The 72,089-nt window shown below is 32.8% G+C and overlaps 1 pseudogene; it reads left to right on the forward strand.

Moving 5' to 3' along the window:
• The first annotated feature begins 4,698 nt into the window (after positions 1-4,698).
• Positions 4,699-32,349, forward strand: LOC142869929 (sialomucin core protein 24 pseudogene; annotated as a pseudogene).
• The last annotated feature ends 39,740 nt before the right edge of the window (positions 32,350-72,089 follow it).

The raw sequence follows: 72,089 nt of genomic DNA on the forward strand, positions 1-72,089 counted from the left end.
AATCATTCTGAGGTCAATATTATTTTGATACCAAAATCAGAAGAAAACATTATGAAAAAATTATAGAATGATATCCATCATAATATATATGTAAAAAAGTTTAACTACATATTAAGAAATTAAATACAAAAATAAGGAGAAAGATAATATATCACAGGAACAAGCAGGGTTTATTCCAGGAATGCATGGTTTAACATTCCCAAACTAATGAATCTAATTCAACAAATAATAGACTAAAAATAAAAGCTTTATGATAATCTTAGTAGATGCAGAAAAGCATTTCACAACATCAGTATCTATTTATACTAAAAGTTTTCAGCAGAGAAAGAATAAAAAAGGAACTATTTTATCTTGATAAGGGTCATCTATGAAAAAACCTATAGCTAACATTGTATTTACTGGTGAAGAAAGAAATGGTTTTTGCCTAAGATTACAAAAAAAAAAAAATGCAAGGATTTCAATTTTCACTACTGCTATTCAACATTGCATTGCCAGCTCCAGTCAGTGCAATAATGAAGGAAAAAAATGAGAGGCATCCAGATTTAAAAGATAGAAACAAAACTATTTATTCACAAAAGACATAATTATCTATTTAAAATATAATGGCATCTACAAAAGAACAATTAGAATTAGTTTATCAAGGTTGTGGTATACAAGATCAACATACAAAAATAAATCATATTTCTATATACTAGCAATAAATAATATGAAATTGAAATTATGTAAAGATGCAATATAAAATAATATTAAAAACTAAAAATTTTAGGTATAAATCTGACCAAAGATTTGCGAACCTATACATCAAGAACTACAAAATATTTCTGAGAGAATTTAAGGACAAAATAAATGCAGAATATGTTGTTTTTGGATCAAAAAACTCAACTTTGTTAATGTGTTGGTTGTCGACAAATTTATGTATAGATTCAAAATAATATCACTAAAACTCCCAGAAAGGACTTTTCATTGAAATTGACAAGCTTACTCTAAAATTCATATGGTAATGAAAAAATAGCATTGATAAAAACAGTGAAGTTGAAGGGCCTGCAACTATTTACTTTAAATCTTATTATAAAGCCATGGTAACAAAGTCAATTGCTGCTGATATAAAGATGGATAAACAATTCTGTAACAGAAAATCTAGAAGCAGATCTACATATATATGATCAATTAATTTTTGTGCAACAGTAATGCAGTGGAGAATGTATAGCATCTTGAACAAGTAGTGCTGCAACAATTGATATGCACATGCCAAAAAAATGACTTCTATAACTCACACAACATACAAAAATTAACTTAAAATGAATCATAAATCTACATGGAAAACCTGAAGTTATAACACTTCTAGATGAAAATGTGGAAGAAAAATTACTGTGACTTTGAATTAGGCAAAGAATTTTTTAAATAAAACACTAAAAGCACATTCTATGAAAATATTTATAAATCAGACTCTACCAAAACTAAGAATTTCTGCTTTCTGAAAGATTCTCTTAAGAAAATGAAAAGACAAGCTCCAGAGTGGGAGAAAATATTTTATAATCATTTATCTCATAAAGTTTTTGTATTCAGGATCTAGGTGTCCTCAAAACTCAATAATAATAAAATATACAACCCAATTAAAAATGATTTTTTTAAGGAACATTTCATGAAAGAAGATATATGAGCAGGAAATAAAAATCATGAGAAGCTGCTCAACGTTGTTATTAATTAGGGAAATGCAAAACAAAACCACAATGAGATACCACTACCCATGTATTAGAATGCCTAAAAATTAAAAAAAAGAATCCTAATCTGTCACCTGGGCTGCAGGCTGGAGTGCAGTGGCACAAGCCCAGCTCGCTGCAATCTCCAACTCCCAGGCTCAAGCCACCCTCCTGGCTCACCCTCCTGAGTAGCTAGGTCTACTGAAGTGTGCCACTATGCCGTTATTTATTTATTTATTTCAGTAGAAATAGGGTCTCACTATGCAGCCCACTTTGGTCTCCAACTCCTGGCCTCAAGTTGTCCTCCTTCCTCAGCCTCCCAAAGTGCTTGGATTACAGGCATGAGCCACACCATCCGGCCCAACTGAAACTCTTATACACTGCTGGTGGTACTGTAAATGGAGCAATTTGTTTTGTAAAGTAGTTTTTAAATTTCTTAAAAAGTTAAACATATACTTAGAATATGACCCAGCTATTCTACACCTATGTAGTTATGCAATAGAAACCAAAATGTATGTCTACAGCAAAGACCTGTACATGTATGTTCATGACAACTTCATGTGTAATAGCCAGAAACTGAGGTTAATTTGTTTATCAAAGGTAAATAGACAAACAAATTGTGCTATGCCCATAGCTCAGCAATAAAGAAGAATAAACTATTGAAAACATGCAACATTATGGATTTATCTCAAAAAAAATAAACTAATAGAGAAAAGCCTGGTTCCAAACAACAATAACCACATATAATCAATAATTCCATTAAAATAAAATTATAGAAAATATAATTTATATAGATAGATAACAAACCAGTGGCTGCCTGAGGGCTAGGGTAGATAGAGGCAGGAATGAAATACACAAAACGGATTAAGACTTTGGGGTTATGGGTATGTTCAATATTTCTGTTGTCCTGGTGGTTTCACAGGTTCGTATGTATATCATATCTTATATTGCACATTTTAAATATATGCAGTAAGTTTTATTTCAATTATACCTTAAAGCTGTTAAAAGAGTTCACAGTTCTTTTTCTGTTAGTTATTCTCAATCTCAAAATTATAACTTATACAAATATTCAGAATTCTATTAATACCAAAGCACATTTATTAAAACATATAGTGAATTTATTATCTGAAAGTTCCTATATTCCCAACTAACTCCAATTCTCTTAAATGTGTGTGTATTTATGTGTGTATATATATATATGTGCAGATGTAAATATACACACATATAATACATATACATATAATGCAGATGTAATTTTCATAAAAGGGAGTGAAATTTTAACATTTTTTATTTTGCTCAGCATCATTGTAAATACATTTCTTGGCAAACAGAAGTATCCAATTTTCCTTTTAACTGTCCAGTTTCCTCTAAAATATTTTGTCTTTATTGGTGACAGTCTTTCTGACACTAAGGAGATCTTCTAATGAAAGCTGCTGTTTGCATTGCACTCCTTGAATCTGCCGTGCATCTGGGCCACGCTAAGGTACTTGGTGGGTTTGAATTTTTCCCTGAACACTGCACTAACAAAGCAGGTTAGTTTTTATGACTGAAATATTGCTCAGGTTAAGTATCTCCTTAGACTTCTTGCAACTCTGGCACCAAGAAAAAGAGAATTTAATATTTTCATGTGTTTTATTTTAATTGAATCAGCTGCAAGCGCCAAATCCTTTTCCTTTTTAGATTGAGAGAATTGCTGCCTTGGTTCCAAGTCACTGCATAGTAACCAAATAACTCTTCTTGACCTAGATTCATTATATTTCTACCTCCATGTGGGAAAATTTTACAGTCAGTGTTGCTTGGGATATTAACTAGTGAACTTTTTCACTGAGACTTTCCTCATTAGGCCACTGAGAAAATTAAACTGATTCTATCAGTCTCTTCCCTAATACACTGGTAATACTTTACGTGATATTGGCTGAGAAAGAGGAAATTTAACTGTGACTTCTAAGAACTAACTTCCCATCAGGGTAAAAAATTATTTTATGTTCCTGTTAGGGTGTATCTGGTGGAATGACTGAGAAACATATTTTGTAATCTCCTCATCACCCACAAAGCAGATTAAATCACCAAACATACCCCAAGATTTGTTCCTAGAACAATGTCTGATACCTTTTAAAACAAATCAAAAGAACCAAATATTTCCTAATTAGAGTTTCCATGAGCTCTAGGTTTTAATCATCAGTCACTTTGAGACTGTCCTTTACAACTACAGTTGAGAATTTATGCCCTTGGTTTAGACTTTCTCTGCCTGGGAGTGAGGTGTAAAGAACATAGGCTTTGGCTGGGCGCGGTGGCTCACGCCTGTAATCCTAGCACTCTGGGAGGCCGAGGCGGGAGGATTGCTCGAAGTCAGGAGTTCGAAACCAGACTGAGCAAGAGTGAGACCCCGTCTCTACTATACAAAGAAAGAAATTAATTGGCCAACTAATATATATATAGAAAAAATTAGCTGGGCATGGTGGCACATGCCTGTAGTCCCAGCTACATGGGAGGCTGAGGCAGAAGGATTGCTTGAGCCCAGGAGTTTGAGGTTGCTGTGAGCTAGGCTTACACCACGGCACTCACTCTAGCTTGGGCAACAAAGCAAGACTCTGACTCAAAAAAAAAAAAAAAAAAAATGAACACAGGCTTTGGAGTCAGAAACCACTTTACACGTTACTTTCCCACATCCTGTTTGATCATGGGCAAGGTTTTTAATTTCTCTAAGTATCAGTTTATGCTTCTATGATATGTAAGCATGAATATTAATTAGTTTAGTTAGAGAAAAGCTCAACTTGGCCTGCTATCACAAAAAGATGCAAACATACAATGATTTAAATAAGCAAGAAGGTTATTTTTTCTCACGAAAACAGTCCAGACTTGAGCAGTCTAGGAAAGACAAAGTGGCTTTGTAATCCTCAAGACATGGATTCTGTGTCTGGAATCAAGACCTGTGATCATCATTTGCAGCCACTGGAAAGTGAAAGAACAAGGAGGATATGCAGTTTCCATGTTGAGGATGTGGTACACAGTGTGCAAGCAACTCTCCTGGCTTGGTTCCCAGGTCAATGTGGCTCCAAGGGAGCCTGAGAGAAAGCCTCTCCAGCTGAAAGGTCTTGTGCCCAGTTAAAATCTGGAGGGCTTTTTTTCTAAGAGGAAGAAGTAGAGAATATATATTAGGTAACAATAAACAGATTAAGGCTTTAAAATATACAGTTATTCAGAGGATTACAGGAGGTAATGCTGATATTGGATTGCATACAAGGCACATTGAGTCCATAAATGCTTGGACATTTCTATTAATAAGCACAATTATTTAATGAATTCGTATAAGTAAAAACTCTTATGAGTAGAGGCAATGAAGAAGGCCTCAACTTCTTCATTGAAGTTTTCAAAAAATACAGCCATGCATTTGTTTCTATCTGCTAAAATGGATGCACAAATTAAAGCACTTGGAAAATGTCAGCTTTCACACTTAAAGACCAAGGGAAAACTGCAAAAACAACAACAACAAAAAAAAATAGGACACACTCCATTGAGAATTTTAACTTATTTTTGGTTGCAAAATAGCAAACAAACAAACAAGCGAACAAAAAACCTAGTTTGAGATGGAATTGTATAGTATGACCACAGGTTTTAGAAACAGAAAAATCTTGTTATGGATTGTAATTCTACCATTTTTACTAGCATTGTGGTCTTGGGGAAAATATGTTTTTTTCTTTTAAAAACAGCTTTAATTAAAATAAATCTACACAATAAGCTTTCTTATACCTACCACTAATAACAATGACAACATTTTTATCCTATTAAAATTTGATATTAACAATCCTCTTGGCCTGGGGCGGTGGCTCACACCTGTAATCCTAGCACTGTGGGAGGCTGAGGCGGGTGGATAGCTCAAGGTCAGGAGTTAGAAACCAGCCTGAGCAAGAACCTGTCTCTACTAAAAATATAAAGAAACTAATTGACCAACTAAAATATATATATACAAAAAAATTACTGGGCATGGTGGCGCATGCCTGTAGTCTCAGCTACTTGGGAGGCTGAAGCAGTAGGATCGCTTGAGCCCAGGAGATTGAGGTTGCTGTGAGCTAGGCTGATGCCATGGCACTCACTCTAGCTTGAGCAACAAAGTGAAACTCTGTTTCAAAAATAAAAACAAAACAGAAAAACAATCCTCTTGAGCAAATAAGAAAAAGATTACCAATAAAATTGAAATTCCTTTTGTACCTCTGACCACAAGATAACTTTTATTACAATTTTTATATATCCCACTTATATTTTTCTGTATTTATTGTATACATATACTTGTGTATCTTTCATGTGATTTTTACGTACATACATATGTTTATATACATATACATCCTCTGCAACTACTTTTTCTATCAATATTATGTGTTTTTAGATTTCTCCACGTGTAGCACATAAATTTAACTGATATATTTTGATTTAGAAAAGAACTCTGTTACATTTATGCTTTCCTCTATTGATAGATATTTAGGTCATTTTCAACTTTTATTATTAAAATGCTTTATTAAATATCTTGTGCATGTGCACTTGCTCACAGACACATAAGCAAGAATTTCCATGGGGCATATACCTGGAGGTGGAATTGTCATGCTGCAGCATGCATATGAGTTTTACTCGATACTGACAGATTGCTTTTCAATTTATACTTCTGAGAGCAGTTCTGGTTATTCTATATTCTTACTATATTTGGTATGATCAGACTTCCACCTTTTTCAACATTGAGGAAGTGAAAAAGTACCTAATTAGTGTTCTCTTAATTTGCATTTTTCTGAGTGCTGGTAATATAATCATCTTATATTATTATTTGACATTCTTTTTTTCTTCTCTTCTATAACTTACCTGTTTCCCTCTGTACATTTTTACAATTATTTTTCATATTGATGCACAGGTTTTAGAGCTAATCAATGATCTAAATTTATTGGCTATTACATATGTTACATATATGTTTTCTTAGTCTGTTCCTTGTATTTCAATTTTCTAATGATGTTTTGTCACATGGAGATTTTAATTTTTTGTTTGACTTTGATGAAATAATTTGTTGTTTCTTATGAATGTGTATGTGCATTTAAAAAAAGTTTTCCTACTCCAAGTCTATAAAATATTCTATAGGTACATTTAAATGTTTGAAAGTTTCTTTTTAGTCATTTAATCTTTAATCAGTCTGGAATTTATGTTTGGTATATGAAGTGTGAAAAAGCAGTCTAATTTTATTTCCCAGATGAACAATTATTAGAACTCCATTTATTGACTAGATCATCTTTTCCCAATTCCCTCATTTTTCCCTTGTCTTTTATACTTTCTATTTTTCCACACATATATACAATTTAATGAATAGTGATAGCGTGAACTCTCAGTGACCACCATTCAAGTCAAGCCTATTTCCTTTGTGTTTTACATTTTCTATTCCTTTCTCCTTTCAAGTCCATTCCATCCTTTACCCTCCATTTTCACTCTGTTTCCCCTTATCTGCCTTTTCTCCTCTTTCTTATTTTTTTCTCCTCTTCTGCCTCCCACTCTTCCTCCTCTTTTTCATAATAGTCATAATTATTAAATTAGTACATGTACCATTTTAAAAAAATTCAACCAGCAGTATGTCTAAGTAAAATAATAAGCAAATTATTAATCCTCTTCCAAGTCCCACAAAGTTATCCATGTTGATTCATCTATCATTTGATAGATATTTGTCAGTCATTTATTATACTGAAGGCATTGGGAATTCAAAGGTGAACAAAATAGAGAAGATTTCCAGCCTAATAAAGTTTTTAATATAAGCATATTTAAGGATTAAATATCTGTATTATGATATGTACAGTGTTCAGAAGCAGTAAACTTGGTAGTTACAGGGAATCCTAAAAAATTATAGATAGATAGATATTGCATAAGCATACATCATTATATAAATGTATAATATACAATATCTGTGTATGGTACATAAATATATATAATAAATATATGCATGTAAACAAATATATAATATATTAAAATATATATAATTAAATTATATGGGTTGTAATCTGAATAAATAATCATATATAAAATTCAATAATCTAGGATATAATTAAATAAATATGTCCAAGCAAATAAGACTGACATGTTCTTGCCCATTTCAAATGCCTAATTCCCTAATGGAGAATTTGAAGATCAGTCTGAATTCAAGAAAGCTTATAATAAAGACTGATCCCATTACTCTGTCATTCTGATTTGGATGACAGTCTATTGAATGTTGGGACTCAGAAAACAATACCCCTTAATATGCCAATTTGACATATTGAAATAAGAAGCCGCCTCAGGTTCTCTCTGATGCCATGCCCCACCAAATCTCTCAAACCTCCATCTCTTCCAAAGCACAGGATGAGGCTGTTCTCTCAAGTTCCTTTATTTACCTAGAAATGAGACCTTCAAAGAGAAACACAATTGCCTTTGATCCCTTCCCTGAAATTTTATTAACCAGAGAAGATTAAAACTCATATCAAAGGGAAAGAGACTGAAAATTAAACATCACACCTAGAACTCAAAGAAAATTCATCTCAAAGTATTATCTGCTCTCAGGTCCCACTCAATTCCCAGAAAGAATCATTTACAAGTCATTTTCTGGTCTTCATGTCCATTCGTTTACAGCCTCCTGCCCACTCCTTTCCCCAGTGAAGAGGGTATTTAAGTGTCAACCATGTGACCCTTTCTTTTAGTTTTCATATTTTATATGGACTCTGTGCATGTGTACAGCCAATAAATTTGTTTTGCTTTTCTCTTTGAAATCAGACTTTTGTTACAGGTGTGTGTACCATGACCCTTTAGGATAAGAAGGAAAGGGAATACCCTCTTTCTGTCTCTGTATGAGTTAATTTCAAATTTATAAAAAATGTAATTACTTTTAATGAATATGTAATATATCTGATACAGTTACAAACTGCAGCTAAAATAGTTCTCTGGTGTCCATAATTTATCATCATGGATATTTTTAATAAACTGAGATCTGAATTTAATTCGCTGACAAGGAAGTCTTGACTTGTTGGACTCATCACCCTTTATCGGTGCTTTTGGCAAGCCCTAAAAGCTTATTTTATCTACCAGTAACTATAATACAACAATCATTTTTTGTATCAGAAACATATTTTCCTGCCTTCTCTGAGGCTGTATCTACAGACAATAATTATGTGGATGTTTTTCTGAGAAGCCAAAAAAAAAAAAAAAAAAAGGTTTTCACTAAACTACTAAAGCCTGGCTTAATGAGATTAGGCAGAAAAATGTAGGACATAAGCTACTTAAAAGGCATAAGTAGCAAACTTTATTGAAAAGTCACCTGATTTTTGCTCTTTAGAGATTTTAGTGCTGGCAGATCACTCTTAAGAAATGTTAATATTATTCAACTAACATCAGTCAAATTCTGAACCCTGGAGATGTTGCTCGTACTCTGTAAACCAGTCTGGCTTAGTGAATCTCACTTGAGTTTTTTGTATAAAAGAAAAAACCAAACAAATACTTTTGCTAATTAGTCCTTAAGGCACAACAACTTATGTAATACCAGTTTAAATTCATTTATATATTTTCATAACTATTTATTAATTGTATATTAGACTTAATGTTTAGTTCAAATAAATAAGAAATAATTGATTCAGATGAGTAAGAAATAATCACTGGTCACCCTTTAGCAACTTAAACCAAAAAGGGAAATTCACTTGTAAAAAAGTGTAAGCATATCTCATTTTATTATACTTTTCATTATTGTACTTCACAAATATTGAATTTTTTGAAAAACTGAAGGTTTGGGACAACCCTGCATGGAGCAAGTCTGTTGGGTTCATTTTGCCAACAGCCATGTGCTCACTTCATGTCTCTGTACAGTTTGGTAATTTTTGAACTATTTCAGATTTTCATTATTATTATATCTATTATGGTGATCTATGATGAGAGATCTTTGATGTTACTATTATAATTGTTTGGGGGAGCTACAAACCACCCCAAAAGATAGAAATTTATCAACAAGATAGCAAACTTAATTGATGACTGTTGTGTGTGTTCTGACAGCTCTACCAACCAGCCTTTGCCCCATCTCCTCAGGCCTTTCTATTCCCTGAGACACAAAAATATGGAAATTAGGCCAATTAATAACCCTAAAAAGTCCTCTAAGTGTGCAACTGAAAGAGTCACATAGCTCTCACTATAAATCAAAAAGTGGAAATGATTAAATTTAATGAAGAAGACATGTTGAAAGCTAGACTTTTTGTACCAAACAGCGAGCCAAGTTTTGAATGCAAAGAAAAAGTTATTAAAGGAAATTAAAAGGGCTAGTCCAGAAAATGATTGAATAATAAGAAAGTGAAATAGCCTTATTGCTGTTCTGTAGAAAGTTTTAGTGGTCAGGATAGAAGATCAAACCAGTGATAAGATTTCCTTAAACCAAAACCTAATCAAGAGCAAAGCCCTAACCCTCTTCAATTATATGAAAGCTGAGAGAGATTATGGAGCTTCAGAAGAAAAGTCTGAGGTTAAAAGAGTGCCTCCATAACAAGAAAGTGCAAAGGGAAGTAAGAAGTACTGATGTAGAAGATGCAGCAAGTTATCCAGAGGAGAAGCTAAGATAACTGATGAAGGTGGCAACACTAAAGAATAGACTTTCAATGTAAAAGAAACAGCCTTCTATTAGAAGATGCTATGTAGGCTATGTAGGCAATTCATGGCTAGCGAGAAGTCAATGCCTGGCCTCAGAGCTTCAAAGGACAGGGTAACTATTGTTAGGGGCTAATGTAGCTAGTAATGTTAAGTTGAAGCCAATGCTCATTTACCATCCCCCAAGTCCTAGGACCCTTAAGAATTATGGTAAATATGCTCTGCCTGTGCTATAAATGGGATGACAAAGCCTAAGTGATAGCACATGCATTTACAGAATGGTTTACTGAATATTTTAACCCTATTATGAGACCTGCTACTCATTGACAATATACTTGTTCACCCAAGAGCTCTGATAAAAATTTACAAGGAGATTAATTTTTTATGCCTTCTAATACAATGTCCATTCTCTAATTTATGGATCAAAGAGTAATTTCAACTTTGAAGACTTATTATTTATGAAAATACATTTTATAGGGCTATAGCTGCTGTATAGAGTGATTCCTTGGGAGCATCTGGACAAAGTAAATTGAAAACCCTCTATAAAGGATTCTCCATTCTAGATGTCATTAAGGACATGCACGCTCCATAGGAAGGTGTCATAAAACCAACAGTAACTGGAGTTTGGAAGAAGTCAACTCCAACCCTCATTGATAACTTTGAGAGGTTGAAGACCAGTGGAGGAGATAACTGCAGATGTGGTGGAAATGGCAAGAAAACTAGTGGATCCTGAAGATGTGTCTGAATCACTGGAATCTGATGATATAACTTCAGTGGATGAGGAATTGCTTTTTATGGATAAGCAAAGAAAGTAGTTTATTGAGATGAAATGTACTCCTGCTGATGATGCTATGAACATTTCAGAAATGACAATAAAGGATTTAGATTATTACAGAAACTTAGTTGATATGCAGTGGCATGGTTCCAGAAGATTGACTTCAATTTTTTTTTATTTCAGCATATTATGGGGGTACAAATGTTTAGGTTACATATATTGCCTTTGCCCCACCTGAGTCAGAACTTCAAGCATGTCCATCCCCCAGACAGTGTGCACCACACCCATTAGGTGTGTATATATATATACCAATCTCCTCCTCCCCATCCCATCCGATGAATGTTATTACTATATGTGCACTTAAGTGTTGATCAGTTAAAACCAATTTGATGGTGAGTACAGGTGGTGCTTGTTTTTCCATTCTTGTGACACTTCACTTAATAGAATGTGTTCCAGCTCTATCCAGGATAATACAAGAGGTGCTAGATCACCATTATTTTTTGTGGTTGAGTAGAACTCCGTGGTATACATATACCACATTTTATTAATCCACTCATGAATTGATGGGCACTTAGGTTGTTTGAACATCTTTGCAATTGTGAATTGTGCTGCTATAAACATTCAAGTGCAGATGTCTTTTTTATAGAATGTCTTTTGTTCTTTTGGGTAGATGCCCAGTAATGGGATAGCTGGATCAAATGGGAGTTATACTTGTAGCTCTTTGAGGTATCTCCATATTAGTTTCCACAGAAGTTGTACTAGTTTGCAGACCCACCAGCAGTGTATGAGTGTTCCTATCTCTCCGCATTCATGTCAACATTTATTGTTTTGGGACTTTTTGATAAAGGCCATTCTCACTGGTGATAAGTAATATCACATTGTGGTTTTAATTTGCATTTCTCTGATGATTAGAGATGTTGAGCATTTTTTCATATTGACTCCAATTTTGAAAGAATGTCTACCGTGGACTAACTACATCATACTATAGAGCAATCTTTTGCGAAAGAGTCAATCGATGCAGAAAATTGTATTATTGTCTTATTTCAAGAAATTGCTATGGCCACCCCAACCTTTAGGAACCATCACTCTGATCAGTGAGCAGCCATCAACTTCTAGGAAAGACATCATACCAGCAAAAAGACTATGACTTGCTGAAGGCTGAGATGATTTTTACCAATTTTAACAATAAAGTATTTTTAAATTTAGATATATACCTTATTTTTTTAGATATGCTATTTTACACTTAATAGATTATAGTACAGTATAAACAAAACTTTTATATGCCCTGGGAAACCAAAACTTTGTGTGACTTGCTTTATTGCAATGTTCACTTTATTGCATTAGTCTGGAACCAAGCCTGCAATATTTATAATGTATGCCTGTATTTCAATTACTCATAAGAAGTGTTATGATACTAGCTTATTTGTAAAGAGTAAGATTCAAGTATAAAAATCTACATGAGAAAATTAGAGAATGTGACTACTGAGGTACTGCTATAGACTGAATCATTGTGTCCGCCTAAAATTTATATGTTGAAACCCAACCCCCACTGTGATAGTAATTGGAGGTGGGGCCATTCACAGGTGATTAAGTCATGAAGGTTGAGCCTTCATGAATAAGATTAGTGACCTTATAAAAGAGGCCCCAGAGAATTACCTCATCTTTTCAGTCATGTGAGGACACTGAAAAGTTGGCCATCTGTGAACCAGAACATTGACCCTTCCAAGACACTTGAATCTGCCTTGCTTTTGGACTTTTCAGCATCCAGAGTTGTAATACATAAATTTATGTTGTTTATAAGCCACACAATCTATGATTTTCTTCATAGCAACCTGAAGGGACTAAAATAGCTATTCTGTAAAAGATGATTTAATCTTCATTGAAGGCAAATCTGGAATACAGTAGAAATGAGATTGAGGGCAGCTATTTCCACATAGAACTAGCATTGTGAATAAAGGCACAGAAGTATAAATCAACCTAGAGTATAAAAAAACTGTATTTTTTTATTATTATTTTCCTGTCAAAAAGAATTAGGATGTAAGAGGAAACCTGCTAAGAAATCTATAAATGATGAAATTGGTGATGTGGACAAAACACCTGATCTTGGAGTGTCTTGAGTGCCTAGCAGCATAAATAACTCTATTTTGAAACTGGAAAAGTTTAACCAAGACAATAATATTCTCAGACTCATACTTAAAGCACTCACCATTTATGGAAGAAACTATTGCAAAAATTCGTGTGAAGAATGGTAAGAACCTGAATATGTGTAGTCTAAATGTACATGGAGAGAATATCTCTAATGTAGACAGTAGTAAAGATGTTAAATTAGCAGATGTTGATTAGAAACAGGGGATACAAGAGAAGGCAGAGTCAGGGGAAACCCATTTACTGACAGAGAACATACAGTAACTACAAAAAAAGGATTTGAGAATGTTAATGGATTGTGTGTAGGACAAATTAAATCTGGAGATTGATGGACAAAAATTAAAATAATATTGAACAAAGTTTCCACATGCATTTGAGTGGCATTTCAATCAAACATGGAGTAAAATTAACCATCTGTCATTATTAAAATATGATAGATTTCTATAAATTAGGCTTACTATTGGGAAAAAATAACTTGGATATTACTGGTCTAGAGACTAATGTTTTTCAATGGTGCTGGTTATATCCTAAGAAGGTATTTGCAAAGTGTATATGTTTTTGGTTATCTAAATTGCTCAAGGCATAATATTGGCTGCTATTGGGAGATGGCAGAGATACCAGACAATATTTGTAATACTTACAAAAGGCCTACACCAGACAGAATTATATTCTGCACAAATTTTTAGTGACTCACCAGATTTTCATGTAATGAAAGGCTGTTTAAAACCATTTTAGTCTAGAGATTTACTCTATATTATCAATAAATTTAACTTATTTTTGTACCATTTGAAGAATATGGAATTTTCAAGGAAAGCTGCAAACTTACGAATAGAGAGAGGTATATATTTTCTTTGTTCAGAAATATACAAGAATCCTTCACATTTTCATAAAATCACATTAATGCAAATAGCACTGCCTGTGGTTTTGGAATAGCCTATACAAACTCACTGGGTCAGTTGCATTTGTAGCTATAAGTTTCTCAGTAATTCTACATATAGTTGCACTGTATGCATCATTTGTTATGTCTTCTAGAAATGTTATGTCCTAACATTTACATACTAAAGTATATATTATTTGATTACAAATTATTTCTTTTATTTAATCTTTATATTATAGTTAGGTAATTGCAATCCCATAATTGTGTATGTAGGTAAGTTATTTGCCTACATGAATTCCACTGAGGATAATAAAGATGGCATAAAATAAAGGGTTTACGCTTAATAGATTTGAAAAATCTCAAGATTAACACATTAACTGACATGTGTATTGTATTTAGCTCATGCTAGTTTTAAGCCTAGGGCCTCATGAAGCTCATGTAACTCACACATCTCTTTGCCTCGGGAGCCATGTAATGTGCAGGCAACTCACATTGTCATGCTGTAGCATATATGTTATGTGATTGGTGGCCCACTGGGGAAAGCCCTGCAGTTAGTTCAGGAAAATCTTACTTGTTGATGTTCTTATTGTTACAGTTAATATTGACAACTTAATTGCATATAACTCACACACAGAAAATAATTAAAAAATATTTTTTTTTTAGGGGGGAAATGGGCATTTATTGAAACCTTAAAATCTGTACCCCCATAATATGCCAAAATAAAAAAAAAATTAAAAAAAAAATAATAATAATTTTTTTATTAAATTAGAAAGGATCATTCTGTTTTGAAAGTTTTTATTCTATTTTTTTATTCTATAAAGTTTTTATTCTATTTTATTCTATTTTGAAAGTTTTATTCTATTCTAAAACACCATGGCTCCAAGGGAAAAAAAATGTTTTCTAGTGTGGCAGTCAATGTGTTAAATATCTTAGAGTTACCATTGATTAATTGCAATATGTATGTAGAACTTTATAATTTATTAGCCTCTTTTACCCCCTTTTTAAAATTAAATCTTCACAACACTGTATGGGGCTTTTGGGGAGAAGTTATTTTTAATTCCCAGTTTCAAGATGTGAAAACCAGGGTTGAAAGAGAGCTCATGATTTGTCAGTGATTATGTAAGTTTAGCAAGTGCCAGATCCAAAATTAGAATTCACATTTCTTTGCTTTAACTTTTGAGGACTTAGCTCTACTTCATGTTATTGCCCTGTGATGTAGTGAACACAGACTATTTTATAATGGTTTTCTTTCTTTTTTTACTACTATAATTCTCTTACATATAGAATGTTGTTCATTTGATCATTTTATGATTCCTTCAAACTCAAATGCAGCACAGAACTTTTTATTTCTTATCAAATTCTTATACAAATATATATCTTCACTAATATAGTGACCTTGAATATTGCAACAATATTCTGTACATTTCAGAGCAAAAGTAAAATGAACAAACAAAAAACCACTTACAATTTTAGCTTTAATTGTCTGGGTATTTCAAATCAGGGAATTATTTATCTTTTCATTCTCACAGGTTTTTTTTTTCCTAATCTTGGCTTATTCTAGTAATTGCCACAAGCACTTCATTTCATTTTCTTGCTATCAGCTTAAGCCTGGGTAGCTTTTCTGCCTATTGCTATCAACCAATGTTCTGATTGAACAGGCAATGCATAGTGGCGGCAAAGGACACACTGATTACCTATAATGAATGTACTTTGTGATTGTGGATTTCTAACTGAACCTTGAAAGGTAAGCCTATTCAGGTCTTGCTCCAATACCAGCAGAGCCATGGTGAGACTTTTCCTGCTGTTTACTAAAAGCTTTTAGTCTGCAGAGATTTCACCTCTACAAGATAGATAAATGGTGAAATAGTCAATGGAAAAATTATAAGTTTCTTAGGAATAATAGAAGAAAAACTATTTTAAAACTCAACAGCTCTTTCAGAAGTATAAATTTAGTTGAATGGTTGATACACCTGGGTTTCTGGAAGTCTTTTATTGAAGTAAATGCCAATGGAGTCAAATGTATACTTACGCATTTTAGAAATGCATTTAGGCTAATTATTAATAGTTAGGAAGAATTTGACTAGTCTTATATGTATTAAATAGATATCTCTAACATTTTGTCTCTGAATAGCTGGATAAGAAATATACTTAGTATACTTAACAGATAAGTATTTCAGAAAATTAACATAATAATGTACACCATTCTTACCAAAACTTGTCAATATGCAGATTTCTCTTCAAACTCTCTTCTAGCTTCTTGCCCATACTCCTTCTTCTTAACTCTATATTCTCCTTTTTCCTTTTCTAAATTTACACTCTGCAATTTTCACTAAAATTTTGCAGAATTACTATGTACCGTGTTTTAAGAGGGACAAAAAGAAAATCTTCAAGGGAAACGACTCACACAATGAAAGGACTTGAAACAAAGACATGGAGGAAGAGTCTTGTTAGTCTTTAATTATATTTTGCTCTAGATTATAGATTATATTTTGTTCATCATTAAAATAAATTTCACAGAATCACATTTATATAAACCATCATTATATTTTCATTATTAAAACAGATTCCAGAAAATCACATTTATATTACATAAGATATCAGGAGTCTTTACTTAAAGTGATAAGATTTAGAGCTCTGACAGTATAAAATACACAAGTAAGATGAGGTATGAGATCACGGCTACAGCATGGTTAAATTTGGAGAACATTCCAGAGCAAGGGAGTTGGGCTAGCATAAGTGCAGCTTGGTTTCTCTTCTAAATATAAATCAGCATACAAAACCAGGCTAGAGCAGTACAATATTTTCAAAACAAGAAAATGCCAACCAAAGATATATTCAGAGAAGCTATCTTTGACGTAATTGTAAATGCCACTTAAGTGTTGATGATTTCAATCCTTCATTACCCAAAGTATCTATAGGAATAACACACTGTGGTTTTATCAATTCCCCATCAATTATGGCTGCAAAACCCAGCTCAACATATGAGGGATATGCTGTTAAGTAAAATGAGTATGCTTTGTTTCTCATTTGTTTAAAGAAATGAATCACTTCCATTATCAATTCTTAATTTACTACCACTATAAAAGGTGTAACTTTTATAGACTAAAAATAAATGGATATTTTTGACCATCTGCAGATTATAGTTAAACATAAATAAAACAAATTTTATTTTTAATGTGCTAATAATATTGAACTGTACATTTAAAGAAAATTTAAATGATTTTAACTATTGTAAATAAGTTATAAAATAAATAATGCTTAGATTTTCTTTGATTTTTATACCTGTTTCTTTATAGATAAACTAAGCTATAATTATCACATGTTGCCTTTTCCTTTTATCTCCCTTTGTCATTTTCTTCTTTGTCAGTTCCATCTTTCCTCCCTGCCTCCTTTCCTTCCCAATTCAATCTAAGAGTCATTGAGCATGCCTGATCCATGCAGTAAAAGCTTTAGAGCAGGAGTACGAGAACCCCAGAGGCAGCCTGTATAACTAGTCTACATGGGGATGGCTTCAGAGTGGCAAACAAGGCAGTACAGGAGCAGCCAGCAGTGGTGGCCCACAGAGAATAGCTTCTTAAGCTGTGTGGAAAGGGCAGCCTGACATGATCAGGAGACTGGCTAAATACAAGAGATTGAGCATATAATTAAATATATTGAGGATAATGGAATCCAGGCTTCTTATTGATGGAGAATTGAGGTACAAATATAAAAAAGGGAGAAATCAGGAACGAATTTTGTGGTATTGGACTAGACTTGGAAGTACTAGCATGAAGTCATGTTTCACAATATGCATACAGATAGATACAGAAATAAGTCGGTACAAATTAGCACACTAGCATGAGAACAGTAAGACCTTTATAGCAATGAGCACATCTAGTGCCAAGATGTTAGTTTCTGAATATATTCTCCTCAAAAAGAATCAGGGTTCCTTGGAAAACTGGCTAATTCCAGGGCTGGGGTAGAAAAAGAGTGTAGGATAAGCCTAAACAATTTTGTTATGATTAAGATAAGGAAGTGCTCAATGAATGATAAATGCCACAAAAACACAGAAGACAATCTACCCTGACGGGCTTTTCACTGGCCACATTTGAGACAATTTTAGAATCAGAATGAATAACGATAAGAAAAGACCACAACCTATTGAGAAAAATAAATAATTATAAGTCCATGCTGGTATACATAAATATATAAATAAAAAAGGGGGATAAAGTAAAGTTCTTTTCACTTTTTAGCAAAATACATGTAGAAAGAATGATGTAATCAGGCAAAACCTTTTGGCAATCTTCATAACAATAATTAATTCAGGCAAAAAACACTAACAGGTGCTAAAACAGGATGAGAAATAATATTTATACAATCACAAAGCATCTCTATCCAAATTATTTTTTAATTACAAAGGAAAAAATAATGAAGAAAATGTTCAGGCATCAACAAAATAAAATTATAAATTTAATATTACCAATAGCAGGACAAGTCAATATCCAATGCCACCTGTTAAGATGCAGTAAGAAGCATCATTTTTGTAGTAGTCCATGTATAACCTGTGTCTAATGATTGACATTCTATAATATTACTGCTCTGTAATTTAAAAAATGTGTTAAGAGCATGAAACTCAAGGAAAGACTGAAGATTTTTAGATTAAGACTAGAGAGACAAGACCACTGGGTATAACATATGAGCCTAGATTGTATATTTGTGCTATAATTGAAGGAACATGAGTGCCTACATATGGTTTTTTCTCTAGAGAAAGAGGACAAAAGTGGAAAGGACAAAAAATGGAAAAAATTGTATCATCTGTTGGCCCTAACACGCTTCCCTTTTTAATGTAATGAAAATGACAGATGTGAAGAGCTACTGTTTTCCATAAGTTTTATTGTTATAGAGTTTCAGTGATATTCCTAACCTAATCAAACACAGAAGAAACAAATATACAGACAATTCCTGCCATTGTTTTAATATTTAAATAAATAATGTAATTTTTAAATTTTATGACAATATTGAATCATAGTGCCTTAAAATATGTGGATTTTTGTGGCAAGAGCATAGAATTCTGATTAAAATCTTTTAAAGTTAGAGGATATAAAATAAAATGCTTAGACCTTTATAAAAACCTAAATAAAACTTTACAGGACCAAAAGTGTGACATAATTTTTAGATTATCATTTTGTTCTGATGTTCTTCTTTCAATATTTATAATAAACAAACCAACTAGAAAAAATAATATTTATTATTTATGTTTTATGCTGGCATTTTAAAACATTATCTTATTTAATCATTATAATAATCATATGTGTAGATATGACCATTATTATTATCATTGTGTAGATGGAAACACTGAGACTTAGAGGGCTTAGATAATTTGCACAAAACTATACAGCTTTAAAGAGTTTGAATTTGCACCTATTTTGTTTTTATTATTCCAAAACACTTGATCAAAAAAAATTTTCTGTTTTCAGAAAGGAATCATTAATAACTAGAATATCAAAAATTTACTTTTTTCTGGATTTTTGTTTACTAGCAAAGAATGAAAATGTACATAAGAAGTTTTTGCTGTGCTTATCTAGTAGCTGAAAGTATTATTTTCATCTATTACATAATTTATTATATGTGAATAAATCTTAGATCTTCTGATTTGGAAGTAAAAAAGATATAACTTGGCTAGAATTTCTATGGCAGGTCCAAATAGAATTTCATTATTCCTAGATAATTATTTGAACTCTTTGATGTGTCTCTGAATATGACATAAATGATCTCACTTTGTTTTCTATTTGATGCTTTTGCTTTCAGCAAAGTAATTTCTCAAAAATATCACCTGGCTACAAGAAGTAATATAGTGAGCTCTATAAAAGTTTTAATTCTTTTACTTTTATTTCTATTCTTCCTCTTTGAAGCAGCTTTATTCACCACTCAATTCAAAATGCCTTTATACTATCAATCAATTACAAGATTTTAATTGATTGTATCTTTAATTATTTCAAACACAAAAATTAATGTATTAACAGACAATATTTCTAAATTTCTATTTTTTTATGTTTCTTTCTCATATTGGATTCTTAAATTTGAAAAAGTACTAATCAATAAAAATTACCTGAGTCTTAGTTGCCTTTTAAAATAAGAATAAATAGAAGTTTGTAAGCTATATTTAAGTAAAATTGATCCTAAACATTAAAAAAAAATTAATGAGGTAAAGTTTAACTGATATAATTCTAATCCTGTTTTTTTTCTTAAGTCATGCTCCTCTAATTTTATCTTTTAAAGAACATATTTTCATACCAGCAGCTAGAACTTTTCTTTTAAAATTGTAGGTAAATCACATCACTGGGAAGCACTCTTTAGTGATTTCCCAGCTCACAGAGAACACTGACTCCTTGTTAGCATAGAGGACATGCAAGATCTCATCCCATTTCCTCTCTAAACTCATATCTGATCTCCTCTCCACCTGCTCTTGGTCTTAATCACTTTGCCACACCCAAAAGGTCTCCAGACCTGGCTTGCTGTTGTCTACCCTTTGATGAATGAAGATATGCCTTCCCTATCTCCCATCTTCTCCCCTCCTGTATGCAGCATAGCTAACCCCTTCCTGACTTTCTTGTCCTCAGCAAAAACATTGAAATATCCTAATCCATTTATCTTAGTTAATGTTACTGTGCTTTCCACAAATGCCAGGACTATTCTCTTCCTTGTGAGATCTTCTCTTTGTCTGCTCTCCTTTATTTCAAACTGAGATGAAGCCCAACCTCCATTATTAGATTTTTTAAAAAATATAGCCCCCTTATTTAAGGAATCTTGAAGAATTATAGATAATTAAATATTTATGAAATCTTGAGAAAAGAGACTGGGTACTGGGTGATTGTCTAAAGACTCTATTATATTATTAACATCCTGGAGTATTGAGGGTTCATCCTTATTATGTTGTATTAGCATGTTTTCGATTAATTGAAAAGCCAAAATAATATAAACTTCAAACTTTTATCTTTATTGTTCTTGGTTGATATAATTCCCATTCAATATAAATTGTATTAAAAAATCCTGTACAATATTAAATTTATATCCCTTTTCTTTGCCTTCAATAATTCTACAAATTAGAGGTTAGTGCCATCTAGAGAACATAATAATTGAATAGATAAAGACAGAAATGTATATTTTGATGTTATTTTGTTTTGAAAAACTTGAAAATTCAGTTTGATCTTTCCAAACATTTTTAATACTTAAAAAATTGGATTAGTCATATTTATATCCAAATAGAGGTATGAAATAATTATAAAACTATAAGTTTATATTTATAAATAATTATAAAATTGTAAATGGAGCAGTTTAGTCTATGGAAAGTACTTGATTCTTAAAATAAAACTGAACAGGAGAATCTACTATCTCAAGTACTCAAGAGAATTTTAAAAACATATATATTTTTACTAAGACTAGCAAAAGCTAACTGTATTTTAGAGCTATTAGGCCTCTAGTGAAAATATTGACAACTACATCTTGCAGTTTTTCATCTTAAAATTATGAAAATATATTTCAGATAGGGCAACAGGAGAGACTGCTAAAAATGAGATTTTAACTGATTTCCATTCTCATGTTAGTTAAAGTGATGTGAGTGATGTGGATGCCAGTTGTCCTCAGGATCAACTGAGGCCACAGAGTGTTAGCATAGGTAAGCCAGCCACTCATGTGATTAGATGCTCTGTCTGGGCAGGCCACAGGAAAATCTAGTGTTATTTTGAAAAAGACATTTTATAAAAAAAGAAATTTGCACTTGAATGTTTATAGCAGCACAATTCACAATCGCAAAGATGTGGAAACAACCCAAGTGCCCATCAATACATGAGTGGATCAATGAAATAAAAGTTTAAAAGACACTGAACCAATATCATGGAGACATCCACTTAACAATTTCTTATTAAAGAATATGCTGAGGTGAGAAATAAATCACTGTTATAAAAATCTGGTTATTGAAACCCAACTTATTTGAAGTTTCAGATCAGAAAATTTCAGTAAGCTAATAAATGAAGCCTACTTTTCTAATGCAGCAAAAACTTCATTCTTCAGTCTGATGATAAAAAACTAAGAAAGATTAATTATGTGTTTTTAAAAGCAAGGATAACAACTACTTTAGGAAAAAATCTAACTTTATTGCTGCTATATCTGTATGATTATTTACAACCTATACAATTGTGTTAAAGCCTAAATAGTCATATCACCAAAATGAAGTTTGTCATCATAATTTTTATAGATCTATTTGTAACCACTGTTACATATTTTCTGTACCAATCAATTAGGACTCATATTCTACTGTAAACAAAACATAAATGGATTAAGCAAGAATGAACTAATTTTTCTCCTATATAAACTAAGTAACCATAAGAAAGAAACGTGTATGCATCTTTGATGCAGCACTCTGAAACTCATTGCTGGGTTACCAATGCTATAATTCAAACCTTAATTTTATGCCCCAGTTCTGATTCACTCATGCATATATTCTATTACTAATTACAAAGGGCTTGCTATCAGCCAGACCCTGGGCTTGGAACTTAAAATAGAATGTTGGAAAAATAAACACAGTTTCTATACATATGTGTAGCTTTATATTCTAGAAGTGGCAACAGATGAGTTAAAAATAATTGGGTAAATAAATATATAAGTATAAATATTGGTGCTATGAAGAAAAATTTTAGGATAGTCTGAGAGTGTGTTTAATAGATTATAAAAGCAATCATAAATAGTTTCTTTTTCTGTACTCATGCTTTGTAATATGACATTGCAGATCCTCCCATCAAGAGATGAAGTCTAATTTTCACCTAGTTGGATCATTTGCCTTACTTTGGTCAAATAGGACTTTAGTAAAAATGATGCAAGCAAATAGTTAAAGAAGTATTTTCACATTGAGGTTTGCTCTTCCACCATCTTTGAATTTGAAATGACCATGATGCCATCAGGCCATCTGCTAGAAATCGAAAGACCATAGAAGAGAATTAAAATGTCCCATTTTCCAACAGCCACCCCCTAAATATGTGAATGAGGCCATTCAGCATTGGCCAGGTCCAAGCCAACCACCAACTAATTTCAGAAACCAAGCACAGAGATGTGAGTGAGCCCTGTTGATACCAGCAGAAGGACCATGCAGCTGAACCCAGCCCAAAATACTGACTCATAGAATTGTGAGTGAAATAAATAGTTCTTATATAAGCCACTAAATTTGGTATATTTTGTTATGTATCAAAACTAACTAATAACAGAGCATGATAGGGAAACCTAATATCTTATGGAGTCCTGAAACCCTCCTCTGAAGAAAGTATCAAATGAATGAGAAAGTCAACCAAAAAATGGCAGAAGGATTATATTCAGACAGAGGAAAAGCATGTTTGAAAGCTTTGGTTGAGGAAAAGCTTGATAGATTTGAGGAAATAGAAGAGTGCAAATTTTCTTTGTTAGAGTTCTTCCTTGTTCCAGAATCCCAATGTCTTTCTTCCCTGCTCTGTTTTGTTTACAACCTCAGACCTGAGTTTTGATAATTCGGTTCCTACCCAACTTTTTGTGTTTAGGAAACAAAAACTCCAGATCCTCTACCACTGGGCTACTCTGATTCTTACCTTCTTCAATTGACCACAATATTGAGCTTGCTGGTTAGGGCCTTGCTGTCTGCTAGCAAACTTTCCTGATACCCATTTCTTGTCCTGGACTTTGAGTATTGACATTTCTGGATTCCCTGATCTACTGTTTCGTATTCCACCCACTGCAGAAGTTTGGATGGAAAGGATAATTGTGAGAGATCATCATGGAGATAAATAAGTAGATGGATAGACAATAGATAGATACATAGATAGATAAACAGATACTTTATGAGCAGTGAAATGAAAAAGTAACAGAGCAACATCTATAATGCAGTCCAATTTTTGTATAAACAAAATAATAGTATTTCCAACACATATACACAAGCATGTATACATACACCAAGCTTAACAGTGGTTTCTTCTACATCCACAGTCCCAGGATGATTCTTCTCTTTGTTTTATATCTTCCTGTATTGTTTGATTATTTGACTTAACATTTTTAAATAAGACTTACTCAGGAAACATATATCAATTGTATATTGGCTACTGAGATATATATCAAAAATTTATATTTGCCTTGGTCAGTTAATAAAGATCCATGTCTGGCAATTATATGTATGGGTAAGGGTGGCAGAATAAACAGAACTTGGGGATGCCAATGAATGTGATTAAACCTCAGTGTGATTAAACCTCTCTACAAATTAGTTAAAAACTAAGTATAATGTTTACACAATTTGCAACATACCACCAATGAAACCACAATAATCTCACTGGGTTGTACTGTTTTATTACATAAATCTCTGTCTACAAATTAATTCTTTTTGTTCTTTTCTCTTCAAATAAATAAAGAACAATTCAAATGTATTTCTTTGTTAAATGTTGCCATTATTGAATTTTTGTCTCTGGAAAGAGGGAGCTGGTAAGGTAGATGCACAACTGCATATTTTGCTCTTCCTAAGGTAGTTGAAGTCAAAAAAAGTTTAAAAAGCAAGAACCATAGTTTTTCAGCATCCTTATTCCTTACATGTAAACATGCAAGAAATAGGATTAGTAAACACCAATATATCTGATCACCTTACAATTACCTTTGAGGTTTAAGGCACATATTACTATCCTCCTCGCTTTTATGGTTGTGGAAGCTGAGACTTGGCATTCAAGGACTCAGCTAGGGTCACAAACTGGGTCAACTGACTGAAGAGTTTTTGTAAAAATCAATAAAATAATTCTCTGTATAAAATTATTCCCCCAAGGACAATATTTCAACTGATACCTATATTTCTTTTCATGAATAGTTTCTTTAGAGGAAAGTTTAGTTTATGGGACAGTTTTATTACGAAGTATTTGGTCCAACTAAATTTGATTTTCTAGATGACTAAGTAGCCATTTATTGTAGGCAAAGATTTTAGATAATATGAAAAGGTCAGGTAACTGCTGAAATATGTAAATTTCATGTCATCATTCATTTTAAATCAACTATTTCTTCATTATGTAGAAAATTTGGATTTGATTTCTTTCTCATAACACTCATGTAATATTAGAGTGCTTCATTTTTTATTGATGAAATACAGAGAAATTTGCGCTTTCTTTACAGAAGCATAGCCATCTTTAAGCATTTATATAGCACTTTGTAATTCTAAACTACTTTACAATTTTTATATTACTCATATCTTTCAATAACCTTGTGAAGATGTCAACAGTATTAACTCAACATGTAAATAGGAAAAAAAAGACACATCAAGTTAAATAACTTTGTCAGATACATAAGATTTTATATTCTCCACAGCTTCACTGAATTATTAGATTAAAATTATGCTTCTAACTTCCTTTTATATCCTCTATTTATTATTTTATGTCAATTTAATAACAATTAGAGTTCTAGAAAAAATTAAGGAACATAAGTTTCTTTTCAGATCATAGCATAAATTACATTTATATCAGATCTTTTATTGTTTTAAAAAATCTGGATGTGTAATATAATAAAAATATATTTCATTGATATTTGAGGATTATTTTTAATAGATTCTATTTTATTTAATTTAAAAATGATGTTCATTTGTGTTATTTATTGCATAAATATCTCATTTCCATGAATTACTTAAAAGTTAAAATAAATTAATAAAGTGTTAAAATTCCCACTAAATCAGGTTCATCTAGCTCTGATGATTAGTTAGGAAATATGTTGTTTGTTGCTTATTGGACTCATTTATCATTCCTTTCTCCCCAACAATTCCTCTTAGTAGGGATCACTATCAGGATAGCAAAATATGTTGAGGAAAATAGTTGGATATATTCCAAATCCTAATAAAATCTTTGTTACATAGTTGCTTTAAGAAATAATGCATAACAATAACTTATTTATGTCCACCATCATGTGCAACAAATCAGAAGGAAACATAAGACAAATGAGGCATGTATTTTTCTTTTTAGGTATCTTGGTCAAATAACTAACTCCTTGATAAACTTTCATGAATCTAAACAAAAAGCAGATGTGTTTGGCAAGTGACTTCCAAAATATATATTTGCATGGTTTGATGTTCAAGGCAAAGATGGTATTGAAGAGAACAGGTATTCAAGAGAACAGCAGAAGGGAATAAGAACATGCACAAGAGAAAGATGGAAGGAAAGAAGAGAAGAAAATGCCTGAAAATAGAGGATCTTTCTGCCCCCTTTCAATAACCAAGTTTATATCCCTATGTCTCTCCTTAGAAGCTGAATATCTATGGTTTATTTGACTCTCCCTACAAATGCATTTACTTATCTTCTCTCTTTATTGAACACAAGTGTCAAATGCCTATAAGTCTCTATCTCCTCGGTTAAATATAAGTCTCTTTCTCTTTAGGACCTGAATCTAAGACATTGAATGTCTTCTCTAGAGAGAACACAAATTGCTGACTGTCCTATTTTAAATTCATGGCCATGTATTTTAAATAGGCACTCATAATCTCTAAGCATTCTGATTGCATTTTCCTACTATGTTAATTTTCCCATTATCTAAAAGAGGTTTCAATTTTCCCCTTCCTCTGCTTAACTCATCCTCTGCATCCCTTTCTCACATCCAATGACTGGGAAAATGTTGAAATAAGATAGGACTTCCCTAATTGCCTCATTCATTCTACAAAGAACCAGCCTGTACATAACCATGCACATTCCTTTTGTCTGTCTTTTTTTTTTTTTTTTTTTTTTTTTTGCTATACATAAGTTGATTTTGTTTCTATTTGGGACCAAATCTTCCCTTTCTCTTGATTACCTTGTCTGATCTTCTCAAGATCCCTCCTTCTATAATCATTCCCTGTCTATCAATTATTTCTCCTTTTGGGCTAGGTCATTCCTCTTAGCATATATTCTCTGCTATATCCAATCTAAAACAACAGCAACAATGAAACAAGCAAAAACAGCAAGAAGGAATCCTGAATAGATCCCAAACTTTACTCTAGTAATTTCTCATACCTCTTACATCTTTGCTCTCATTTACAGTCATATTTCTTGATTGAGAGTTATAGGGTCTTTTTTTTTCACACTCAGGTCAATTTCTCTCATCGATTCACTTCAGCTTGGTTTCTGTTCCAACTAATGTACTAATATTTTTCCAATGACAGTCAGTCACATGTGATTATTGACAAATCTGGTGGTCACTAGGCCACATAGTTCCATTTGGCCCTCTAGTTCTTTCCCAGTCCTCTTCCATCAGCTCTGTGCCTTGGGCAGCTGACCTGTGTGGATGATAGTCAGATTCTTTGTTTCTAGTCTCTAGTTGTCTTCTGCCAATAGGAACAATTAGCAGAAGACCAGAGGCCAAGACGAGAGTTAGATGAGACTATCTAATTCTTTATCTTTCTTTTTGCAGGGACCTGAAAGTTGATTGTATTTCTTGAACAATGCTGCTTTTTTAAATAGTCTTCTCTGAAAAAAGCTCCTTCTGCCCTCTATTAACTACTTTATCCTCTGGTTCTTTGGATATAAGGATGGTAAAAACCTTGCTGTTACTATTTCTTGTGGTTTCCTGTACCCGCTGCTATGATTTGAATGTTTGTCTTCTCCCAAACTCATGTTGAAATGTAATTGCTATTGTAACAGAATTAAGAGGTGGGACCTTTAAGAGGTGATTAAGCTATGAGGGCTCTGCCCTTATGAATTGATTAATACCTTTATTCTAAGAGTGAGTTCTTTATTTTGAGAGTGGGTTACTTATAATAAATGAGTTTGACCCCCTTTTGCCTCTCTCTTGTGTTCTCTTCACCCTCCCACCTAGGGCTGATGCAGTAGGAAGGGCTTCACTGTGTGCTGGTGCCTTGGACTTCCCAGCCTCCACGACCATGAACCAATCAATTTCTGTTTATTATAAATTACTCAGTCTGTGCTAGTCTGTTTATAGCAGCACAAAATGAACTAAGATTCTGGAAAATACCTTTGTAGAAAGTCCTTTTATTAAAACTTCTTGAATTATCATAATTTGTACATGCCACATGCATCTTGCTGAGACCCTAACTGATATAGTCACTTTCCTATTCCTTTCTCCCTTGTCATCTTTATAGCCTTTGATGTTTTTCTTTTTTGAGCCCTTTTCTTCCCTTAGTTATTGTGACTCTATACTTTGTTTCTTTTCTTCCTAATCCACTGATTTCTTCTAAGTCTCCTGTACTAGGTCCTTTTCTTCTATTCAGGTTCATAATATTAATGTACACTATGGCTTATTCTTGGACCAGTTCTATTACCTATGTAATAGGGAATGTAGAACACATATTTGCCTATGTGATATTATTCAATCTTGTGACATTTTAATAACATCTGTATGTTAATAACACTTTCGCCCTGGCCATCTTCTGAAGGGCAGATCTTGAATATCAAACCATCTGGAGTGTATTTCCACAGTACTTCCAATAAGCATCTCAAAATGAACAATAAAACCTTGCCTCAAATTTTCACTTCCCAGTTGTCTCTATCTCAGAAAACCATATATCCGACTGCTGAAGCCAAATATCTGAAAATTAATCTCTATTTTTTAATTTCACTAATATGCCCTATCAGTTTTAACAGAAAATCTTGTGGGCTTCACATATAGAGCATATTCTGCAGCTATACATTTCTTTCCATATATACTCCTAATGACTCAAGTCAAAGTCATGATCATCATCCTTCCAGACTACTCCTGTCCTTTTAAAATTGATTTCACAAAGAGCATCCTTAATAATCCTGTTAAAATGTTAACCAAGTCATTTCTCTGTTCAAAGGTCTTCTCATCACACAATAAAATGTCAACTCCTTATTTGGGTTTTTAAAGCTCTACATGACAAAGAATTCTCTTGGTCTCCTATCACATCATTTTCCACTCTTCCCCTCTCCAATATGCTCCAGTCACCCTGCCTTCTGTCTATTCTTTAAGCTCATTTGCACCTCACAGCCTTCGCAGAAAGTGCTCCCTTTGCTTGAAATGCTTTTCTTGTAATTTTTACTTGGCTCTCTTCTCTCGGGTCTCAATTTATATATCAGGTTTTCAAGCTGCCTTCCATAATCATGAAATCAAAAGTAACTGCCAGCTACACTACACTCCAACACATCAAACTATTTTAATTTTAATTATAGCATCATTCCTTTAAATTATTTCCATATTTATTACATTGTTTTATAGAAAATTTCTTGTCTTTCTCTTCCTCAAATATGGAACTCCCTAAAAGAAAAGATCTTCTCTGACATTTTCTTCATTACAGTGCCCAAGTGCCTTAATTTTATCTGGAACAGTCTAGGTCCTTAAAATTTCTTGTTGAATTCATAGACAGATTGATCAAGCCTTAAAACATTTGGGTTAAATTATAAGAAAATATATATATATATTATAATCCCCCAAATATCCTAATATATCATAAAATGACTCTAATTAAAGATTGACCAGAACTGAGCAACGTCAGCTCCACCCTTGGTGACAAACATCTAGTCCAGTAGGAAATTGCACTATCGACACTGTCCTTTTCCAATTCACTTTTGTTTAAAAAACAATTGACCTGGTAAATAGGAAGTATACCAAAGCAAAACTACATTTATTCATTCATTCTTTATGCAAACCATCATTTGCTTTTATATTATAGGAAGTTCTATAGGTTTTGGGTACACAAAAAAAGAAAGATACGTTCTTACCCTCAAAGAATCCTTGTTCTTACATTAATTACATTCTGTATGGCTCTCCATGACTTATATATCTATCACATCATAAGCAAATATGATAAATAAAGTGAGCTCACTATAAGACATTCAAATCCACAGACTTCATATACACCCACAAGTCATGAATACGATGAGTATATTTAAGATTTGGTTTGCATTGCTGGTGCAAAAGCAATGATTTTTAATAACATTTTCCTACTTAATTTTTCCCATAGCATTACTGTACTAACAATTAAGCTGTTTGAAGTGTCAAAGTTGCTCTATTTGGAATGCAAACTCAGAAGTGAGTGGTGGTAGATAGAGGCCTATTTGATCCAGATCATACGTTCAAATAAACTCTCATATTCTGAATTTTAATATCTCTAAATGAGCTTATATAAGCCATTATTATATTTTTATGTATATTAAAGATGTTAATTTATCAAATATAAACATTTAAAACATTAAAATTTTATAATGGGCTTCCAGAATTTCTGGCATTTTTAATGAAGTTGGTATGAGAAATTGAATTATAGTACTGATTCTTTACTCCCCTGTAGTCTTATACTTCTGTGTTCTTGGCATAGCCTCTTGGTGAGGAGGGTGTGTTTCCTCACATCCAGCCATTGGGCTTGTTCATACGACTTTCTCTGACCAATGGAATATTATTTTTTGTGAGCAGAGGTTTGAAATGTGCTTGTGCAATTGAGCTTGCCTGCTTGTTCTTCTACCATTGCCAACATAGGAGCATATCCAGGGTAGGCACTGACCCTCCAGCCTGAGACCCAGAATGTGACACTTGAAGCAGAACCATCCCAACACACTCACACACCTACATCTTAAAGCAGAGTTGACTGAATAACCCGAAGACATGAAGCAGAGTGACGCTGGCTGATCCACAGACATGTGAGTGAGAAATAAGTGCTTCTTGTTGTATGCTCCCGAGGTTTTTTTCTGACTGATACTTACATAACTCATTAATACATCAGGATTCTCAAATATGGAATAGGCTTCTTAATTCCTCTAATTCTCTGAGATGCTCTGTGTTCAGCAATATGCCTGACAACAAGAGCACTTCTGAACACTGGATCAGGATGGTCCCAGTTGTCCAATTCCTGAAAGGCCCAGAGTCTTAGGCTTTTAGGACTGAAATCTGGATGCAATTTTTGAGTCTTTTCATTTACACCCCATATGCACAGTCATGTATTTCTACTGATTCTTCTTTTCCAGTACTTCCTAAAATCACTATATAGAATTTCAAAGATTGGTTAAGAGTTCCCACTTAGGAGTTTCTTATACTCTGTGACTTTGTTTTATACTTTTTGACTTTCGAAACATATGCACTGGTTTTGTTCTTGCAAAGCAATCTGATTGCATGCACTGCCCACTAAATTGTAGTTTTGCTTTAAAATTTTCTCTTTCTATCTCCCAACCATTTTAAACATCTCTTTCCTTTTAAATATTAGATTAAAGCTCAGCTCTATCAAAACAAAGCCATATTATTCTAATTATTTCTGCATGTCAGGCAACAAATAAACATTTAGTCTGTGCATGCTATGTCAGGGTTTTATGCTAGTTGCTTCGGGAGCACCAAGATATATGAGACATAAGCCTTGTCTTTTAGGCATTTACACTTAACATTACAAAGACAAATTATAGTTAATGACCATAGAACAAGGTAGTGTAAGATAGGTGACTCATGAATGAGATGGCTAAGCGGTCTTATCATTGTGCTATGGCTGGTCACTATGGATTACCTTCCAGCCCCTTTCGAAGATTATCTTTGCAATAATGTTGATATTGAATGTGCACTGGAGGACAGGAAATCATTTCAATTTAGAATGCCACCACAGGACAAAGGGATTGACAAAGCTTTGTGTGCCGCAGCTTTTTCCTGGATAACAGCACTGAGGACACAACGATGTCTGGGCTCTCCCACTACTGCTTTGGGCTTCCACCTGCCTGGCTGCACTCTGCTTGCTCTCCACGGGTCAGAACACCACTCTGGCCCAGAACAGGAAGACTGGAGAGCCCACCACCAAGATAACCCCAACGCTAGTGACGTCCTTCCAGCCAATCACCACTCCAGCACCAAAAACCTGTGAAGGCCACAACATCTATGTTTCCTGTTTTAACGCTAGTACTGTTAATACTACCTGCTTTGGTATAAGGTGCAAAGATGAGAGCTACTATTCTCATAAATGAACAGTACAAATCAACAGTACAAATCCTGTTCGCCATAGGACAAATTGTGATTGTCCTGTGGTGAACAGAGCAGACCACTGTTCTGTGCCCACCACCACTCTGGCACCCACCAATTCTACAGCTAAAGCCACAACTCTGCCTTCCTATTGGGCAACTTCCGCCACAGTTACTACATCAGGCACGATAAATACCACTTTGACTCCAACCTTACAACCTGTGCAGAAGTTGACCTTTGATACTGCTAATTTCATTGGAGGAATTGTCCTTGCCATGGGTGTGTGGGCTGTAATTTTCTTTCCTTATAAATTCTGCAAATCTAAAGAACAAAATTACCATACTTTGTAAACAGATCCACTAAATTAACAGGAACTGGAGATTCATTCCTGTTACTCACTGAAACCAAAATATTTTACTGGATGTCCCACATGGAAGATGCTATTCCAGAATCTTTACATTTTTAAAGCATGTAGTATATTAGGGAGCATTGTCCTTGAAGAAAAATCGTTAAATTCTTTTGTTCAGCAGGAATATTTAAAATATGCTACATGAATCCTGTAGCTATCTTCTTTATTTTCAATGGCTGCTACTGTGGGATTATGTTTTTATTCTTGAAATGCCAAATGTAACTTTCTATTATTTCCATCTTAACTCAAGATGTAATTTAGGGAACAGAATTGAGAAGAGTGTACCAAATGAGTATGAATCAGGTTGGTTTGGGGCCATAATTTCAAAATTGGAATAAATTTATATATTTGGTAGTATTAAACTGTATCCTTAGAGTAAATTATTTTTTCTGCGTTAGAAGTAAGATGCCACAGAATTACATTACAGATTTAAAGAAATGAATGGAAAGGATACTAACCGTTAATATATACCATGTTATTGTTCATACTTATATCATTGAGAAAGTAAAGAACAGTACCTTAAAAGACAGACTGAAAGTAAGCTGTAGCTTAATGCTTGTGATTTGTTCTTTCACATTAAAGAAGGTGAAGATTGGTCTGAGGATGTATTGTTGACAAGAGCAGTAGTAAACCTGCTTTTAGATATCATACTATTAATATTTAATTGAAAATTTATTCACTTTATTTCAGAGCTGAGAAACCTATGCTAAAAGATATTATACAGAATTGAAAGATTTCATATATTGAACCTCCCAACATTTTTCTTAATGGCTGTTGAAAAGTATAGAGGTAAAATTGATTTAATTATATTTTACTTTGTATTAATACTTCAAAAACGTATCCTAACACTATTATACCTTAAAAGGATTTCTACCAAGCTTTCTTGGGAAGTAATTTTTTTCATGAGGCAAGAAAAAATTAGTTGTTTTACAGTCATTTACTAACACTTTAAATAAGCCAACCATATTAAGTTTTCAAACAACAGATATAACCAATGTAATTGGTTATACATGCATACTTTTATTTACATAGTTTTCTTGTAAAGCACTAGTTTTTCTCTTTTTTCACTTTTAGAGAGTTACTTTTCCTTTGCTTTTAACACATTGGATTAGTTCAGAGGTTTTAGTAGTTTAAAATGGGCTTCGGCTTTTCTAGGTCATTCAAGTTTTTTAAATTTTAGTTTCTTTAGCCTATAGTGGCTGAGTTTAGTACTTGGTTTTTAATATTTTATAATAGAAATGACAAATTGCTAAGTTTGTTTTACTTGGACATTTGTATATATAGCTAATGGTTTCAAGTGCCTTAATTGTTTCAAATCTCTAGCTTCAAAGGTTTTTGGGAAAAAGTAGGTTTATCTCCATACACTTTTGTGTTTCCACACAAGCTTTGAGTTCTCTTGCAGAACTCATGTGTAGTCTTGCTACAGCCTTTTCAGATATTTTTTTTCTTTTTACTTTAGCAATGTAGTATCTTGAGCCATTAACAATTTTGTTTTTTGTTAATCTAGAAGATAGATAGAAACCTTTTCAGATTTTTCATCTGATTTGTTCATGGAGATGTTCTTTTATCAAATACCTTATTTTAGCTTACAGATATTTGTTGCACAGGTAGACACTACTGCATTTAGAAATTTCTGCTTTAGTTTATTAAAAACTGCAAAATCTATCTGTATCACGTACCAAAGTTATTTAAAATAAAGTTACATGTTCATTGAAAAATAAATGAATAAATAAATTTAAAACACTGCCACTGAAACTATACTCAATTTTGGGAAACATGAAAGTAAAGAAATGCTAAAATACAGAGGCATATTTGTTCAGTTTTACTCTATGAAACACAGATTGAGTCAAAACATAAGGGAATCTATCCATCCACATATAAGCAACTAGTGTTTCTAGTAACTTGAAATTTTTAATATCTAATCCTTATTTAGTAAATGGAAATAATGGAATTCACAATCTGCATAGGCAGGGTTTTAAAATCAATTTCATGTTTATAAAGTAATTTAATAAAAATATCAGTCCATTAATGCTATAAAGAATTACTAATTAACCACTTTGACTATGGATTGTTATTAAAACATTCTCTAGAACCAAAATAATCACTCTTTTAGTGAACCTTATAATTAAAGAGTGGTTCTTTCACTTATGAATACTTTGCTCTATGGCTACTGGGCAGAATTCCACTTTATATCCCATCATTCATTTTTTTTTGTTGTTGTTTTACATAGTCATTTAACATTCTTCAACATTTGTGTGTATAACTAAGAAGCTCAATGAGCCAGAACAGATTTTAAGACCTTGCTGCCCCTTCAACTGAGAAGTCAATGTTTAACACTGTTTCCTTAAGGAAATAATCAACAGATTTGCAAAACAACAGAAGGAATCAAGTTTTACTGCTGGTCCCTGAATTATAATATTAAATTATGTGTTAAAAAGGTATTAGATGCACAGTCTTCTGGAATAACCATCATCGTTACAACATATTGCTTTCCATTTGAATTAGCATATAAATGAACAAAGATGTCCAACCACAGCACAGAGATGAGATTTGCCATCTTAAGCAGTTAGTTGCCTTGGAAGCAGATTGTGTAAAATGCAAACTGGTGCACTTGGATGGTGATATTTGCTTCTTTGGGAATTTAAATTCTGGAGTTAATCTTAGGATATCAGGGATACACAAAGCAATCACATAATTTTTACCAATAGATCCTTTGAAAACCTGTTCAAAAGATGCCAGGAAACTAAGTAGGTGGAAAAGGTAGGAATTCTTAGTCCATCCAGCAGACAAATGCACAGAGGTATGAAACAACATGGTACATTAAAGTAGTTGTAATCAGCTAAGCTTACCACCAGTTATAGGTATGTGAAGAGGAAAGGCATGGCAAAAAGCAAGAATGGTTGGTGGGATATTCTGTGGACAAGGGAAACCATTGTACATATCAGCAGCAGTGTGCAAATGAAGGGTGGAAACAAGGTGATGGGGGGAGTCAGGAGGTCAGAGCAATAGACTCAATAACAGGTGATGCAAGTTTTAACCAAATCACCAATAGCGAAAATGCAGAGGGAAGATCCCCACACAAAACATGGTGTGATTAGAATCCACAGAACTTGTCCACGGATGAAATGCAGAGGTAAAATTAATAAAAGGATAAATTCAAGACAGACACCCAAATTCCTAGCTTAGAAACATAGTAAGCCTGTGATAGTAACTAAGCTAGGGATAAAGGAGAAAAGCAGACTAGCTTGAGACATGTTCTCTCTGACCTGCACAGGGGACATCCAGCTAGCAATATCCAGTGAGTAGTCCTCACAGAAGCCCTGCACTCCAAGCCTGGACTTGTGCAAAGTGAGAGCGAAATAGGCCATGAACAGAATCCTTTGATCCACCATCATTTAAGCAGCTGAAAGGAATCAGTTCATGAAGGTGATGTAGAAGGAATCATTAGAGAAGTAGGAAGGGGTTTGTGGGAGACTGTTAACTCAAAAGCTCAGGAAGGGACTTCAGAGGAAGGGAGGGCCATTACTGACAGAGGCCGTCAAATCTCAATAGAGTGAAGATAGAAGTAATCCATTGGATTAATTAAGAGGCTATTGATGAACTTCATAAAAAATGTAATCAATAGAGATAGGAGCCTAATTTTAGTGGGTTAAAACATAAGGAGGCAGAAAAAGAGAAGTACAGTTTATGTTTTATTAATCTGACTATAAAAGCAGAAAAAAGATATGAGATAGTTTGTTCACAGGTCATTTGGAATTGATGGCTTTTTCTTCTTCTTTCTATTAGGTAGGAGACCTGAATGTGTTTTTTAAGCTTAGGGAAAGAAACAAAGAGGGAAGAAAAGTTAAAATATTGGGATAGCAGGATAGGAAATAGGATAAAATATTGGGATAGCAGGATAGTTTCTTAAGAAAGAAACTATCTCAAAAAACTAAGAGATTATTAAAAATTCAAATGTGTATTTTTTCATTATTGAAAAAATTTTAAACTATTAAAAATACAAAACAGTAAAAAGTCAACATTTTTAAAAAGTTTTAAAGGAGAGTAAATTTCCATCTTTAGACCTTCCATACCCCAATGATAATCCCCTAACTTCAGTCCAACCACCCAAACCTGCCCTACTCCACATACTGCTAGGAGTTTGGCATATATTAATTTGATTTATTTTCTATACTTTGATAAAATATTTACAAACATACATGTATACACATATACACATTTTGTTTTATAAAAAATAAATCATGTACATATTATTTTGTAATTTATACTTAAAAAACGCACATATCATTGATATCTTCCCATGATAGTGTGCATTTGTATCACATTCTTATTAATTCCCACTTTCTTCTAATGGCTATTTAGTGTGTATGTATTTTCATTGACCATTCCATAATAATGAATATTTATTTTGTTTCCAAGTTTTATTATTGAAAGCAATGTTTTAAGAAGGAAATTCTTTTCTAAAATATGGACGCAAATACAGACATCTTTTTAAGAATGAAGTTGGAAATGTAATTAAAGACAAAGGCTGTTTACTGAACAGGCCTCTGGGATGCTAATTTTAAATAAAATATCTATTAACTAATGTGTATAAGTTATGCATACTCATACTTTTTTGTCTGATGGTGTACCATATTTTTAAAAGATTTTATTGATATAAACTATGTGTAAACAAGAGTGAACAACGTGATGAATATTCTAAAGTCAAATATGTCTTGTAATCAGCATCCAGATCAAGAAACAGGGAGTAATTCTAGAACCCCAGAAGCATCTCTGTGCTCCTTTCCAGGTATTACTTATTTTAAAGGTAGCCACTATTCTAATTTTTATCATTATAGATTATTTTGCCTATTTTGAACACCACATAAAAATGAAATCATACAGGATGTGTAGTCTTTTGTGTCTGGTTCCTTCTGCTCAGCATCTTGTGATATCCATCCCTGTCGTTTTATTAATATATAGCTGTAGTTCATTCATTCTTACCATTATATAGTATTCCACAGTGCAATATGCCACAATTTATTTATTCATTCTTCTGTTGACAAGAATTTGGGTAATTTCTAGCTTGTGGCAAAATAGTGTTGTTGCTCATGCTTATACATCTTTGTGGTGTACATATGTTTGGATTTCTCTTGATTATATACCCAGAGTGACATTATGGGGTACATTGTGTGCTTAAGTCATTTTTATGTTGGTGTAAAAATCCTTTGTGCTGAGAATGTCTGTGAGAAACAGTATGCATTACTCAAGAGCTCTGTCGTGAGAGGCAAAGCAGAGCTTGGAGAGAAGTAATGTGGTAGGCTTGTAAGTTCTTCCAGTCTAGAGTCAGGACTATTAGGTTCAAACACTCTCTCTAATATTTTGCAATGTGGAGAGAGCCAAGTTACACACCCTCACTCATCCTCAGCTTCATCACCTATAGAATAGAGATAATAAATACATTTCTTCCTTAATGTATATAAAATGCTTGATAAACATTTAATGATAAATAAATGCTTCTACTAATGCAAGTCTAACCTGGTCCTGTCAGGTTTTCTTTGCCATCTAATTACTATTTAGTCTTTCCTGATGGCCATCTTTCTTTAACAACTAATAAAACATGTGAAGGCCAGGTATTAGGAGGATTTGGGAAATATAATCATCTGCTACCTGATCTTCAAATACCAAGCTGTCAAGAAAATTAGAGAACTCAAGGTGCAGGCAACAGCATCACTTGTGCAATCTCTCTTCAGAATCAGTTGTTTTCAGTGCTGGGAGGAATCACATTTCCTCCTACCCTATTGTTCTTCACTCTTTTTAAAACTCTGTTCAGTTTCTCCTTTTAATTCAGTATAGCATTCATCTGGGAACAATGATTTATCTTAAAATGGTACCAAAAGTCACATCTAATTCTATTCATGAAGAATTCCTCCTACATGGCCTTTCTAAAAGAACTTAAATGAAAATGTTTGCTTTTCTGTGCATATTATTTTATTACAGAAAATTTGTATATAAGTATTTCAGTTTTCCCCCTTATATTATTCTGAATTAAAGGGAGAAAATCATTCTCTCTTGCCTCTGGGATTTACCCAATTGATTTTCCCCATCCAGGTGCAAGGAAAATACAGACATCATTTCAATATTCAGACTCCATTTGTGGACATCCTAACAAACCTGAGTAGAACAGCAGTTCACAAACTTCACAAATGTCTCTTTTAAGATTTATGAGGCCTTTTTGTAATAGAGTATAACCTGCCTGTCTGATAATGTATAGTTTTGGAGAGTATTTCTTTTGTTATTCTTCTGCCTTGGTCTGCCCACATATATTTATTTAAGATCACCCATTACTTTTCTTCCAAGGGAGAATTTTCAGTAACAATTCCCCTAGCCTTTGGTTAGTTTTGCATTTTTAACACATAATTTCTTATGGTGTTTTTAAAGTGGTCTCATTAATGGCATGACATTTGGAGAGCTCGTATAGAAGAAATCAAACTGATTCTACTGCTTTTATTTTTCATTTACTTGATGTGATATTTAAGCAATCAGCCAAATTCTGTAAGGTAACTGTGTTACAGAATTCTAGTGAATGAGGTGATGATAGAATTACAAGTACTGTAATTTTCATAAAGCCCATAGTTTAATGATTCCAAAGGCATCAAAAGTAAACAAATAATGTCCAAATATAGTATTTTTAAGGATTATATATTACTAGTAAAATATTTTTATGCATCAATAAAATTAACTAGAATCTTAATGCTAAAAAGGAAGAGAACTCTATTCCAATGATGGCTGAATGTTAGTGCCAGGTATATACAGTTTCCTAATTATCTTTCTTCTAGCCACATTAAACTTTTAAACCCTAGATACAGTATGTTGCCTGCTTTATACTTGAAATTGGCATCTTTGTGAAATTAACTCTATTCTTAGTACACTTCTCAGGAGCAAAGCTCAGATAATATTTTATTCTTCAAGAACATGAACCAGAAACAATAAAATAATAACAAGAAATTTAGTGTGAGGTAGAGGAATGAACATTGAACTAAGAGTCTGACTAAATAGAGTCAATGAACTTGTATTATTTCCTAGTCTCCTGTATAACAGATCACATTGTGGGAAACTGGAGTATTTTGTTGCATGGAGGACTGAATGGTTGATAAAATTGTGGGAAAGATATTCTATTAGTTTTTTCCTACAAAATAAAAATTATAGAAAATCTTTATTGTCTGAGAATTTATAATGTGAATTCTAGCAAATGGAGTGTTAGACAACCAAAATTTTTATGAAAGTATTTACTTAAAATAGTTCTTTTTCTGAGAAAACTGGATATCTATAAGTAAAAAAAAATGAAGTTGGACTCTTTCCTTACACCATATACAAATATTAACTAAAAATAGATCAAAGATCTAAATTAAGAAATAAAACTATGAAACTCTCAGAAGAAAACATGGGGGGAAAGTTTCATAACATTAAATTTGGCAATGATTTTTTGGCAATGATTTCTTGTTAGAGGAATATAATATCTGGATATTCAGAATTGCAGAGGGATAAAACTGAGAAAGCCAATGAGAAAGAATGTTATATATATATATATGAATATTTTCAAAAATGAAGACATTTACCACCAATGAATACAAAAAAAGAAAAAAAGAAACAGACCATGATACATTATTCTATAAAGGTTTGAAAATCAAATTGGGATAGAAGTAAGTCAATTTTCTTCAAAGTTGTAAAGAAAATAATTTTCAATCATTTTCAAATACATTTGGATTCATTTATTTTTCTATTCATTTTCAATTTGTAGGCATTTTCTTATTTCCTTTTCAATTTATTTTTAATTATGTAAACCATTAATGCATTTCTAAAGTCAAAATTATAGAACAAGTTAAATTCATAGAAATCTTACTTCCATCTCTGCTTCCTCCCTCCTCATATAGCTACATATTTATTAGTTCATTCTACCATCATTTGTCTTGGAAAATATAAGCAAATCAGTAAGTATGCACAAATACCAAACACATATGCATACAAACCACATACACACATATTCCCATTTCAAACAAAAAAAGGAACTTTTACATGAAATATTCTATAAAAGTCCTGCATTTTGCTGTTTTCTCTGCATAAAAAAATATCCTAGAGATTATTTCATGGCAATATATAAAGATTTTTCTCAATCCTCTTTATAGATTTATAATAATATACTTGCAGATATATCAGTTTTTATTTCATCAGTTCATTTAGATGAAATTTAGGTTGTTTTCCAGTCATTAGTTTTGTTATAAATAAAGCTATAATTAATATTTTGTGCATGTATCATTACATATTTTGTTAGTGTATCTTAGAGATAGATTGCTAGAAGTAGAATGAGTTATATGCATATGCAATTTTGATAAATAGTGTCCAACTCAATTCCATAGGGGTTGTAACATTTGCATTCCAATTAGTGATAGCCACTTAAGTGGCTTTTTATTGTGTGTTTGGCATTTTTTAAAATTATGAGCTTTATTTTGTGGTAATTCTGAGCCTCTATATCCTGTCTTCTTCTAGCAAGGATTTAATTATATTCCTTGAGCCATAGATTGCTATTAACAACTACCCACCATTGAAGTTCCAAAAATAAAGCAGTCTAGGATTGACACAAACTCTTTTCTGGGGGCACAAAGCATAGAATTCCATTTTAGTTCAGGTGTAGGCATTTGCCCAAAACACAAAACCACCTTTCAAATTGGCTTATCGCATAGTACTTCTTGCTTCGTTTGCAGCTTAATATTCTTTGGGGGTGGGAGACATTTCCCTTACTTTCTAGAAAGCTGAGAGTGTTACAAATGTACATTTGCTGTAATTTACCCAGGATTTAGATAAATTTTGAGGAAGAATCTTTGGGAATATTTGGTCTTCCGTAGTACCAGTAGTAGAAATTACATTTTTAAATGTGTTTTTTTCCATTGTTTCTTCATTTTAGAATTTAAACTCTTTCTTATTCTCAGTGTTCTGTTTTCCTTTTTTATTGATTAATCTTGGAAAAACTTTTTTGTGTGTTTTATATTGGCCATTTCAAAGCTCTTAGATATATTTATTAATTCTCTCCTTTCTAATCCTTCAATCTGCTGGATTTGTCTATTAATTCTTTCCTCTATAGTCCAGCCATATTTATTAATTTCTTTTCTAACATTATGTTTATTATAATCGTATACTTTTTTCAGCTGAGTACTCATTTCTTTCATATTTAATAAGTAAACTATTTATAGCTGATTATTCTGATTATAGATTTAGCTACATCCAGGACATTATTATATGTAATACTTTTATTGAATGTAATAACTCTAAATAGGTTAGCATTTACAGGAATTTTTAAAAGTGAATTTTTTATGTGTATGAGTTGTACTGTTTCATATTTTATGATATTAATTTCCAGTTTTATTATATTTTCGCCAAAATATATGACTTATAGGGTTGATTATTCATACGTATTGAGTTTTTAGATATGTGAGTATAATGTAACCAAAATGTGGTAATGTTCCAGGAGTAATAAGAGGAATTATTCTCTATTCTATGATCACGTACCTCAAAATTCACTGTCGATATATTAACCCATTTCTCTCACTATATCAATGACCCTTCCTCCTTTTTGTGGCCTTCGGTCTTTGACCTGTATGACTAGATGATTAATTAAGGTAAAAGTCTATTACCAATTCTTTGATCCAGCCACTAGTGATGCTGAGGAGATGGGCTCTATAAGTCTCAGGAGTGGAACTTTTCTATTTACCCTTCATCTAAGGAAGCCATGCACTGTGCCAGCATACAGCATTTATCATATAATTAAAACAGTTTTTCTATTTGGTCCAGTTTCCATACTTGGTACATTATGGAGCCATTTTCAGCTTTGCATACTACAAAGTCTTTGAGGCGAAATCTGTGCTTCAGGATGCTTTCTATTAGAGATGATCAAATTTGTTTTGGGAAAGAATAATGCAGTTGCTTATATATGCTTGTGTGCTGCTCCAAGGAAAGTGAACTATGTTTTTCCTTTTGCATATTCATCGTATTATCATCCAAATACACCCTGCCGAAAAGAAAATGCTAGATGTAGAACACCTTGGCCAAATTCTGTTCTTGTGGTTAAGGAACCATCTTCTCAGGAAGAATGGTTGTGAGTAGACACTTCGGTTCATTTGGGTCTGATCCTATCTTCACTGTATATGGACGAAATTCTTCAGGTCTTTCTTTTATGAATAGTATGTTTTCTTATACTTTATGTATTCATATATGTTTTCCTCTACCATAGTAGCCCTCTGATCATTTAAGTCAGGATTTTAGAAACATTAAATGTCACTTCTCATGGTAATATTTTTCTAAGAATCTCTTAGTTGAGTTTGTTTCTTAGAATCATTGAACAAAGACCTATTTATCATAAGACTAGTTGATATTTTAAAATCTCCCCATATCCAAATATCTAAAAATTGGTTTAAAAACCTAGAAGAATGATTTTTTAACTTTGTAAAGATTATGGTATGGAGGCTAAGGAATTGGACCAGGAGGTATGGACAATAGAAATAATGAGATCTACCTAATAAATGATTTACAGTGACAGAATAAAGAAATCTGCCCTTAGCTTATCTTTAATTACCCATACCCTCAGAGGTGAGTTGGTAATGTTCAAATTAATTACAGTGTCAAATACTTAGTACCCTAGCTACTGTAGTTTTTATTACTTTCTTTGTCAGTTTGTTTAGTCTTTTGCTAATTGGAATCCTTAATAGATGCTCTTAGTCAAGTAGCATTTTAGAATCAATATTTTCCACTAAATTTCTATTTCATACTCTCTGAGAACAATTACTAATGGGAAAGCAGGCTTGTAACACAGTGATTTCTCTTTTTCAGAGATCAGATGTTAAGGGCAAAAGTTGCTAGGTGTTTATGATTCAGAGTGATAGATAAGATACACAAAACTTTTATGATTATCTTAATCACAAGCCAAAATTTGTACATAAAAGTTATCAGATGTGGGACTACCCCTCCAACCCCTGAATCCCTGGTGAACACCACCACCCTTTGAGCACCATAGTGTTAATCAAGGGCAATGTATGTATCCTTAACATTTGTACCCCTATAATATGGTGAAATAAAAAAAAATAATGTTGCTCTTAATCGTCAATCTTTGGGCAAGTTTTGTTTTATCATATTATTATTAAATTAGATATAATTTTTCTAAGGTAATTTTAAAATAAAAATATTAATAGAAAAAAAGCTATCAGGAGGTTATTTCATATTTTAAACCAAAGCGATTATAGATAGCTAGGACCTTACTCAATATATGAAATAAAGGCTATAATATATGTTTTCAATTATTTAAGCAATTGATTGAATCCAAAAAACTGAACTGTGCTAACACATTGTTTTCCTCGTGCAATTTTCTATCTTACATACACAATCTTTCCATCTCCATATCAGCATTTGTCTGCTGCAACAAGTAATAAACTCAACTTGCTCAACGACAAATGTGGTTCTACTGTTTTGCCTGGAGGATATTGAAAATAGCTCTACTTTAAATGTTCTTTAAACATTTTCAGGTCTATTTGTTCGTTTAAAATTATTCACATAATTTTATATCCAAAATTGGTATTCTTTTTTTTCCCCTCAAGGGAAATAATCTTATTGTAACACAATAGTCATTTAAACAGAAGGTGGATGATGATGGGAAAGTTAAGAAACCAGTCAGATTTCAGGACCCCCCAAACAGCCTGGCTTTCACACGCTTTGAGTGAAACCCAGTGCAGCATGCATGGAGAAAAAGAATGCTTCCTCCAGGTAGAACAGCCTGAACTGAATCACAGATCTATCATTTATGCGTTGTAAACTCATGGGAATTCACCTAGTCTTACTTACACTCAGTTTCTTCACATGCAGATTAGAAGACTAATGAGATCATCCTACTAGGTCTGTAGGTAGAAGGGTATTACTCAGATTGAGAGACAAATACCAAGTCTGAATGTTTTTCACGAATAATAGCACAGTCCTTTCAGTGAATCTTACCCTGAGAGTTGGTTTGACTGCAAAAACCTGGTCTTAGGAAGGCATAGACATGCATGCAAAATCATCAATTTTATTTTTATTTTAGATGAGTTCCAAAAGTTACAGGTCATTAAACATGAAATATCTGGTAGACATTCTATTGGAGAATCATGACCTTTATATCATATAAGTCAAAAAGACATATAGCTAGGATATACTTGAGATAAGAAAATGAAATCACTGTTGCAAAATACAACTGTCAGAGAAAATATGTAGATGACAAAGAGATCAATAATCAAGGAAGAATTTGGGATTCTGGGCCATAGTTGATAAAAGTTCAAAGCCTTTTTGACAAAGCAGAGAGGCCATTTGGATAACAGCAGTACCCGGCAATGCATGCAGCACTCTCCCCTAAGGATTCTTGCCATCTCAATATGATGATAACGGAATGGATTGCAATTGCAGTTGACTTTTTAAAAATTTCAGAGAGTTTTTTTTTTATCTTGAGAATATTTCAATTGCTTCTTTGTACTCCTTGTTTTAAATCCTTCTTTGTTACTACAACAAACTTGTCTCTATCTCACATTTTATTTGGCTGTTAGAAGAACATATGAAATGTTATTTTTACAAAGTTTCCCAAGCATACATCATAATAAAATAAATATGTTTAGGGACTACATCTCTGTTAAATATAAATACCATAGGTAATAGGATAGATAGTGAAAATATTGTGGAAAAATCAATAAGAAACATTTTTTTAAAGTTCCTACATCAAATAAGCTCATGAATTTTATCTGCAAAAAAAATACACTGTGAAAAATGTATTAATATGTTACTAACTTTTTCAAAATTCTTGAATTTGTCCTCAGGAATGTCATAGGTGAGACCATAAAAATACCCAATGTATTCCTTAAAATAACATGGTCCATATCAGCATTTCTGAGTCAAGTACCTTACTAATTATAATACTGAGGTCATGGTATAGATAATAAATTATAATGCTCTCAATTTAAAATGTTGTATTGTCCAATTCATTTCTTCTTCCTGTCCTCTCAAAGATATGTCAAGTAGATAATAGAAAAGCTGCTAAAAATCTGGGTCATACATGTTTGTTTGTCTCCTCTGAGCCACTTGACGGGTTGACAGATGAATATACAGCAAATGCCCTGCCTCTTGAATTTTGGCAATCTAATATAGGCAGGAATATGATCATATCTTCCCATTACTGTGATGATAAATATGCTGGGCTCCAACCTCATTCAATGTAGTTCCATAGAAGAATCCTCTCCGAGTACATAGGCTGAAGTTCAGGCCTGCTATTTTTATCACATCAATTACAGTAGTCAGCAGGAAGGAACACTAAATTTTCTGTGAAAATGTTACAGCTTTTTGGCACACAATAGCCCCATATTCTCTGAATGTTATACCAATAAATAAATCCATTTATGTATAGTTGCAAGAGCTGTTTCTTTTACGGCTATTGACATATGATTGCATAAACACTTGGGAGCTTAAAAATCTGGTATAATTCTCAAAAATATAAAATTAAGAATAAAAAATAATCTGTTCCATATGCAGTTTCATCAATTCTTTAATGATGTAGCCAATAAATCAAACAGTACAGCTTCCTCATTTAAAAAAATCAGCAAGATCCCAAATTTGCAATATGTAAGTGCTGGGAATCTAACGCAATAAATGTTTTTTTAAAAAAATAGATTTGTAAGTTTGAACAAATTGTAGTTTTTTCTTCAGTTGAACTTTATTTAAATAATTTGTGTGTAACTCCTTGGAATTAGATGTTTGGTCACTTTACAGACATAGGTATGAAAATACAAATATGTTTTAAATTATAGGCATAACATAGCACTTATCTTTTACAAACATAGAAAGTAGGAAAGAAATAAAATTATACACAAAATGAACACTGTAAATATATAAAATATTTGTATACCTCCTCACATATTTTTAAATCATGATTAAACCAAAAAGATGTAGTTACTATTGCTTTCAAGTTACAATCTATAATTGACATTCTAAATTACACAGAAGGAGAAAACTCTTAACATTGTGTAAAAATAAGCCCAGGAAAGTTAAAACCAAGTTAAAATCTATTACAAATTAATAAGACAAGGATAAAATTAACACGAGCTGTATCCAGTTACTGAGAAATAGAATGGGCTACTACCGAGAAATCAGTTTTTTTGGCACTTGCCAATACTCAATGTCTGAACAACTATGTGCACACCCACAACAAGGATAATGCAGATGGCAACTCCATATGCTTTGAAATATAAATTTAGATGATTTGAAAGTTTTCTTACAACTACCATGAAAGACTTAAAAATATAAGATCAAAGTTTGTTTATATAGAGTACATAACCAAATACTGTATGCTTAATCATCTCTCTCGTATTCTATCAATCTTATTTCCAACTGTACATTATGTAATGTACTCACTTTTAAGATCAGATATGACCAAAACTGACATATACTATGTGTTCACTTATTGTTGTTCTAATGATTAATTTGATTCCCTAGTTGGTCCATTACATTATATAAAGTGAACATATGCTTTGAATATCAGGGTGGTTTCTAAATTATACCAAACCACTAGACATAAAGAAAATATACTTTGACTATGTGGGTGATATGGCAATTTCCATCACAGTAGACAATTAAAGTCATTTTTCATGGTTCCACTTACACATAATTTGGAAGTTTTATCAATGAAGAATACTTAACAAGTCTCTAATATATTTATTAATACTTAAAAAAAATTCAGTTAGAAAATATTGTCTATAATATTATTTAACATTTCTTACCAAGATAATTTTAACACAAAAGTGATTTTTTGTAAGTGATTTTTAGGCATCAGCTTAAATTTAGTTTAAAAATTTATCTATTTGACATGTCCAAATTACATGATTATCTGAACAACTAACCTAAATAATGAGAAAAACTATCTTGTCTCCCTCTATAGAACCTCAAATAATCAATTTTCTCAATCAATAAAAAGACTTCACAATTAAATCAGAAAATATTATTGACATTTATTTTACTTACTTGAACTTGCATCATAATAATTGAACCAATGCAACAATAAATGGATATCAAATTTTTCAGAATTTTTTTTGTTCATAAGGACTTTGTCTAAGCAGAGATTTAGAAACCAAACTAAAATAATAGCTTGGTATTCTGAATATCCTACTGAAAAATATACAAAACCCCACAGCCCAAGAAAAGTCAATAATATTGTGTATTTCTATGTAGTTACCTATATGTCAAGACTACTAATGCACCTTTCCGTAGCAACAATCACCAGATAAGTCAAAGGACACTATGACAATTTTATTTTGTAATTTCTATTTCTTATTTAAAAAAATCAGTGGAAAATGAAAAAACATGTCAAATCATCAATTTTTTTCTACACTTTGGGATTGTGATCAGTTTCTTAATTTCCCCCGAAGATTCCTTTACCTGGTCTTTCTCTTTTTTATTATATTCTCTCAGTTAAATTCCAGAGACTCATGGCTTAAGTATCTACTGTACATGCAAATGACTCAACTGTCTTTGTTTCTAACCTGAAATTCTCTAAGAATGCCAGATTCAGAAATAAAATATATAACATATAGCATATTAAATAATATTGATTCTATAATATATATTATGTTAATGACATTCTTCTTCTTAAACTCCTCTAGTTGTTTAATGAAAATTATTCCACCTATCCTCTTTCTTAAAAAGTCCTTAAATGATCTGAACCCTGCCGTCTGTAATGAATTGTCAGCTTAACCTATACATATCCTGACTTACTTTCTATTCAGCATGGCAATTACACATACCTAACACATTATAATCTAATTGATTTTTCATTAACTTTTCATTTTGCCTGTCATGGTATACTCCCAATTTTTGTATGGTTATTTTCTCTTGAGCAGTCAGATTCCAGCTTACTGTCACCAACTGTAAGAGGCCATCCCATTGTACAGCACATGATCTTGGTTGAATTCTCTGTTTAGCTCTTAATCATTTCTGATGCCATCTCATGTATTTCCATTTTTGATAAAGACAAAGTAATGCAGAAAATGTGTTTCCTTCCCCTCCATCCCCCAAATGGAAATACATGAGATGCCCTAAGAAACAATGGTGATATAGCACATCTTATATTTTCCTGGTTAGAGCTGGAACCCATACTATTAAGTGAAGTTTCCCAAGAATGGAAAAACAAGCACCACATATACTCACCAGCAAATTGGTATTAACTGAGCAGCACCTAAGTGGTCACATAGGTACTACAGTAATAGGATATTGGGCAGGTGTGAGGGGGGAAGGGTTTGGGTATATATATATATATATATATATATATATATATATATATATATAATGAGTGAGATGTGCACCATCTGGGGGATGGTCATGCTGGAGACTCAGACTTGTGGGGGGAGGGGGGGAATGGGCATTTATTGAAACCTTAAAATCTGTACTCCAATAATATGCCGAAATAAAAAAAAAATATTTCTAGGACCAAGGGATCAGAGTCGCAATAAACATTCATTGGTTAATTAGTAACTATTATGAATAATTATATTTCAAAATTCTAATACCAAAGAACCTATTAGTACAATGATCTGAATGTTAGTTCACCTCTCCCACAAATTCATGCCAGAACCTAATTATCAATGTGAAGATATTAGGAAGTGGAATTTTAGAAGTGATTAGGTCCGGAAGGTGTAGCCCTTCTGAATGGCATTAGTAGCCTTATAAAAGAGGTCCCACAGAGCTGCCCTGCCCTTTCTACCATGTGAGGAGACTATAAGAAGGAGTCATCTATAAACTGGAAAGTGGGGCCTCACTGGAAGTGGTCTTGGATGTCCCAGCCTCTGGAACTGTAAGAAATAAATTTCTGTAGTTTATAAGCCCTCCCCCCCATTTATGATATTTTGTTATAGCAGTCTTAGAAGACTTAGACAATGTTATTTTTTTTTCAGTTGGTTATTGCACATTCAGCTTTAAGCATATTCATTCGTTCATTCATTCAATCAATAAATAGATGTTTTCTGAGGGTCTGCCTTTTGCAATGCATAAGACAGGTCGCTCCAAATTTTCAGATTGCTAGGTGAATCTGAAGATTTGAAATTAAAAAGCCAAATACTAGAAATAGAATTAATTTTATTTCTGGTTTGTCACTTCTCTTGAAATGCTATATTAAAAAAAGAAAACCAAAAAAACAGCACCACATGCACTCACCATCAAATTCATATTAACTGTTCAACACTTATGTGCACATATAGTAGTAACATTCATCAGGTGTTGGGTAGGTGGGAAGGGGGAGTAGGGGATGGGTATATACACACCTAATGGGTGCGGTGTACACTGTCTGGGGGACGGACACGCTTGAATCTCTGACTTGGGAGGGGAAAAAGCAATATATGTCACCTAAACATTTTTACCCCCATAATATGCTGAAATGAAAAAGAAAAGAAAAAAAACCTCTCTGATCATTCATGATTTGGCTAAGTTTCTGGAAGCTAAAATTGTCCTCAAGGATAGTTTGTTTTAAGGTCATGCCCAACTAGTTCCATTCACTTAAGAAGTTAGTTTTGTTCTTTACAATTTTTTCTTGAAGATTTGACAAGCACAGCTAATATGCAAATAATGTGTTTAGGTATATAATTAAAATAATACAGATGATCCAGATGATCAAGTTTACTTTTTATTGGAAACTTTTTCAAACAGTTTCTTCATATTTTTTATCAGAAACTTTTGACCTGTACATTTCTAATAATGCTCTTGGTTATTTAATTCAGTTATTCTTTAGTTCAATTCTTTATTTTATAAGTAGATTGTTAGAATATTTAGAATGTACTGGCACTATATGACAAAATAGATTAAGTAGGTTTGTCCTAGCAAATCTGGACTTCAGACCAATAAGTACTACCCCAAATGCCAAGCAGCAGGTTGGAGAATTTGTCTCACCATTTGTAGCATACTAAAATAGCTTAGATGAACAGAATTGAAAAGTTTGTTCTTGGGAAAAATTGAATATGAGAGAAGATTAAGTCTATGATTTTAACATTATATGTACCACAGAAAAGAAACATTTTTAGGAAAAGTTGTACTTAAGATAAATATTTATTTTCCATATCACTAATTCATGGAAGCCTACCTAGTTAAAACACTAGACTATTTCTCAAACAACACTTTGCTCTTTATGGAAACTCACCCAATTTACCCATATAATATTTTAAAGAAAGCAAAGGACACATGACAATAGACATTGCATAAAGCAAAATGGAACATGGATATTTAAAGTACTTATGATTGCAAGTAAAACAAATTCTAAATTAAGAACTGATCTTTGTCACTGTTCATTCAGGCTGTGCCTACAAAACACCCAAACAAACAAACCAATTTATTATCAAATACCAAACAACTTGACTTGCATTTGTTGATGTTGTTGTTGGTTTTTGTTGTTCGTTTCTTAACTGAATTGACTCTTTTTGGTCTGAATTGATTTATTCTTTTGCTGTTGTGTAGAAACATTCTTAATGTTGGCTATGGGCATTCAAAGGCATAACAAACAACAAAACTGAGAAGAAAAATGACTGCAGCACAGATTTTAAGAAACATATTTTCCTGCTCACTGATCTCCTTTTATCTTCTGCCCATATGTTTCTGTGTTGCAGTTTTATCTCTTCCACACTTATGGAATGCTTTGGCAGGGGGAATGAATTCTGATGAGACAGACTTGGTGAAATTCCAGAAAGTTTTTGAGAAGTTCAGATACCAAACATAGAGCCTGCATTGCTATTTGTTGCAAGGATTTAACCTCCACTTGTCAACTGACTCTGGCTTTTTTGTTTGTTTGTTTGTTCGATATGTGAGATTTTGTAGGGTATGTTTGTAATGCTCAGTGATTCAATTGTGTTTTTTACAATTTGACAGACTTTCACCAAACCACGAACTCATTTTTCACTATTCACTGTATTTCGCTACATGAAATAATTCTCAATGTGTGAGTAAGCTAGGAAAAGTATGTGCCATGGTAATACATGCAAGGAATATGTTCTGGGTACGTATAGGACCAGGGAAAGAGCAGCCATGCAAGTAGAGTCATGTAATGTCACCAACAGTGATATTATCGTTAGCACATTCACCCCTGATGGCCACAGGAGGGAGTCTTGTTTCATTTATTCTCTTAACATAATGCCTTATGCAAATAATTTGTATATATTAGTATGTCAGTAACCTGCAACTTTTCAGACTAAATACAAAATTTGTTATCACACAGGTCAGAATACAAATATTTATACCTATACATTTCTTAAATAGTCCTGGGAAGCAATGAAGAACTATCATTTCTTTCTCTCTCACCATCCCGGCAATCTCTATTTTGCTCACTTTTACTTTAACTTTTGCTAAGCCTAAAATTGTTCTGGAAGAAATGATGGGAGAAGAGTTGGAAGAGGTGGCATTTATTTCAACAAACATTTATGAAGTCTGTATTAAGAATCAGGCATTAAGCCCTTCCATTCATCTGTTCATATGAACCATGTTGGAAATATGAATAGCAATGGCAGACATTTGTCCTTATGAAACCTCACTAATTATGCCAGTACCATGATCTTCATCTGAAGTTAAATTGCATTTTGTGAAGCTACAATGTTACTTTTATATGCAAGGTTTTCCCCTATATTTTTGCTCCATATGTAAGAACCTCATTAATCTGTTGTTCTCTTTCTATTTGAGATTTGCAAGTATGTAAAATAAATTATTTCATAAATAAAAAATGTGGGTATTTATGCTAAGCAAATATTTGTTTAATTTAATCTCCTTTATTAATTGTTTTTATGACTTTTGTTTTTACCTTCTCAGATTTTGCTGTAATATACTCTCTTTCTCCCTCAGGACAATTCCTGAACATTAATGATTGTTTTTAAAGCTTCATGAGCTGTAGTAAATATTTTCTTCTTAAAGAAAGTGGTGCATTTTGCTTAAAACTACTATGGCTCTATTTTTCAAAATTACCAAAATGCTAAGATAATAATTTATTTCATGGTAAATATAGAAAATGTGACAAACTTTATAAATGATGAGTACTGTCTTCCTGGAGACTCATAGTACACATAGCTTGTATATCTCAATTATTTGAGAAAGGACATGTTTTTATTTTATAGACATTTTGATTCTTATAAAAGATCATACTTTATTTTCCTTGGCATTTAGCAAGCTCAAAAATTGTTTTTTTTTTTTTTTTTTTTTTGAGACAGAGTCTCGCTTTGTTGTCCAGGCTAGAGTGAGTGCCGTGGCGTCAGCCTAGCTCACAGCAACCTCAAACTCCTGGGCTCAAGCGATCCTTCTGCCTCAGCCTCCCGAGTAGCTGGGACTACAGGCATGAGCCACCATGCCCAGCTAATTTTTTATATATATATCAGTTGGCCAATTAATTTCTTTCTATTTATAGTAGAGACAGGGTCTCGCTCTTGCTCAGGCTGGTTTTGAACTCCTGACCTTGAGCAATCCGCCCGCCTCGGCCTCCCAAGAGCTAGGATTACAGGCGTGAGCCACCGCGCCCGGCCTTCAAAAATTGTTTTAGGGCAAATTTTTAGTTACTCCACATCATGTATTTCTTTGTGCTAATTGTCCCAGAAGATTTTTCTTACTATCCTGTACTTGTCATCTTTTGTTATAATGTTAATGTATTACTGTTTACATTATTCTGTTGCATGTATAAATGATAAACCTAAAAATTAAATTAATAAAAATTGACAACAAACTGAAAATAATAAAATCAAAATATTCATTCTCATATTCAATAAAATATTCAACTCATATTTCATAAGCTAGATATGTAATATAAATTAGGAAATTCTTGATTTCTAAAGATGTAATTAGTAGACTCTAATTCTCTTAAGAATTTTAGACTATAGCAATTGGAGAGTTTAACCAACTGCAGAATTAGAGGGAGTACAATCCACACAGATCACTGTCAGATCAGACACCAACTACAGAGTTTGGGGAATTGCCAAAAACCACCCTCAGGGTCCATACTTCAACAGAACTCATAGAACTCACTGAAAGCTGTTATACTCATGGTTATCATTTATTACAGGGAAAGGATACAGATTAAAATCAGCCAAGGGAAGAGCACATAGGACAGAGTCTAAGAGTGTTCCAAACATGAGGCTTTTTGGAGTCAGGACATTATCCACCAGCATTGATGTATGAAAATAAGCACAGATCATTATCACCAAGAGAAGCTAATCTAAGCCTCAGTGTTCAAAATTTTGGGGGTGCTCAATCATGTAGGCAAAATGGATTGCCCACAAGGCTAATCTCAGTCCACAATTCCTATTGCGGTCAGCTGAGACCAAATCACCCAAATCCTTAAATCATATCATTAGTTCTTCTGGCATGGCAAATCTGCACCCTAAATCATATTGTAGACTATCTGGTGATCCAAGGCCACCAGAAAAATAATGACACTCCTATCAGGAATGACATTCCAAGGGCTTATTGATTACATCTCAGAAGTCAGGATAAATGCCATTCCTCATTCAGAACAAGGTTAAATTATTTAGTATACAAAAAATAAAGTGATAAATACCACTTTCAGTAAAATTATTTGAAAATGGGAACTTAACACTCCAACCAAGATGAAGTAACAGGCACCAAATATACTCTCCTGCTACAAACAAGTAGAGTGTTGGACACAATATATGAAAGGATGTCTTTAAGATAAATAACTACATGAGGCAACAAAAAGTGGTGATCCCGCATGGGAAACGAATGAGGTTAGCCCTATGATTGGCACATGTTAGTGCCTAGAGAATTTCCAGGCTGGAGCACATTGAGCAAAATCACAGGCATAATTTGACATTCTCCTTAGGGGTAAAATAGACAGAGCTTAGACCCTGAGGAAGTTAAGGTAGCTAGTGTTCTCAAGATAGAGTGCAGGCATACCTCGGAGATATTGTGAGTTTAATTCCAGACCACTGCAACAAAGCAAACATTACAATAAAATGAGTCACACAAATGTTTTGGCTTCCCAGTGCATGTGATAGTCATATTTCCACTATAATATAGTCTATTAAGTTTGAAATAGCATTAAGTCTAAAAAAATGTATATACCTTAATTTAAAAATGTTTTCTTATTAAAAATGCTAATGATCTTGTGAGCCTTTATGAGTCATAAGCTTTTCTTTGGTAGAGGGTCTTGTCTGTGTGTTGATAGCTGCTGACTGATGAGGATGGTAGCTGCTGAAGGTTGGGATGGCTGTAGTAATTTCTTAAAATAAGACAACAGTGAATTTTGCTACAACTGGCTCTGCCTTTCACAAAAGATTTCTCTGTAGCATGGAATGCTAGTTGAGAGTATTTACTCACAGAAGAATTCTTGCAAAATTGGAGTCAATACTCTCAAACCCTGCCACTGCTCTACCAAGCAAATTTATAAATTTATGTAATATTGTTATATTCTTAATCCTCTGTTGACATTTCAATAATGTTCACAGCATCTTCACCAGGAGTACATTTTATCTCAAGAAATCAGTTTATTTTCTCATCCATAAGAAGCAACTCCTCATTGGTTCAAGTTTTATCATGAAATTTTTACAATTCAGTCACATCTCAGGCTCCACTTCTAATTCTAGTTTCTTGCTATTTCCACCATAAATGCAGTTACTTCCTCCACTTAAGTCTTGAACCCCTCAAAGTCATCATGAGGGCTGGAATCAACTTCTTCCAAACTCTTGTTAATGTTGCTCTTTTTACTTCCTCCCATAAATCATGAATGCTCTTAATGGCATCTAGAATATTGAATTCTTTCCAGAAAGATTTCAATTTACTTTTTGCTTAACTCCATCAGAGGAGTCACTATCTTTGGTAGCTATAACCTTACAAATATATTTCTTAAATTATAAAACTTGAAAGTAAAAATTATTCCTTGATCCATGGGCCGCACAATGAACGTTGTGTCAGCAGCCATGGAAACCATATTAATCTCCTTGTACATTTCCATTAGAGCTCTTGGTGACTAGATGTATTGACAATGAACAGTAATATTCTAAAAGTAATATTTTATCCTGAGCAGTAGACCTCAACAGTGGCCTTCAAATATTCAGTCAACCATGCTATAAACACATGTGTTGTCATCCAGGCTTAGTCTTTCACTTATGGAGCACAGAATAGATTTACCATCATTGTTAAGGGCCTTAGGATTTTTGGAGTAGTCAATTAACACTGGCTTCAACTAAATTCAACAGTTGCATCATCCCCTAGCAAGAGAGTCAGCCTGTCATTTGAAGCTTTGACTACAGACCTTGATATCTTCTTTCTAGCTATAAAAATCCTAAATGGCATCTTTGTCCAGTAAGAGGTTATTTGTCTACATAAAAATCTGTTGTTTAGTGTAGCCACTTTCATCAGTTGTCTTATGCTTTTGTATAACTTGCTACAGCCTCTAAATCAGCACTTGCTGCTTCACGTCGTACTTTTATGTTATGGAGCTGGCTTCTTCTCTTAAACTTCATGAAACAATCCTTCAAACTATTCTTCTGCAGCTTCCTCACCTCTTTTAGGCTTTATACAATTGAAGAGAGTTAGGGCCTTGATTTGGATTAGGCTTTGGCTTAAGGGAATGTTGTGGCTCATTTGATCTTCTATCCATATCAATAAAACACTCTCTATATCAACAATAAGGCTCTTTTGCCTTCTTATCACTAATGTGTTCATTCTAGTAGAAATTTTTATTGCCCTCAAGAACTTTTCCTTTGCATTTATCAATTGGCTGTTTTGCATAAGAGATCTAGCTTTCAGCTATTCTTGGCCCCCCAACATTCCTTCCTCACTAAGCTTAATCATTTCTAGCCTTTTACTTAAAATGAGAGACATGCAACTTTTTTTTTCTCTTGAAAATGTAGAGGCCATTCTAAGGTTGTTTATTGGTTTAAGTTCAACATTGTGTCTCAGAGGATATGGCGGCCTGAGGACAGAGAGAGCAGTAGGGGAGTGGCTGGTCAGTGCAGCAGTCAGAACATACACAGCATTTATCGATGAAACTTGCCCTCTTGAGTGAGTGTGGTTCCTGATGCTCCAAAATAATCACAATAGTAACATCAGAGATCACTGATCACAGATCACTACCACAGATATGAAAGTAATGAAAAAGTTTGAAATGCTGTGAGAATTACCAAAATGTGACACAGAGACAAAAAGGGAGCACATGTTGCCAGAAAAATGTCAGCAATGGATTTGTTTGATGCAAGGTTGCCACAGACCTTCGATTTGTATAAAACGTAATATCTGTGAAGTGGAACAAAGCGCTGTTAAGGTAAGCTTGTATAGAAGAAGAGAGGGCTGTACAAATCAAGAGCCCTGGAGATCTGCAGAGTAACCCCCTATGACTTCAGCTGAAAACTGATCAGTGCATATGTCCTCTATCCCATCAGCCAGAGTGAAAAATACTCAAAGCAAGCCCTGGACTAAACACTTACTTAATCATGATCCATGGATCTAAATAATCTAAATAATCCATGATCCATGGATCTAAATAAGTTTCAAAGCAAGACCTGATAGAATCAAAATGTTTCCACATAATTTTATTGTGACCTAGAAGAACAAATATCAAGAATATTTATAGAAATACAAAATATTTAGCACCAAACAAGATATAATCTACAATGTTTAGTGTCCAATTCAAAATCACCAAGCATCTAAAGAAACAGGAAAATAGTATCTATAATTAAGAGAAAAGTCCAGACATGACACAGATTATGGAATTAGTGCACACTTGTCTACTAATTTACTTAAATTAAGGGTCACATTAACTATATGCTATATGTTCAAAAAAACTAAGCAAACCATTGAATATGGCCAGAAGAAACATGAAATATGTTTAGAGTTGACATTAAACTTGTAAATTTGAAAACAGGAGTGTCTTAGATAAAACACACAAACAATATAATTAATAGTAGATTAGGTACTATGGAGAAAAAAATAATAAACATGAAGACAAAGTAATAGGAATTGTGCAAACTCAAACAGAGGAGTAAAAGACTAGTAAAAAAATACACATAGCATGAGTGAACAGTAGGAAAGCTTCAAGTCACCAAAAATACAAATAATTAGAGTACACAAAGGAGCAGCAAGTAGGAAAGAGACAAAAACATGTGTAAAATAGGACTGAACCTTTTGCAAATTTAATAAAAATCATAAACCCATATGTAAAAATTCAAGAAACCCAACACATAAGAATTGTGAAGAAAAGTATACCAAGGCACAATGTAATCAAATCTCTTAAAATCATTTATAAAGAGAAAATCATGAAAGTACCCAAAAGAAAAAAAAAGACAAATCATATACAAAGGGACAAAGATAAGAATGGCACCATACATCTGTTATTTTAGAGTCAGAGTTTTACTCTATTATCTAGGTTAGAGTGCAGTAGTGCCGTGACGCCGTGACGTCATGATAGCTCACTGTAGCCTTGAACTCCTGAGCTCAAGTGATTCTATTGCCTCAGCCTCCCAAGTAGCTGGGACTCCAGTCATGTCCCACCATACCTGGCTAAGTTTTTAAAATTTGTACTATCTCTTCAGTTTCCAGTTGCTTTGCTACTCCTCAAGATAAGTGTGTAGGTCGTTTTTTGATTTTGGTGCTTATACCATTTGTAACATACAAGTGTAAGGGTTAAAATAATTAATAGATGCATGTATGTTATACATTTGCATGTGAATATGTACATGTATGTTTATATATGTGTATTTTGGAATATAGAGAACTATAAATATATGATATCAAGGTTTTAAGCAATATAAATGTTCTCAGTTATTCTCTCGTTTTTCATGATGGTTTTTCTTAGGTGGTACTGCAAAACCCCAGCCAATACTCTCATTTTGTGACTTAAGAAAAATTTTTTTTTGTCACAGTTTTCTCTTTTATTTAAGTCTATTAGAAAATTCCAGTGCGAAAGGCCAGACACAGGGATTCATGCCTGTAATCCTAGAACTCCGGGAGGCTGAGGGGGGAGGATTGACTGACCCCAGGAGCTTGAGGTTGCAGTGAACTATGGTGACTCCACTATGTTCTAGCCTGGGTGGCAGAGCAAGACTCTGTCAAAAAAAGAGGAAAGAAGAAAGAAAAGAAAGAAAGGAAGGAAGGAAGGAAGGAAGGAAGGAAGGAAGGAAGGAAGGAAGGAAGGAAGGAAGGAAGGAAGGGAGGAAGGAAGGAAGGAATTCCAGTGCAAAGACACCTGCATCTAAAGTTGTCCTCATAATATTAATATAATACAAGAGATATGAATGGACCAGTCATGATTTTGAAGATTGATGCACAAAGTTTTTTATTTACTATGATTTGTTTAATTATTTTTTAATTTTTATGTCAATCTAATACATTTAGGTTTAAAAGGAAAAGTTCTTCGCAATCGTGAAGTGTCAGTCACACTTTGGATTTAGGTTTAAGTAAAGATCCTACTTATACCAAATGTAGCTCTTCTGTACTGGTAACTGTTGAGAGCAAACAGCAAAAGCACCGAGATTGACTTGATAAATAAAAGATGTCTTCATTCTAAGAAAAGGGAAAAGGGGGTTACAATTAATTCAGTGTACCAATACAGATTTTTACTAGTTCAATCAATGGTGTAGAATGGGAAACTGAGTTTTGCATAGTAATGTGTGGCCAAGTCCTGTGATTTTAAAAGAACCTTGTTTATAGCAGTCACTACCGCATTTGCAGTGTAATCAGCTATTTGTTTTCAGCAAAACAATATCACCTGTCACAGTGAATTAACATCATTACTTTTAATTCAGTTTTGAATATTAGATATTTTATATTTATTTTGTAATTTTATTTTGTTTATACAAATCTTTAAAACTGTTAAGTATGAGCTTATAATTAGCTTTAGGTTAAACATATTCAAATAAAAATATAAAATGATTAAGTTAAAAGTGGGAGTCCTTAAGAGGTTCTTTTCTAAACAGTCTGCTCTTATTTCTAAGTTTAAGAGGCATTGGTTAGTTGGTTCTTTAACTTTCTTGACATCTCCTCTGTCAACCACCATGTTCATGCACTCGCCATTTCATCCTTCACTCCCAGCGTTGTACTGGAGAACCAAGCAGATTTTGCAATACCTGAGAGTGGAAGGAATGATTCTAATTGCTTCTGTGAAGGTTGAATGGAATTCCCAAAAGTTTTCTAGTCAATAACATTGATCTTATTTTTTAACTACTTTTAAGTGTACACTGTAACTAGAGCAGTATATTTTTAATGTAGTATTTTAAAAGTTGTATTCTGCAATATTTTTTCTTTATCAGGGAGGAAATATGGGCAGATTTATTGTTAGAAACAATCTCTAGAAATGAATGAAGTGAGGATCAAGGATTGTTAAAAAGATATGTTTGCTTGTTGAAAATCAGTAAAATAGTCCATCATGAAATTGATTTATTAGAAATCTTTCATATTAATAAATTGCATTTGCCTCAAATCATTAAAATTTATTTCTGTCAAGAATTGGAGAGAAAGGTTTTAATATTTAATTTTAAATATTTTAAGATTTTACCTTATTTAATATTACCTATATTTAGTTAAACTTTTAATTAAAATTCTAAAATTGTAAAGCTTCTGAATCTTATGGGTCATTTTAAATCCATCATTTTGAGTTTTCTGGAGTTCACAAAGAGTTTAAAAATTATTGGAGATGCCAACTTTAACATTCGTCAATTAAGGACATTAAGAAAACAATAATCATCATCAACTATAAACATTATTTAACCCAAAAACTTAGTAGGAAAAAATATTGGGAAAAAAAGCATTTTTTATAAAATGTTTTTATAAACATTATTTAACTCAAAAACTTAGTAGAAAAAATATTGGGAGAAAAAGCATTTATTATTAAAAAAGCATTTTTTTATGATTTATAATTTGTATTGAGTACACTTTGCTTCTTGGCAATTCACTGTATTGTTTTTATTTTTCTCTTTTGGAGGGGACTGGTGGAAATTTATACACCTGTGTACTGAAAGACGTTTGAGTAACTGTTGGAGTACATAGCCTTCATACACAGTTGATTTGCAGTTCGAAGCCTGCTTTCTTAATCAAAAGTGCCTAGATTGCATAGCAAGGCTAGCTGCCTATTAGCTGCTTTTCTCATAGAATTAATAAAAGGCCCATAATACCTTTGCTGAGATAAAAGCTGTGGAGTTTAGATTAAGTGTTAGGAGACTATATCAACCTTTCTGACTTTTTTTCATTAAAATACATTTTAACATAAAAATACGATCTTTTGTAACACATTCTGGTATAAGAATTTTCTATTGACTTAAAAACCTTGAAAAACATATTTCAAAGAACAAATTTTAGAAACCAATAATATATAATACAAAATCATAGAAAACATTTTAACTGTAATTTTTATCCTTACAATATACATTGATAGTTATATTTTCATTATATACTACAGTGTTGAACATTTTAAAATAGAATCTGAGACAAAAATCACCATTAAAAATGAAAATCTTTATCACACCTAATTAATATTTTAGTGCAAAACGTGAGATTATAAATACTTTTTTCAAAATTTTAATCTCTCAAGGTTAAATATTCTGTTGCTATCTCCCATAAGTTAAATATTCTCTTACTTTCTTTGCTTCCCTGGTTTGGTCTTTTTTTTTAAGTGCAGTTTTCATATGAAAAATTTCTAATAGACCTTCCAGATATACAGCATCTTGTTAAAAATTCATGCCGGCCAGAATACAAGAAGGTCAGAAAATGCCTTTGAATTTATGCCATGGTCTTTTCGATAATTCATTCAGGTTTTAAAAAGGAAATTCCTCATTAAGGAAAGGACCTAATGCTTATTAATTTATATGCTTAAGCAAGGGACTCCACTAATCCATTTATTAAATATCAAGGACCATATGTTTTCACCCCTTGTCCTTGCTTATTGATTAATTGCCTTCAGCCAATACAGATGAAAGCAGGCGAGGAAAAAAATCCAGTATGCCGGGTAAGTTTCTATCTCATTTTTTAACCACATGAAAGATGGGACTTCTTTACATTCCTGTGCAGATGATGTAATTTAAAGTGAGTTTTGTTGTGTAGGTGTGGATTTTTCAATACTTAAAAAATGTGATTCAATCACTTAGATGCAATGGGGGTGATTATGCACAAGAGGCAGAAATGAATGTAACAAAAGCAGTGATGGACTGTGGAATGCCATACACAATTCTTCAAATTTAAGACATTGCCCATGGTTGTAGTTAATGCATCACAACATGTTGCTCAAGGTATTTTAATTGGAGATAACAGATGTTTGGGGAACAATATGGTGAAGTGGGAGAAGCATGTTTTGATCAAATCAAGTTGAGAAATACTGAGATAGATGTAGATATAGATAGAAATATAAAATATATTTATAAATATATTTTTTTTCCTTCCTGGCTGTTTGGAAGATCATATATGTTTTGTTTATTTTTTTTCTGTATATCAGTTAGATTATTTTAATTGGAAGCAAAGGAAAGACATTGTGTAAATTAAGAACAAGAACCATATAATTGAAGTATTATCTAGTAGCTCACAGAATTGATATGAAAGATAGAGAATAGCTTAGAAAACATTGAACCCTGGGTCTGAGTAGTAGGAACTTAGCAAAAATCCGTTCAGGGGCCACGATGAAATGCATGAGCTCCAATTGCCTTTTAATTGATTGTTTTAGCTCTTTGGTTACTCAGGTTGATATAAACCTATAGAAGATAAGAGTTCAATTGGCTGGTTTGAGTTACCTCTTTGCCACTTTTATATATAAAGGGCAACTTTTATTCACGGTTCCACCAGTACTGCACATAATAGAGGATTAGTCACTATAAGAAAGAGATCAAGGTGGTATTTCCAAAGAAAGGGAATTCTGGATAACTGTAAATATAACGAAAGTCACTACAACACAGGATTTCCAAGAATATTTTCATACATGCTGTTTCCTAAGTTTATTTGACATTGAAAGTTTGTGATATTTTGTTTGTTTGTATTTTTTTTTTCAAAGCATTCATGTGACATTCTTTAAAAGTAATGGATGTTTTAAGATTCTGCTTGTGGGAAGTGATGCCTTAGGAGCACAGCTTGAATGATCATGCTCTGTTGACAGTAGGGGACACACTTAACTAGTGTGAATCAATGCTGTTTTTACAAAAGGTCTCATCTTGGCCTCTTACGTTTTTTGGATACTCACCTTTTTATATATAACTATGTGCATGTATAAGGGTAGGAGAGTGAAATGTCTTATATTTCAATGTAAAAAGCAAAGAGAGAGCCTTTTACTAAATATATATCTTCCACACACTTTAAATATACATCAAAAGAAGAAGAATAGCCATTAACAGCAATGACAGCAGCAATAGCGACAGCAGCAGTAACTAAGGTTTATGGAGCATTTTCTATGTGCCAGGACTATTTTAAGCACTTTATATCCATTATTCTATTTAATTATCACAACAATCCAGTGCAGTATGTATTATTATTAACATTCTAGTTTTACAGCTAAGAAAATATGAACAAAAAGGTAGCATGCCAAATCACACAAATAATAAGATAGAAAGCTGCAGGACTTTATTTTTGTGAATATACAAACATATCTTATTTCAGTGTTCATGCTTTCTCATTCATTTATTTAATATATAGTGAACATTTACTGAGAGATACAAATAATTTTAAACATTTTGTTCAGGGTGTTAGCAGGAACTTTAGTGTTTCCCTGGCAAAAACTTTGGCTAAATGAGTATTTATTGAAGTAACAGAAAACACACCTCACCTGAGTGTAAAAATTATTATGGATTTGGCACATATTTTTGTTCACCTGATTTATTAGCCTTTAAAACATGCAAAATTAAATATGTGCAACTGACACCTCAGTAAAGATTATGGTTAATTCATTTTATAATCACATACCAGGCATTTTATGAGAGGTAGAGGATTTAAATTCTGATGGTGGTTATAGATCTTTCACTCATTCAATTTGATAACGGTCAGGAGGTCTTCAGTGATGGAAAAAACATTTATTTCCTGCTTAGTTTACTAGGGCAATATTTATACATAGTTATCTGTAAGTTGAAGAATTTTTGAAGAGAAATGCTGAAGCTTATTTCTCTTTCCCAGCATGTTTACGGACTTCAAAAATAAAAGAAAGTCATTCGGATGTTATTTTCAACAATCTTATATTTCATTCATTCAAAGAGAGAAGAACTCGCTTAAAGCCATGCTTTCTAAACCTAATTTTGTGACAGACTAATATATTCTGATAACATAAAATATTCTCACAGCTATCAAATGTAGGCTGTTATAAGATGTTATAAGATATACTTTGTACTCTTTATATGCATCCATACATGACTCCTAGTTTGAGTTCGGTAGTTAAGACTGAACCACTTATGATTTGAAAATTGATAACATACATTCAATTTTTATTTTAAGCCAGAAAACACAATTCCACCTTCTTCATAATCTCTGAGTGGCCATTTCAAATAGAACATAGAAGAAGAATGGTGAAAAATATATAAATTGGCATATATAACCATTTTGTCCCAGAAAAAAAGCAATTGCCTATATTGGAAGAGAATTAGAAAACATTACTTATAATTCCATTTCTGATGTTATGTAGTTTCATGATCTCAAACAAATTTCTTACCCCTCTGCCAATAGAAAACTTGTCCAAATGTTCACCACAATGTCAGCACCCAACCTATGCTATTTCTCTGAAGAAATCACTCTCCCTTTGGCTGAAACCTTCCAGTTGTAAGAGAGCCCTTACCTTAAGGACACATCATTACATGTGAATAATTTGAGGCTTGACTTGTGGTTAGATTTTGACCAACAGTAATTTTTTTCAGATTTAGTTCACCATAGCCACACAAAAATCTATCAAAAATCCTCTTTGGCATGAGAGCCCTTTAAAGATAGGCTATCATGGACTCCTCACATACGTTTATTTTACAAGCTCAAAATTTTTCACCTCATTGAATCATTTTTTAAATCATAATGTTTCAAAATCCTTTTTTATACTATTTATTCTTCTTTGGATAAACTCTTGTTTAACATTAGTTTAAAAAAATTGGCATCCAGAATAGAATACTGAATTCCAAGATCAGTATGACTATGGTGGAATGAGAGTATTAAATGTTCTGTAATGGTGACTACTCTTCTTTTAATGCAGCTAAACTTATGTTAAAGAGGATTGCTTTGTTTTGCTTTGTTTTGACTTGTATTAATAGCCACAACATTCCAATGGTTCGTATTGTACATGGCAACTGCTGAAATCCTATACCTTTTAATATATAAATTGTTGGCCACAAAACCATTTTCCTGTACTTTCACAGCCAAATTTAACCCAAAATTTAGGAGTCAGCTTTTCTCCCTCAATTAAATATTACCATTAGCAATCCAGTATTAAGGTCTTTTTAAAAGTAGACTTTTGTCATGTCAGGTATCATATGTTTTGCCTAACGTCGTGTCACCATCAATTTTACAAGTCAGCCTCCTAGTCACATCATCCAAAAGATTCTTCAACTATCAAAATAGGGGGTTGGACTATATGGGACACATACACACAAACACATACGTGCAAATGAGTCTTTGTATATATTTTGGAAATTAGTTTAACCATATATAAATTAAACTACTTTTATTACCATGTCGCACTCATTTTCTTTAAATCTTTTGCATTATAATCAATAGTTGTGCAATGCCTTGTTGAAATTATTTGGCATGTTTGTGATCTTGCCTTGATTATTATTAGTCTACAAATTGTATCAGAAAATAAAATGAAGTGAAATGGATCTTCATATTAAATAATTAGTTTTCTAAGCTCTCCAAACCATTTGATAAATAATCTTTTCTATTCAGTCAGTTGTTCTGGAGCAGGATTCTCAGTTGTAGCTGTATGTTAGAATTCCCTGGGAGTTTGGGAAATATAACAAAGCCAAAATCTCACCCAGATCAACTGAGTCTGAACCTCTATTCCTGGGGCCTGAGCATCATCAGTATATTTTAAAAAGTCCCCAGGTGATTCTGGTGGTTGTGGTTTCTAGGGCATATTTTCCCAAAGCAAAACATAATAGTACTGTGGGTCCAAGATGACTTTAGCTGAACTTCAAAATATTTTATGTGGTATACTGACTTAAATAATTATTAATTGAATATTTTAATTATATTAATTAAATGATATCCATTAAAATTACATCCCATCAAGAAGGATGTATCAGTTTGATATTGGTATTTATTTAACATTTTTTAATAACACTTGCTAATACTCTTATTTTAAAAAAGAGATATCAGACTCAAAGTTTTGGCAGGCAGGAGCATCTAGAATATTAAAACATGATTTTGTATTCATTATAATATTTTACTAGTAGTAAATGATACTTGATTTCCATTTATAGAAGTAATAAAACATTCTTTTTAAAACAAATACTGATAGTATGCAGAAATGACTGAACAAGTCCTGACAGTTGGGAAATACTAGTATAGAGCTTCTAGAATCTTCCTATAGATCTCTTTGAGAAATATCAGAATGATATTTTTTAGATCATTTTTTTCTTTATGTTTTTTCATAGTTGCATTCTGAATACTTCCATGAGACTACTTAGTAAACTTGAAAGCCATTCATTGTTTAGGACTAGAGATAAGGCATTTGAAAGAAGTCTGGTTCTTGCTCAGCATCTTGTCTCTCGTCTTTGTTTTCAATGCCCTAGTCAGCAGATTTTAGCTCAACAAATCAAACATTGATTCTAGTTTTGTCCCAGTTCAGTGAGCTTCTTAAACATGTTTGATTTTTTTAAGTTAAAACAGAGTACAAATTGCATAATTCAACTTTTCCCCTCTTTTATCATCCTCAAATTGCAAGTTTGTGTTTTCTTGTGTTCATACCCAGAACAAAATATAAAAACTCTTTTGGTCTTTTTTTAGTATTATTTTTAAAATTTACTATATTTTAGAATTTAAAACATTATACATTATGTCACTATTTGAATGGGTCCTTTTTAATAGATCACTTATATATATTTTTTTCTTTCCTTTTCAATTTTAGTTATTGATTTTTCATAGGATTTAAGAAATAAAGAGAAGTTCTGGTTCTTAAATCATATTTTGGAAATCATCCAATTAAGTATCCTTAATTTACAGAATTAAGAATATAAGAGACAAGCAAATAAATAGTGATACAAAAAAGCTATTTACCCCACATTTAATCTTACAAGCTTTTTATTAAGTACATTAATTTCATTATTGCACCCAATACCCACAAAAAATACTATGAGTCAGATTTTTCATTTACATTTTACAGGTAAAAAAATACAAAATAAGGCTCATAAAAAGAGCTTACACAGGTCATCAGCTAATAGTTGTCAGAACTAGGATTTGAATCCTACTTTGTTATTCTGTAACTATCGCTCATAATCACCAGAGTTACTTCCACCTCAATGATATAAACGGATGTGGCTGAACCAGAACTATGTATCAGGCATGCTGAATAGAAGTCTGGCTCTTTTGAAACTATAAAAATCACTTTCCAAATTCAACAGGGAGGTTCACTTGTAGCCAAGATTTGCTTCTTTTGATATTTCCCCCTTTTTCTCATTACAGTAATTTGTAGTTTATTTTTTTATGATCTCACATATTCATGGAACTATGTTATTAATTAAAGCAAGGTTGCTCACAACTTTGACTCTATGGACATTTTATGCTGGATAATTGTTTGTCATGGTTGGCAGTCTTGTGCATTGTAGGGTGTTTAGCAGTCCCTCTGGCCTCTATCCACTAACGGCCAGTAGCCATTTAGATCTATGCCTCAGCCATTTTCCTTCTTCATGTTAAAATTTCATAGTAATTATATTATCCTTAATCCCAGCATTGTTACACAGAAATATAAAATTGCATTCTAAATACACAGACCTTAGGAGAAGAATGTTTCTGCATCACTGCTTTTCCTCTCTATATTTGTGCTTGATACTCACCATATTTATTATTGCCCTTTCCTTATGGCATCCACTTCTCTCTTCGTATTTAAGAATCTTCTTGATTATGTCAGTGAATGTTCTGAAAAATATGATCTCTCTAGACCCATGAGACGCACTTTGTCTCTGTAGGCATTACTAATCTTGTTAACATAATCATAGTCCAAAAAAGCCAAATCCTGTTCTTTGATGCCATTGAAGCAACCAGCTGTTCATTTATCATATCCTCTTTTCTCTTCTAAAGGTATGACCTTCAAAAGGGGGAAAAAAATGAATACACCACCTGTACTCCATGCCCTTCAGTTTTATGCCTAATAGGGGACAACCAAAAGTGACAGACTCTAGGTTTTTTCTAGCTTTAATATTTGTTCCATGTATTTCAGCCAAGCTGGGTAAAAGGTTAATGAGTTTGTAGTTTCCTATCCTTGGGGGAATCTCTCTCACCTCTTAGTCACACTTTCCAAGAATATAGCTCATTGTCTGATTAGCCGAGACTCTTGCTCCTTTAAGGGAAATCACCAATCTCCTTATTTCTGTTTATAATTATTCTTCAAACCTGGCAAAATTTTCAAATTATTCTATTATTGTGTGAAAAATGGATTCAGAAAATTTATATTTACTTTCGGTAGAAATATATTCATGAGCTATAGAGTTTCAGTGGTTAGAGAGAGAAATCCTCTGTTAGAGTTTTTATTATACTTTGCAAAAATTTTGATTATTTGGTTTCTTTCAGCCTATTGGCTAGCTTTTTTCTCAATGGCATGTTCCTTGGATTATTTCCCCATCCATTCTAAATAAGCTGACCCTAGTACTTACTTAATGACATCCCTTACCTTTATTTGTTGTCTGTTTGTTTGTTTCAACTTACATTTATAATACTTAGTATTGGAGTTTCTCAACCAGTAAGAGAAAGATAACATGATAGCCAATAGTTTTCTGGAAATGACTCCTTATTGTACGACACTTCCATATGCAGTACACAGTTCTTTATAGCTCCTTTAGGAAACATTCTTACTTTCACTTATTCTTTCTGTAAATACAATTCATACACACCTAAAAATATAGGTAAATATCCCAGTTATTAAAAAGCATACTTCAGTGTCAACAAAGTTTGATTTCCATAGTGACAACATACTAGTGTAAGTTTGAGCAAATTTCCTTACTTCTTGGAGCCTCGGTTTTCTCATCTATACAATTAGAGCAATCTCCTCTATCTCAATGATTTGGAGTGAGGATAAAATGTAATATGGAAGAAGGGATACTATCAGAAAAACAGGAAATAATGTGCTGTCAAGGATGTGGAGCAATTGGAACCCTCGCACACTGTTGGTGGGAATATAAAACAGTACGGCTGCTGTGGAAAACAGTATGAGGGCTCCTCAAAAATTTAAAAATAGAATTAGCATATGACACAAAAACTCCACTTCTGGATATATACTCCAAAGAATTAAAAGAAAGGCCTCAAACAGTTATTTGTACATCCATCTTCATAGCAGCATTGCTCACAATAGCTGAAATGTGGAAGCAACCCAAGTCCATCAATAGATGAATGGATAAGCAAAATGTGGCATATACATACAATGGAATGTTTTTCACTCTTAAAAAGAAAGAAAATTCTGACATATCCTACAGGAAGCATATGCTCTAACCTTGAAGACATTGTGCTAAGTGATATAAGCCAGTCACAAAACAGCAAATATTGTATGATTACACTTATGTGAGGTAGTTAAGACCAATCAAAATCATAAAGACTGAAATTAGAAGGGTGGTTCTCAGGGATGGGGGAGAAGAGGGAAGCGGAGTTATTGTTTAATGGGTACAGAATTTCAGTTTAGAAGATGAAGAGAGTTATGGAGATGGATGGTGGTGATTGTGGCACAGCCTTATAAACATATTTAATATTACTGAATTGTACACTTAAAAATGGTTTAGAGGTAAATTTTATGTTGTGTGTATTTTATCACAATAAAAAAGTAATAAAGTATTTTTAAAAGGTAGTACCTAACATAGTATACATAATTGGGTACTTAACATATAGTAGGCAAAAATAGGGGTTATCTCTTATTTTTGTACATTTTTGTTAATATTCTACATTGTTTTAGGAAAAACCTTAAAACAGTAATATTTACTCTAGCTGACAGTAGCACCATGATTTCCTAGCACAGTCTCAGAATCATAAATTTTATTGTATCTTTAAACTGTCAAATCTGGTATAGTATCCTTAGGTTTTCTGTTTGAAAAATATGCATAAATTATAGATCCACAAAACACATTGTGCCTTGTATATTGATAAACAAGCCATTCTTTTCTTGCTATTTTGTCTGGGAATATCATCTTCTGCGCAGATGATTTAGAGGCCAGATGCAGAGCAATTTGAGATGTAGATGCCCCTTACTGTGAAGCAATTATTGCCCTAGTGGCTCTTATACTGCTTGGTTATAATTTTGTTATAAAGCAAACAAACGATTTCCTCTGGAATATTCATCAACCTGAAGCAACAGAATCATTAAGTATGCAAATTTACATGACCATATTGGTAGACATGTTGTAATGGTCTGCATCATAGCATTAATGAGAACAAATAAAGTCTAGAATTTTATCCAACCCTATTAATTATAGATGGAAGCTTATGTGCCACTTCCTTTTCTTTGTTCTGTTTACTCAAAACTCATAAAAAAAATTAGGAACAGATTCTAAGACATGAGCCTAGATAACTTCAATGAAAGTATTCAAAATTTTGCATAAGAAGTCATAGAAGTAACATGCTAAGAATAAAAGTAGAGTTTAAGGTAAAAGAGAAATTGGCATTTAAAGAGGAATTAAGTGGGGCTGAGGTGAAAGATTTGTTGGTGCTCTGACCATATAATGCCCATTCAAGACCTAGCCCTGATAATAGAAATATGGGCTAAGTAGATTTTGATTATCTTTCCTCTTGAAACCTACCAAAAATAAGGAAATATGTGCCAAATTTTATAACGTCTTTAATATACCTTACTTTAATTGCTACTTAAACAAAAATATATATTTTACAATAAATTATAATTTAATTATATATTTTAAAGGATTTTCCTTTGACTTTTGGATAAACAGAGACAACGCTGAGGGGAGAAATGCAGTTAATTCAATTAAAAAAAGAAAGCCCATATTATATGTGCTAGGTTGTAAATTATCAAGTCAAATTGAAGGCGGGAGGTAGATTATACTAGATAGCATAGAAATTTAGTTTTTAATACATTATATATTTATATATTTTATTTTCTACTGCTTATTAGAGCATTAATAGATACTAAAGAATAATCAATTATTTTCTGAAAGATTCATTTGAAATAAAAATGAATTCAAATTTTTTAACTTATTTTATATGAATAACAAAACATTGTGATTATAAGTAACATATTCAAAATTCCAAGGATAAAAAATTGATGCTCTTGGATGAAAAGCATTAGAGTCACTGTGAAATGGAAAACCACCATCAATGATGTCAAATTTTCTCAATATCAACAAGACAGCAAAAGAAGGATACTTAAACATGGGTTAACAACCTGATTCTCTGCCTATCATTCATCATGAAGAAGAGGAAGTGGGATGGGATTAGTGAGGGAATAATGAAGAAGCTATCTCTCACCATTTTTATTTGTCAGCTATAATACTTCCTCCTGATCAAGCTGGCTGTTATGAATGGCTAATAAGAAGAAAATGAAGATGGAAGTGCAAGAAAAAAATTTAAGAGGCTTGTCTTCTTTTCCATTAGAATGTATCGTGAGAGTTTAAGAATAGAGTAGAAATTAATTGATCATCTTTTTTGCTTCAAATGGTTTGTTTATTTCAAAAAGAAATAACACCAGTTCTCTTCTAAAGCTTGATAGATACTAATCCACATGTTGTGTGCTGCATTTATCTCAGACAAGCCATAAACTCTCTCAGATATTCCATTCTGTTTGCCAAGATTACTTAAACCATTTTGATCTATTTTTATTGTTGTTTATAGAAACAGGCCTAAAATGAATGAAAGACTAGATTCTAAGAAAAGTCAGACATAGCACATTTCCTCTGGCTCAATTGAAACCAAAATCACACATTTCTTTTCTTTTTCTTTTTTTCTTTTTGTGGGAGTTATGAGCTCTAAGAATTCCACTTAAACTGAAAGCTGAGAATTTCTGAAGAGAAGAAAGTCTTCAGGGCTACCAGTGAAAAATGCTATAGATCTTTTTCAATGTTAGTGTTACAATATGCCAGGAGAATTACTTGTTCACTATGCTGTAAAAAAAGTAAAGTCCTGAAATTGACTTTATATTTTAATATCTACTGTCAAGAATTGTGACTGATAAAAGATTTTACCCTACTTGCAAATTCACAGCTTAATGAATACTGGCAGAAGGCATGAGACTCCTGGGTCAGAGACAAAGGACAGCATTACTCATAGCAGTAACAGTAGCCAGAATATTATTGTGAGTTTCTTGTATTTCAGTTTTCATAGAATAATAAGATGACAGCCAAATGATGCCAGCATATCAAGCAGGCAGAAGATGTTAGATCTTTGTGAAGGTTTTTGAGTAAGCTGCATATATCCAAAAAGGGGATTTCATGAGTTTGAGCTGAAGTTCTTAAACTGTGGCATCCAGGCCAGCAGCATTCGTGTCCCCTGGGCACTTGTTACAAATTCTCCAGCTTCACCCCAGACTTACAGAATCAG

Source organism: Microcebus murinus, chromosome 1 (genome assembly GCF_040939455.1).
Source record: "Microcebus murinus isolate Inina chromosome 1, M.murinus_Inina_mat1.0, whole genome shotgun sequence".
Lineage (NCBI taxonomy): Eukaryota > Metazoa > Chordata > Mammalia > Primates > Cheirogaleidae > Microcebus > Microcebus murinus.